Source organism: Marmota flaviventris, chromosome 12, assembly GCF_047511675.1.
Source record: "Marmota flaviventris isolate mMarFla1 chromosome 12, mMarFla1.hap1, whole genome shotgun sequence".
In the NCBI taxonomy this organism is placed as follows: domain Eukaryota; kingdom Metazoa; phylum Chordata; class Mammalia; order Rodentia; family Sciuridae; genus Marmota; species Marmota flaviventris.
The window spans coordinates 2,764,347-2,836,435 of NC_092509.1; the positions used below are offsets into that span (position 1 = coordinate 2,764,347).

General features: G+C 36.4%; 2 protein-coding genes, 1 long non-coding RNA gene and 1 other non-coding gene across 4 annotated transcripts; 2 read left to right on the plus strand and 2 right to left on the minus strand.

Annotated features, from left to right (window-relative positions):
• The first annotated feature begins 13,881 nt into the window (after positions 1–13,881).
• LOC139707811 (axin interactor, dorsalization-associated protein-like) lies at positions 13,882–17,087 on the plus strand. The gene is made up of 4 exons (XM_071619692.1): positions 13,882–14,017; positions 15,709–15,831; positions 16,653–16,770; positions 16,915–17,087. Exons 1-4 carry the CDS (start codon positions 13,930–13,932, stop codon positions 16,955–16,957), a joined length of 372 nt encoding a protein of 123 aa, XP_071475793.1. The 5' UTR covers positions 13,882–13,929; the 3' UTR covers positions 16,958–17,087.
• A 2,661-nt stretch (positions 17,088–19,748) lies between these two features.
• On the minus strand, positions 19,749–37,682 carry LOC114081647 (transport and Golgi organization protein 1 homolog). The gene is made up of 20 exons (XM_071619795.1): positions 37,665–37,682; positions 36,656–36,741; positions 36,342–36,410; positions 36,144–36,254; positions 34,853–34,924; positions 34,569–34,673; positions 33,803–33,925; positions 33,596–33,704; positions 32,516–32,571; positions 32,340–32,427; positions 32,030–32,168; positions 27,163–27,264; positions 26,263–26,323; positions 26,112–26,147; positions 25,968–26,035; positions 25,753–25,853; positions 25,435–25,572; positions 24,384–24,460; positions 22,620–22,782; positions 19,749–21,606 (listed from the first exon to the last, which is right to left on the minus strand). The coding sequence occupies exons 3-20, from the start codon at positions 36,408–36,410 to the stop codon at positions 21,293–21,295; spliced, it is 1,932 nt and encodes a 643-aa protein (XP_071475896.1). The 5' UTR covers positions 36,656–36,741; positions 37,665–37,682; the 3' UTR covers positions 19,749–21,292.
• A 716-nt stretch (positions 37,683–38,398) lies between these two features.
• Positions 38,399–41,385, minus strand: LOC139707897 (uncharacterized). Its single transcript, XR_011709287.1, has 3 exons — positions 41,179–41,385; positions 39,979–40,071; positions 38,399–38,459 (listed from the first exon to the last, which is right to left on the minus strand). It is a non-coding gene; the product is annotated as an uncharacterized lncRNA (long non-coding RNA).
• A 12,072-nt stretch (positions 41,386–53,457) lies between these two features.
• On the plus strand, positions 53,458–53,565 carry LOC114108446 (U6 spliceosomal RNA). The gene has a single exon (XR_003585476.2). It is a non-coding gene; the product is annotated as a U6 spliceosomal RNA (small nuclear RNA).
• Positions 53,566–72,089: the final 18,524 nt, after the last annotated feature.

Consider the following 72,089-nt stretch of genomic DNA (forward strand, 5'->3'; position numbering starts at 1 on the left):
GGTAGGAACAAACTAAAGGAAAGATCTATGCTTCTCTTTCCCCTACTGAAGATTAGCTACATGAGCCCAAGGGCTTAGTTGATTCAGAATAGTGCTGTGTCCCCAGTACCTAGAATTGATTGACATAGTCACATACTATCCATCAATATTGGTTGAATAAATAATTCGACTGCAACATAAAAGCTAAATATTCCCTATAATACCCACAACCACCACTTGTAGTGTTATTAAAAAGTTACTTATGTTTGTAATTACTATCAAACTGAGACCATAATATATGTCATGATTTTTTTATACTATGTGAAATATCATGTGAAAACTGAGAAAAAAAACCCCACATATTTACAATCCCTCTTTAGTGCCATCTCAAAAAAAAAAAAAATCACCAGAGATGAAGTTACAGGGTCAAAGACTTTTAACAAACTTAAACCTTTAAAAAATAATGCTTCTTTTTCTGTTGCTAAAAGTAATATCTGACCACACCATTAAAAACTTTATAAAGTATAGACAGGTAAAATACAAAGATGATGTGAAATGAAAACTAACTAAAATATCATTAAGCAGGGTTATTATGGGTCAAGAATCATGAACTTTTTTCTAAAACTGGGGAAAGTAGTTGTCACATGGTTTCTTAAAGGATAGAAGCAGCCAACTATTTCCCTAACTGATTTAAGGTAATTTATGCAGTACTGGTACTGCTATTAAAGAAAAAAAGTTTTGTATTGATATATTAGGATACATTATCCTTACATCATTCTTTGACAACTGGAGAGGGCTTATATTTTTTCTTATGCTTTTATTTAGCATTTTTGAGCTGTTTATGCTACAGGGATCACATCCCACTTGCTGCATGTGTTCAGTCTCCCTAGGAAACTAAAGAGGAAGAGACTGAGAAAGGGAAATTCCTTGTATTCCTTAAATGGGGTGCAACCTTGCACCTGTGAGCTGGGCAACCCTGATTCTTGCTAGTGAACGAATGTGTTTCCTCTCTGAGCAAGTCTAGCTTTTGAGCAGAACAGACATGCAGATGGTGAAGGAGTGCTGTGACATTATAGGAGGGCCAGAGGAGCAGACTCTAGGCCCAGTAGGCCTCCTGAGCAGTCCTGCAGAGCTGGGGGATGTGAGGTGGGGTGGTTATTTGCTATAGAGCCACAGACTCCATATGGTCAGGAAGATGGGGAGTCCTGCCAGGATTGTGGAGATGAAAAGCTCATTGGTCTGTTTGTCCTCCAAAGCACAACACTGGAGTGGAGACAGAAGGACACTGAGCCTGGACCTTGTCACTGCAGCTGCTGTGCAGTGTTCATGAAGCCATGAAGCTTCTGACAAGATCCTGACTCCAGGACCCCAAAGGAAGGAGGCAATGTGGACAGCCCCATCCTCAGTTTTGCCTTGCTCATTGCATAAAAGTGCATCAGATTGGAGGAACCTGATTTCCACTCGGAAATCACATTGAAAGAGAGATCTAGAAGTATAGGGCTTGACCATTCCAGCCTCTTCAGTAAGGAAAGGTGTTGCTATGCTCAGCAGGTTTGTGCCGCTCTGAAATCAAGATGCTGAAACCTAACATCCAGTGTGAGGGTACTAGGAGGGGGTCCTTTGGGAGGCAATTGGATCATGAAGGTGGAGCTCTCATGAATGGGCTTGGTGCTCTTATAAGAGGACCCTAGAGACATCCCCTAGCTCCTTCCACCATGTGAGGATATAGTAAGAAGATGAACAGCTTTAAAACAGAAAATGGGTCCTTATCAGATGCTGAATCCGCTGTTATCTTGATCTTGGATTTCCCAGACTCTAGAATTATGGCACATTTTTGTTGTTTCTAGGCTACTCAGTCTGTGTTTTTTTGTTCATTTTTTAATAATAGCCCAAATAGACTAATGCAGGCATGCTGGAGGACTTGGGGGATGGGCTCTGGAATAGGGCCAAGGTCCGAGGCAAAGACACCAATTGACTCTTAGTGGACATCCCATCCATCCAGCACAGAGGAATTCTTCTGATGAAGAATGTCTAATGTTGCCAGATTATAATAACCTCCAGTTTGTGTTCACCATCTGAGGCTAGGCTGACCCCTAAATTCCTGCACCATCTCCTTAGTGTGTATGCATGTACAAAATTAAACTTTCAAAGTTCCTCCAACCCCATCTGTCTATGAGGCAATGATGAATACAGGAGGTGACTTCTATACAGGGTCTACTCAACATCTGTCTGTTCTAGCTTCCCGGTCATGTGGTTTCAGAGTCATCTCTAGCATTTGATTAACTAACAATTGTATAATCCCCTTAGCCAAGAACCTAGAAACCTCTTGGACATTATCCCAAATGTTTATGTGTCCCTTTCTGGTGAGACTCCAGAATAACCTAGAGATGCCTTGATTTTTTTTTTTTTTTTTTTTACAATAACCATCTTGAAAACTAACCTCCCAAACATGAGAAAATAATTTATTAGTTCCAAGAGACTTTCCCTGGAGCATTGTGTCAACTGATCAATGAATTCATACTGCCAGTGCTTTTTTGTGGTGAACCTCTGCAACTCACTAGTGAGTGCTGCTGTCTGAGTAGGGTCCTCCACTTTGGTGCCTATTTCTTGGGTCTCCACTGCAGAAATCAATTGAACTTCCTTGTTGGAAATACAATTTTCCCATTATCAGAGGCTATATTATGTTGACAGGTTACTCTGACCCTGACCCAGGGCAGCTGTGGAAAACCCTGAAGCTCATTTCCTGTTGATCAGGTAAGAGCTAATTTTGGAACTTAAGTCTTTCCATTCACTGTTCAGAGTTGGGAGATAGCCAACACTTAGATAATGCTGTGTTCATTTAGTTCCACTCTAGCTGCTTGGTGATTGCTTGTGGGCATCAAGCACCCTCAGCTATTGCAAAGTGTCTGAGGGACTTTGGAGCAAGGAGGCCCACTGGGACCTGCTGTATGAAAAGTGGGCAGCTGTGAGTCTGCTAAACAACTGTGCATGGCTCACTTGCTCATGTGACCCTAGAGTATTCATCTGTTGCTCTAGGATTCTGAATGCCCTTAGGTTTCATTCCTATTCCCTTTCTCTCTCCATTACAGGCACTATAATAAAATGGTGCTTTTCTTTCTCTCTCTCTCTCTCTCTCTTTATTTCTTTTTAATTTTGGTACTGGGGATTGAACTTGGGGTCACTTAGCCACAGCCCTCTTTTAATTTTTATTTTGAGAGAGGGTCTTGCTGAATTCTTAAGGCCTCACTAAGTTGCTGAGATTGGTCTCGAATATGCGATCCTCCTGCCTTAGCCTCCCTAGTTGCTGGGATTACAGGTGTGCACCACTGAGCCCTGAAAAAATGGTGCCCTTTGACCATTGTTCAGCCTATTGTTTTCCCAACATCCCCCGATCATTGCATCCTTATACAACAATGTTGCCCTTCATGTGCATGGACTACATAGCCTGTGGATCACTAGTCATCTTTCTGGTATATTTTAGCATTGGATGTGATCCCAACACTCATTATATATTATATAGGGGATGGGCTGTATTGTTGTAATAAAGGAGATAGGATTTTTTTCTAGGCTTAGTGCCCAAGATATGAATTCCTTACTTTATACTATGTGATTTTAACCTCAATGTTTAGTGCAAATACAAGCAACTATTCTAACTTGCTTTTCTAGGAGAAATGACTTATGAGATCAAATGAGATGGTAAGACATGAAAGTGATGTTGAGAGTGTATTTTAGGCAGGGCTTCTCTCCCCAACTGGGAAGTTGGACTGACAGGAGAGGCTGGCAGAGTGAATATATCTGCATCAGTATAGGTGCTTACAGAAATGCATACTGTCCTGAGAAAGTCATGCTGACTGTTTAGTGACAAAGTTTAACAACACAACAAACTTTCCTGAACCCTTCCGTGTATGTGTGGCCCTCCATGAGTCTCTTCATCATCAAGGCTAGTGATGGAGGCTTTCTGAATTCCTGTTTACTTGTCCACCAGATACTAGATGTGGGGAAAATACTGAATTGAGGCTGTCCACTAGGTACTTGCAAATCAACTACATCTCTGTACTGTGATTCATGACAATATGGTCAGACCACCTCACTTAGTGCTACCATGTTCTTGTATAAGTAGTTTTAACAATTAGTTGTAATAAATTCTATAGGAACAATAGCTTCAACATCCCTGTCATTTTCCTGTATTTCCTGATTTTGATTGGGGCCCTGCTGTGATGAATGAGTCCATGATAACTCTTCTAGGACACTCACTGGGCTCCAAGGGACAGCTGAGAAATTACTTATTGTAAAGGTTAACTGATTTAAACATTTAAAGCTATTAAAATAGTGTCTTATATATAGTAATGGCTCAATGGATATCATCACTCACCATCATCACTACCATCATAATAACTATTACCATCATGATTGCCACTATCATATCATCACCATCATAATTTTCATCACCATAATCACCACCATCATCATTACCACCCACCATTATTATCACTATCACCAAAACCATCTCCATTGCCAAAACCATATCCATCCCCATCACCATCATGACTATTACTATCATCACCATCATCATCATCATAACTACAATCATCACCATCACCATTGTAGATATATTTTATTTATTAGTTGTTCAAAACATTACATAGTTCTTGACATATCATATTTCATACATTTGATTCAAGTTGGTTATGAACTCCCATTTTTACCCCGTATACAGATTGCAGAATCACATCGGTTAGACATCCACGTTTTTACATACTGTCATACTAGTGTCTGTTGTATTCTGCTGCCCTTCCTATCCTCTACTATCCCCCCTCCCCTCCCCTCCCCTCCCCTCCCCTCCCATCTTCTCTCTCTATCCCATCTACTGTAATTCATTTCTCTCTCTTGTTTTTTTTTCCCTTTCCCCTCACTTCCTCTTATGTGTAATTTTGTATAACAATGAGGGTCTCCTTCCATTTCCATGCAATTTCCCTTCTCTCTCCCTTTCCCTCCCACCACTCGCCCTGTTTAATGGTAATCTTCTTCTCATGCTCTTCCTCCCTGCTCTGTTCTGAGTTGCCCTCCTTATATCAAAGAAGACATTTGGCATTTATTTTTTAGGGATTGGCTAGCTTCACTTAGCATAATCTGCTCTAATGCCATCCATTTCCCTGCAAATGCCATGATTTTGTCATTTTTTAGTGCAGAGTAATACTCCATTGTGTATAAATGCCACATTTTTTTTATCCATTCATCTATTGAAGGGCATCTAGGATGGTTCCACAGTCTAGCTATTGTGAATTGTGCTGCTATGAACATCGATGTAGCTGTATCCCTATAGTACGCTTTCTTAAAGTCTTTGGGGAATAATTCAAGAAGGGGAATAGCTGGGTCAAATGGTGGTTCCATTCCCAGATTCCCAGGAATCTCCATACTGCTTTCAAAATGGGCTATACCAATTTGCAGTCCCACCAGCAATGTACAAGTGTATAGTTTTTTGTTTTTTTGTTTTTTTTTTTTTATTGGTTGTTCAAAACATTGCAAAGCTCATGATATATCATCTTTCATACATTTGACTCAATTTGGTAATGAACTCCCATTTTTACCCCAAACACAAATTGCAGAATCACATCGGTTACACACTCACATTTTTACATAATGGCATATTAGTGACTGTTGTATTCTGCTACTTTTCCTATCCCCTATATCCACCCTCCCCTCCCCTCCCATCTTCGCTCTCTACCTCATCTAATGTTGTTCAATTCTCTCCCTTGTTCCCTCCCCTTTCCCCTCACAACCTCTTATATGTAATTTTGTGTAACATTGAGGGTCTCCTACCATTTCCATATGCTTTCCCTTCTCTCTCCCTTTCTCTCCCCCCACTCGTCTTTGTTTAATGTTAATCTTTTCCTCATGCTCTTCCTCCCTGTTCTGTTCTTAGTTGCTCTCTTTATATCAAAGAAGACATTTGGCATTTGTTTTTTAAGGATTGGCTAGCTTCGCTTAGCATAATCTGCTCTAATGCCATCCATTTCCCTGTAAATTCTATGATTTTGTCATTTTTTAGTGCTGCATAATACTCCATTGTGTATAAATGCCGCATTTTTTTATCCATTCATCTATTGAAGGGCATCTAGGTTGGTTCCACAGTCTAGCTATTGTGAATTGTGCTGCTATGAACATCGATGTAGCACTGTCCCTGTAGCATGCTCTTTTTAGGTCTTTAGGGAATAGACCGAGAAGGGGAATAGCTGGGTCAAATGGTGGCTCCATTCCCAGCTTTCCAAGAAATCTCCATACTGCTTTCCAAATTGGCTGCACCAATTTGCAGTCCCACCAGCAGTGTACAAGTGTACCCTTTTCCCCACATCCTCGCCAGCACTTGTTGTTGTTTGACTTCATAATGGCTGCCAATCTTACTGGAGTGAGATGGTATCTTAGGGTGGTTTTGATTTGCATTTCTCTGACTGCTAGAGATGGTGAGCATTTTTTCATGTACTTGTTGATTGATTGTATGTCCTCCTCTGTGAAGTGTCTGTTCAGGTCCTTGGCCCATTTGTTGATTGGGTTATTTGTTATCTTATTGTTTAATTTTTTGAGTTCTTTGTATATTCTGGATATTAGGGCTCTATCTGAAGTGAGGGGTAAAAATTTGTTCCCAGGATGTAGGCTCTCTATTTACCTCTCTTATTGTTTCTCTTGCTGAGAAAAAAACTTTTTAGTTTAAGTAAGTCCCATTTGTTTATTCTTGTTATTAACTCTTGGGCTATGGGCATCCTCTTAAGGAATTTGGAGCCCGACCCCACAGTATGTAGATCGTAGCCAACTTTTTCTTCTATCAGACGCAGTGTCTCTGATTTGATATCTATCTCCTTGATCCATTTTGAGTTAACTTTTGTGCATGGCGAGAGAAAGGGATTCAGTTTCATTTTATTGCATATGGATTTCCAATTTTCCCAGCACCATTTGTTGAAGATGCTACCCTTCCTCCATTGCATGTTTTTGGACCCTTTATCAAATATAAGAAAGTTGTAATTTTGTGGATTGGTTTCTGTGTCCTCTATTCTGTACCATTGGTCCACCTGCCTGTTTTGGTACCATTACCATGCTGTTTTTGTTACTATTGCTTTGTAGTACAGTTTGAACTCTGGTATCGCTATACCTCCAAATTCACACTTCCTGCTTAGAATTGCTTTTGCTATTCTGGGTCTTTTGTTTTTCCATATGAATTTCATGATTGCTTTATCTATTTCTACAAGAAATGCCATTGGGATTTTGATTGGCATTGCATTAAACCTATAGAGAACTTTGGGTAATATCGCCATTTTGATGATGTTAGTTCTGCCTATCCATGAACAGGGTACATTTTTCCATCTTCTAAGATCTTCTTCTATCTCTCTCTTTAGGGTTCTGTAGTTTTCATTATATAAATCTTTCACCTCTTTTGTTAGGTTGATTCCCAAGTATCTTATTTTCTTTGAGGATATTGTGAATGGAGTGGTTTTCCTCATTTCCATTTCAGAAGTTTTGTTGCTGATATACAGGAATACCTTTGATTTATGTGTGTTGATTTTATATTCTGCCACTTTGCTGAATTCATTTATTAACTCTAGCAGTTTCTTTGTAGACCCGTTGGGGTCTGTTAAATATATTATCATGTCATCCGCAAATAGCGATAATTTAAGTTCTTCTTTTCCTATTTTTATGCCTTTAATTTCTTTTGTCTGTCTAATTTCTCTGGCTAGTATTTCAAGAACTAAATTGAATAGAAGTGGTGATAGAGGGCATCCCTGTCTTGTTCAAGATTTTAGAGGGAATGCCTTCAGTTTTTCTCCATATAGGATGATGCTAGCCTGAGGTTTAGCATATATAGCTTTTACAATGTTGAGGTAAGTTCCTGCTATCCCTAATTTTTCTAGTGTTTTGAACATAAAGGGATGCTGTACTTTGTCGAATGCTTTTTCTGCATCTATCAAGATGATCATATGGTTCTTGTCTTTAAGTCTATTGATGTGGTGAATAGCATTTATTGATTTCCATATATTGAACCAGCCTTGCATCCCAGGGATGAATCCTACTTGATCATGGTGCACAATTTTTTTGATATGCTTTTGTATTCGATTCACCAGGATTTTATTGAGAATTTTTGCATCCAAGTTCATTAGAGATATTGGTATGTAGTTTTCTTTCTTTGAAGTGTCTTTGTCTGGTTTTGGGATCAGGGTGACGTTGGCCTCATAGAATGAATTTGGAAGAGCTCCTTCTTTTTCTATTTCTTGAAATAGCTTGAAAAGTATTGGTATTAATTCTTCTTTGAAGGTTTTGTAGAACTCCGCTGTATACCCATCCGATCCAGGGCTTTTTTTGGTTGGTAGTCTTTTGATGGCTTCTTCTATTTATTCCTTTGTTATTGGTCTGTTTAAATTGTGTGTGTCTTCCTGACTCAATCTGGGCAGATCGTATGACTTAAGAAATTTATCGATATCTTCACTATCTTGTATTTTATTGGAATATAGGGTTTCAAAATACTTTCTAATTATCTTCTGTATTTCTGTATTGTCTGTTGTGATATTGCCTTTTTCATCCCATATGTTAGTAATTTGAGTTCTCTCTCTTCTTCTCTTCATTAGCATGGCTAAGGGCCTGTCGATCTTATTTATTTTTTCAAAGAACCAACTTTTAGTTTTATCAATGGTTTTTTTTTTTTGTTTCAATTTTGTTGATTTCTGCTCTAATTTTAATTATTTTTTGTCTTCTACTACATTTGCTGTTGTTTTGCTCTTCCTTTTCTAGGTTTTTGAGGTGTAGTGTGAGTTCATTTATTTGTTGGTTTTTTCTTTTTTTGAGGAAAGAACTCCAAGAAATGAATTTCCCTCTTAAAACTGCTTTCATTGTGTCCCATAGATTCCGGTATGTTGTGTCTGTATTGTCATTTGTCTCTAAGAATTTTTTTATTTCCTCCTTTATGTCTTCTGTAACCCATTGATCATTCAGTAGCATATTGTTCATTTTCCATGTGATGTAGGATTTTTCCTTCCTTCTTTTATCATTGATTTCCAGTTTCATTCCATTATGATCAGATATGGTGCATGATATTATCTCCACACCTTTATATTTACTGAGAGTCGCCCTATGGCATAATATATGGTTTATCTTTGAGTAGGATCCATGTGCTGCTGAGAAGAATGTGTATCCACTTGATGATGGTTGATATATTCTATATATGTCGGTTAAGTCTAGGTTATTGATTGCGTTATTGAGTTTTATAGTTTCTTTGTTCCGCTTTTGTCTAGAGGATCTGTCCAATGGCGAGAGTGGAGTGTTGAAGGCCCCCATAATTATTGTGTTGTGGTCTATTTGACTCTTGAACTTGAGGAGAGTTTGTTTTATGAACGTTGCAGCACCATTGTTTGGTGCATACAAATTGATAATTGTTATGTCTTGATGGTGGATGGTTCCTTTTAACAGTATATAGTGTCCTTCTTTATCCCTTTTGATTAACTTGGTTTGAAGTTGATTTTATTCGATATGAGTATGGCCACTCCTGCTTGCTTCCGAGGGCCATGTGAGTGGTATGATTTTTCCCAACCTTTCACCTTCAGCCTGTGTATGTCTTTTCCTATCATATGAGTCTCCTGAAGGCAGCATATTGTTGGATTTGTTTTTTTAATCCAGGTTACTAGCCTATGTCTCTTGATTGGTGAATTTAAGCCATTAACATTTAAGGTTACAATTGAAATATGGTTTGTACTTCCAGTCATGTTTATTTATTTATTTATTTTAGTTTGGCTAGTTTTTCCTCTTTGGTTATTTTTCTCCCCCTTTACTGAGATACCTCCCACTGTTAGTTTTGGGCACTATTTTTCAATTCCTCTTCTTGTAGTATTTTGCTCAAAATGCTTTGCTGTGCTGGTTTTCTGGCTGCGAATTTTTTTAGCTTTTGTTTATCGTGAAAGATTTTAATTTCATTGTCAAATCTGAAGCTTAATTTTTCTGGATACAGTATTCTTGGTTGGAATCCATTATTTTTCAGCGTTTGAAATACATTGTTCCAGGATCTTCTCGCTTTCAAAGTCTGTGATGAAAAATCAGTCCTAAACCTAATTGTTTTACCCCTGAATGTAATCTGCCTCCTTTTTCTCGTAGCTTTTAATATTCTCTCTTTGTTCTGTATGTTGGCTATCTTCATAATTATATGTCTTGGAGTTGGTCTATTACGGTTTTGAATGTTTGGGGTCCTGTAGGCTTCCAGGATTTGGCAATCCATTCCATCTTTCATCTCTGGGAAGTTTTCTAGAATTATTTCATTTAATATGTTGTCCATTCCTTTGGTTTGAATCTCTATGCCTTCTTCTATCCCTATGACTCTCAAATTTGGTTTTTTTATGACATCCCATATCTCTTGAATAGATTGCTCGTGGGATTTAAGCATCTTTTCTGTGTTGACTATATTCTTTTCAAGTTGATAAACTTTGTCTTCATTATCTGATGTTCTGACTTCTACTTGATATAGTCTATTTGTAATATTCTCATTTGAGTTTTTAATTTGGTTTATAGTTTCCTGCATTTCTAGGATTACTGTTTGATTTTTTTAAAGATCTCTATCTCCTGGTAAAGCTCATTCTTTGCCATTTGAATTTGTTTGTTTAATTCATTTTCAAAATATACTTTTATTGCTTGGACTTGCTGCCTCATGTCTTCTCTAATATTCCTTTCCATCTGAGTTAGGTATGCCTTGATTTCTTTCCCTATCCCTGTTTCTGATGCTTCTAGGTCCTCCTGTAGAATTAAGTTGTCCTGCATTGTTTGTACTCCTTTTTTCCCTTGTTTTTTCATGATGTTCACGTTACTTTCCAGCTCTATTTGATTGCTGTGTGTTTCTGCTCTCTTATATAGATTTGTTTTGGTTTTGTATATCTCTGTTGTCTCTCCTTTGTGTTGGTAGACTATGCCTGCTAAAGTGGAATCCACTGGGAAGAAATTCCAATGGCCGAGCTCCAGTGATGTCACCTCTCTGCTATGGCTGGCCCCAGGCTCCTTGCCGGGGTGTCTGAATGGGGGAGTGGGACTGGACTGTCTCTGGTTGGTTTCAGCTCCCGGTTGCTGGCAGGCGTGCGGTCTCCAGCCACCCAGTCGCAGGGGCAGCGGGTGGGCTGTCGCCAGTGGGCGTGCGGTCTCCAGCCGCCCAGTCGCTAGGGCCTGGCCTCTAGTTCCCTGGTTTCTCCTGCTAGTCCTGGTTTCTCCTGCTAGACCAGATTTCCCCTGAGTGATGCCTCTCGGCAGTCAAACTGTACTCTGGGCCTGCCGTTTGCTGGGTGTGGAGGGTGTCTATTGGGAACCCCAGCACTCTATTGTTTTGATTTTTTCCACTTGCCCCTCCCCCAGCGCTGGCTAGACAGGTTTCGTTTTCGCCACTAATGGGAGGGGGAGTTGAAGGTCAGGTGTCTCTAGTTTTCCCCGAGTCTTTATGCAGGCTTGCTCTGATAATCCCACCCCCAGAAAGCCTAGGAGAGATTTTATGCGAATTCACCGCTGTATGGGAGCTGAGCTGAGTAACACACACCTGTTTTATTGTTACAATCTGTCAGAGAGTGGCAGTGGTTACTTCAGCTCTCCAACATGGTGGCTGCTGGTTTCCTTGGTGGAGTTTCCGTTGTGGGGGATAGACCTGTACCGCTTCCTTCCCCGTCTGAAATCCCGAACTCAGCCCGGGGCTTAGTGGGGGCTCAGCCGGCAGGATTCCACAGAATCTGAAGCAACGTTTCTCCCTGCTTGCTGGTCGCTTCTTGGTGGTGCCCCGCCGTCTGTAGCCGCGTGGCGGGCCGCACGGATCAGTCAGCCCGGATCTCCAATTTGTACATTTTAAAATGTATATGCTCTACTTCAACAAAAAGTCTTTATAAAGGAAAACTGCTAAGAAGCTACTTGTAAAATATTTGTCCAACAAAATAATAGAGACCTCCTACAGCTCAATAAGATAGACATCTCAATAAAAAATCGAGCAAAATAATTGAACACACTTCAGAAAAGAGGAAATCATATATTTGATTTATTCGAAAAGGTGCTCAACCTTATTAATCTTCAGAGGAATGCAGATTAAAATGATTGATCTTTTTATACCAAAATTGGCTAACATGAAGAATCTGAGAAAACAGTACCTAGTGAGGATGTGGAGCAATGGGAACACTACTGCACTTGGGCTAGGAATAAAAATTGGCACAACCACCTTGGGGAATGGATTGTCGTTACATAGTAGGTATGGAGGTAATATGCCAGGTGACTTAGTGATTCCTCTGTTTCAGAAATGGGTGCTTATGGGCACCAGAAGATGTTCAGAAGAGTATTTATAATAGCCTTGTTAACTATATCCAAACACTTGAAGTAATTCAAATATCTAACACAAGAATGTGTACATAAACTGTAGCATATTTATACAGCCATGTACTACATAATAGAATGAACTTTTCTGCAGAAAAATTCATATATGATATACATACATGTGAATATGTATATATATAAATATAAATGTATACATATTCACATTTTTCATAAAATTTCAGAGGTGTTTCTTAACTCTCTGAAGTTCATCCCAGATGTCCAGGTACAAGCCCCTCTTCTAAAAGTACCCTAATTTGTCAATCAAAGAAGATGCATAAAAGGTATTATGTATATATTTAATGATATCAGCCTGAGCCCATTTAGGTTTGTTAATGCAACAGTGGAATGCAGCCTCCAGGCCTTCCCATTCTTGCATTTGTCTGTATTGTCTTCATATTTGTTTAAATTAAAAGTAATACATTTTTAACAGCACTGTTGAGGTATAATTTGCATATCATAACATTTCCCTTCTGTAAGTATAAAATTCATTGATTTTTGACACCTCTATAGAGTTTTGCATCTGTCATCACTATACAAGTTCAGAACATTCCCATCACCTCCCAAAATTTCCTCAAGCCACACTTGCCATCAATCAAATGTGTATTTTCAAATGTAGTGTGTTGATTGCTTCATGTATATCAAATAACTCATCATTAAAAGTAGCATAACACATTGTTGAATAGAAACTTGAAAAACATCAACCAAAATCTTTTGTTAAGTGTATTTTGAGGTTCTGTATACATACTTGATTAAAATCAGCTTATTTGCATCTGTTCTCTATTGGTAGTTTCAAAAAAGGGAACATACTGAACAGTTGATTTCTTCCTTCATATGTTCTTGGTGGGTGAATGTTGTCATGTTGTTCTGGGTGGGTTTTTAGTTTTAAAATTTTTAGTTGGTTTGGGGAAAATTTTCAGTTATGCAAATGGCCCTTTTATATGGCAGTCTGTATAGTACTAATTTCTGAGAGAATAAATCATACAAAATAGAATGAAGAATAGATGTTAGACTATATAGTTAAATTGAAACATAAATATCAAATTGTAAATTATTTTCTTTATTAGGAGTAACTAAAGGAAAGAATGTATTGATCAACTCTGATATTAAATGTCTCAGATTTAGGACAGTATAACAAGTATTTTAAAAGCTTTTCTTGTCTTTGTTCTACCACTTCATATTAAGATGCTGAGTATAATATAGAAGTACATATGGAATATAAATATTATGTGAGTGTATTATACTATTATGTATAATTGGGCTTCCTCAAGTGATGTTTTAACAAACTTTTATTATACATACTATACACTATTATTATTATAGAAATTATTATTTTCTGCTTAAAGGTGATTGTATGCTTGGGAAATGCAGATATATTATGTGTAAAATTAAATATTTTTCTAAAAAAGTATAACATCAGATGTTCATGAATTTTGGAAATAAAAATACATAATGCCTAGCTAGTTCTTAAGAGGTAGGCTACATCTTCTGTTTGTCAAAGTATTTACTCTGAATTATTGGTGGAGCTAACTTATTATTGAGGTTTCTCTGTTGCCAGGTACTTTATTACCAAGGTTGCCATCAGAACCGGGAATGACATTACTCACTATCAGGATTGAGAAAATTGGTCTGAAAGATGCTGGACAGTGCATCGATCCCTATATTACAGTTAGTGTAAAGGGTAAATAACTGGCAAATTGCATTATGTTTTTTCTCATATGGGACAAAGTTTTTGACAGGGGATGGTCTTGTATATGTGACAACTTACTTTAATGCATTCTATAATGATGCAAAATCCTAGAAAAGATCATAACAGAACATAGTTCTGAAAGACTTACAAAAAATATTTCCTACTTACACACTCACTTTTGCTTTTGAGTTTGTATAGATTTTTGCTCTTCAGATTCCATCTAACGTGTGGACTAAACATACACATTGTCCTTAACAGCAGCTACAGCCTTCAGGATGTAGATTAACAATAGTACCCCTCACCTTCCATGGGTGTGTAGTTTTCTACACAAAGCCCCATATCCTGTTTTCCCATCTCTCCTGCTTCAGCCCCTCTTCTTCCTGTGCTACTGAGGTATCTACATAGGTGAGTCCTACAGAGGCAGATGAAAATCAGGGGACAGGGAAGTAGGGTGCGCCCATAACATCCATGCCCTGAATGCAATCCCGTGGGATGATGATGTGATTAAGGAATAAATTATACCATTTTATAGAAATAACTATAGTTAGTACAAATAGCTTATTTTAATCTGTAGTTTTGCACCAAAGGAACAGATCGGTGCTGAAATTAAATGGAGAAACTTTTATCAATTGCAGAAATAAAGTCAGATCCATGGGTTCACTAGTGCTAATTAAAAGAAAAATATGACCACAAAGAAAAACATTTATTTAAAGAACATAATCCACAGCACTAATACTGGTACACTTTTAAATGCCGATGTTACCAGTTATCAAATATATAGTGTACTGGGAAATATTTATATTATTTGATAGGCCATTTGTAAAACTGCATACTCATTCAGAAAGTATACTTAAAACACAAAAATATTTAATGATGTTGTAAATGTTAAATTACCTTTGCATATGTTAAACTGAAATATTTTTATGTAAATATTTTTTAATTATTAAATGTACTAAATTGTTTTTGAGCTTTTTGAGACACATAAATGAATAACACGTAAACACTGAGGAGTTATTAAATGAGTCCATGTTGAATTTGATTAAACTGAATTTTCATACCCGGAAAATTAAAACTATATATAATGTACCATCTGGTTGTTGTAAATTCAGGGTATGTTGTAAACAGTATAACCAGAATTTAGATAATATATATGAAAAATTATTCATTAACAAAAGGGTTTTTGTTGGCTGTTCTCATCCATTTTTGGTTCTTAACAGGGAAATTATGATAAGGTTAGGTTTAAAGGCTTTTCTAAATAAGCCATATACTTGATCAAAGTTAGAAATTGGTGGCAGAGCTCCATTGTGGCAAATTATATACTCCAGATTTTTTTTTTTTTTTTTTTTTTGCATAAAAAATATAGTGGGCTATTCCCTAAAGAAAACATGTTTGTTCTTTTTACCACTTCACTATGAAGATCAAGTTTTGTCCACTTGGCCATGTAAAGGCTTCCTTGTCCCCTTCATGAGGTCTCCTATCCAGTCTATATTCATTTCTCTCCACATACCCCATGAACTTCAACAACTCTCACATACTTGCTCACACCAAATAGGAATCTCTTAGCCTGAGAATCTCCTCTCAGCTCCTTCCATGCCTCTTTAGGAACTGTAACCTTTTCAGTTTCTAGATTTTCCGTCTGTATATGTGAATGCTCATAAGCAGAAACTTATTTGTTTCTCCAGATCTGAATGGCATAGATTTAACTCCTGTGCAAGATACTCCTGTGGCTTCAAGAAAAGAAGATACATATGTTCATTTTAATGTGGACATTGAGCTCCAGAAGCATATTGAAAAATTAACCAAAGGTTTGTAATTATCAGTTACTGACTTCTTAAGGACACAGTACTTATCTGGGTTTGTGTTCATAGTATACTTAACACAAGATCTTACGTCACATAGTTATGAATATTGACTTAAAGAAAGTCAAATCAACATTTTTTTTTAAATATGAGAATTAGCAGTTGCATTATCTAGTTGTGTAATAATGTGGTTAAATATTATTTGATAGGGAAGTTTTTCTCATAATACAGAGTTAAGGAAGCAGGGTCCCTAATAATTACCTTAAGTCCTTTTAGAAACCTAATGATTACTTTCTAACAGTTAAAGAATTATTATTTTTTTTCTTTCAATAAGATGCATTGGGTAAAAAGATACTATAACTGGCAGTTAGTTTGTAAGAATATGGAAAGGACAATCTGGGCTTGGTGGTTTCAGGAGGGAGAGAAATGATGTAAGCTAGAATTTTTTTTTAAAGGAACTCTTTTAAATTTCTATTCTATCTAATATAGGTGCTTATTGAAACCATTTCTATAGGTACTGCTGATACTTAAGTAACTTCTGTTTTTCTTGTGGTATTTAATATTTTATATTCTTTGGTAGTTTATGATTCTACCTGTGTACATAACTTACATTCTTGCTATACAATTTTGTTGTACTTTGTAGAATTAAATGATATGGAGAAATGTCACTCAGACATGGTAGAAGAGCTTGGAGTGACAGCCACAGTGAGTTATCAACAGTTGTGTCATCAGACTGTTTGACACGTTAATTTGTAAAATCATAGGCTTCTGGTGACACGTAAGAAATGTGTGGTCTCTGGCTTATGTGGTTTGTTTTAATTCCTTAGGTGCAGCTATCTTCTTTGAATTCAAACACTACAAGCCTAAAAAAAGTTTTATCAGCACCAAGTGTTTTGCTTTCATGGAGATGGATGAGATTAAACCTGGGCCAATTGTAATAGAACTGTAAGTGATATACATATAGGATTCTTACTGTTTTAATGGTTACTAATTCATGTTTCTTCTTAGTCCCTCTTATCTAGAATGTAACATTGGAGTAGATCAATCATCAAAGTATTTTAAACAATGATCTTTCTATTGTGGTTACAGATACAAGAAACCCACTGACTTTAAAAGAAATTGCAGTTATTGACCAAGAAACCACTTTATCTTCATCTACATCAAACTTTGCACAAGGAATGATTCTGACATGAGTAATGTGGAATTTCTGTGAATTTTACCACTCAGTAGAAATCATCATAGCTCTGTGTAGCATATTCATCCTTCAGGAGGCAGGAAGTAAGCCGTACCTATAGGCCAGTGAGTCCATTGCAAAGCTGTACCACAGAACTAAAGTCCAGCACCTCATTGTTATGACTCCTTTGGATACAGGTTTATTGTAGATTTTGAAACATGTTTTTATTTTCAATTAATTGTGCAATTAATAGTCTGTTTCCTAATTTACCACTGTTCCTACCCTGCTTCCTGGAACAATACTGCTGTGGTAGGTATGCTCATCTTCAAACTTAATAGAGCAATAAGAATGTGCTAGAGTTTACACATTTGCTCACTTTTGCTCCAATATGGTCTTTTGATTTGAATTAACTTCAAACTTTTGAATTGAAGTGGGTAGGATAGTACCAGATTGCTTTGAAAGGAAATTGGATCAGTTATGGTCTGTCTTATAGGCTGTTCCTTAGAGCTGGCCTAAATTCACCCTCATCTGATAGTTCTACTTAGAAATAGTGTGCCTTGACCAGATCAATATCTTATATGGGAGTGTTCTCTAGGTTGTAGCTGTGACTTTTTTCCAGATGACCAGATTGTATTTCTGAAAGTGAGCATATTTTTAGTCATGTTGATTAGTTGTTCTACATCACATTGCTACTGTTTCTAGGGTTAACAGTAAAACCATCTCTCTCAGAATAATTACAAATTTTGGGGTGGGTTTACGTCTTCTAAATCATGTCATCTAAAAATAATTGAGTCAGATGCTAATGAGATACTGCAGGAACAACTGCTGTTTTTCTGACAACTGATTGTGAAACCTTAAAACCTGCATACCTTGTCTTTATAAAGTGATGAGTATGCAAAATCTGGAAAGATATTCTATTTTTTATAATATAGGTAGATACAACTGACATTTATTTCCTATTTAGATATATTGATATTCATATGAAAATATGCAGGTCATTAGCCTATTATAATTTCACTATTTACATTACTTTTAACTTAATGATGAGACATAAATAAAACTTTCATAGTACATGAGGTGGATATTTGATACACAGAACATAAAGATTTGTGAGGAGCTTTTTTGTGGGTTACATGTAGAACCCATGTATTTTAATATTCACTGCTTTAAATGAACAATGCATGAAGGGAATGCAATACTTGGCCTATTTTTAAACTAGTGTAAACCCTAATGATACCATCCGTTTGCTTTTTAAAATGAATAACAGTTGTTTTAGCCCTTGCACTTCAAGAGATCTAGTCTTTAATTTTTCAGTTGTCTGTTAGGTCAATTTTGTTTACTAGATGAATATTAATAAATATGAGCCTGAAAGAATTCTCGGCCAAAATTAGTCTTTCATCTGGATTGGGTTAATTTCACAAATGCAAAAATAGTTCAGTCTACAGTAGTTCTAGGAAATGAAGAATTTGCCTTAATAAAATGTTCACTCAACTGAAACTCTGAGTAGTCAAAATTTCCAGACTGTAAACTTCTCAAGAGAAGGGCCTCATCTTCTCCATGTCACGTAAACTTTCCAAGGTGCTTGGGCAGCACTCTGTACCCTGTGGAGTACTCAGTACCTTTTTGTTTGATGTTACTGATGTTTGATGTTGCTCCCTTAAAATCTACTATTAAAATGTAGCAAAACTGATACATTGTTCTTTGTTTTCTCATAGACTATAAAACATGTATATCAAAGTGATAATAAAAAAAAGAACCTTTTTTTTTTGGTTGTAGATGGACACAGTACCTTTATATTTATATGTGGTGCTGAGGATCAAACCCAGTGCCTCACACGCAACCCCAGCCCCTCAAAGTGAAAATTTATATGAAGAAACATTTAGCATCCTTCACATAAGAATGCTTTATTTTTTTTAACCTCTATTTATTTATGTGGTGCTGAGGATTAAACCCAGGGCCTTGCCTGTGCTAGGCAAGTACTCTACCACTGAGCCACAACCCCAGCTGCCACCAAAGAATGGGGTTATATGAAAAAAAAAAAAAGGATGCTTTGTATGAATGTCTTTCATCAGCATTAAATGAACTTAAATTGAACATTGTCATCAGCTTAGCTTTAATTCAGACCTGAATGACCAAACCTCCCCCCCCCCCAAAAAAAAGGTGATTTTATCTTGAAGCAATTAACACAAAACAATCTGTATCTCACAAATTAGTTGTTTAAATTTACTTTCTAGTGTGGGAGGGGATGAGTCACTGGACAATAATTACAACTATAGCAGTAATACTTTCAGGTTGAAACACTACTGCTTCACAAATGAAATGATTTTAGTAACTAAACTCAAACACAATTTTCTGGAGAGGACTTCTAAAACTTTTGAGATACAAAAGTATAATTGAATCAAGGGACAGTATTCTCTACACAACCTGTATATGGGCAGCTACCTTGGGCTTTGCTACAGAAGTGGTACAATCAGATGGATGTAAGGAGAGGCAACTATGGGTGGGTTCAGAACTGCTCAGATAAACTACGTAGAACACATTATAGCTTACTAATAGAATAAATACAAAAAAGGCTTTAGAGGGAAAACTACTGTTGCTTTGAATAAAAAAAATAAATCTGCCTTTCCTTGAAAATCTATCTTCCTAACTGACATCACCTTTATTTAAATGCTATTTTAAAATTAGAAGTTATAGTAACTTCAGCATTGCCTTGTGTCCTGTAGAGGTTGAAAGATACGTTCAAAATTGGTATTTGTGACTTAAATTTTATTTTACATGGTTAAAAATGGCATAAGCTATTATATGGTTTTCCTCTTACACACAGCTGCTGCTTCTGATATTAAATGGAGGTTATGTAGATTGAATTCTTCAGTAGTTTAGAGATTTTGTTTCACAGAGATTTTGTTTCAAACTGAAGCTTTTGCCCCTATTTTCAGAATACTTAGGGGACATAAAAAGAACAATGATATGTTATGTTGTAGGTTTCAACAATCCTATTACTTCCTAGAACTTAAAAGAATGGAAGAATATGGTGTAGCAGTAAACAAAAGTACCAGGCTTTTATAATTTTATTTAAATCTTAAACCTCTTAAAATGTACTGTTAAAATTGCCGTAATTAAAATTACAGCTCTGGAGAGCTAGTTCTTAGAAACATTGTTTTAAAGACAGTAGTTACAGATTCAGGACTTGCTTTAATTGATTTTTAAATAAAATATATTTGAGTATCTATCAAAAAAAAAGAATTTAATTCAGCCCATATTTGCTAATTAAAGACATTATAAGCCTTAAGAGTTTCATTCATTCTTTCTCAGAGGATTATACTTTTCTAATTTTTTTTATCATATTCCTTGAAAATCAGTGGCAAGGTATGGGAAAGAGAAGAGTGTGTGTGTACATTTTTAAAAAGAAATTTCCTTATTTTTTATAGACACAACATACCACCTTATATTTTACTGTTATAATGCAATAATGGCAAAAGCAGTAGAACTTCAGGTCAAACAACTCTTGCTACTAATGTAAACTCATTCTCAGAAAACCATTCTCACATGGACAATGGTTAGAAAAAAGTACATGAATGTGCTACAAAAATAGAGCCACAAGACTTCTCACAAGTAAAAGAAATCCTCTGTAGAAGTTCACAGTTGACCAAGGTCCAGCCTCCTTAACAGTGAGCAACAGGGAATATGCTGCCAAGTCACCATCTTCAGTTCTGAGAGTGAGTTTACATGCTTCCCCAATGGCACAAAGTCTCATGACGATCCAATGAATCAAAAGACACTTGGGAAATATTAATAAACAATTTTTCATGAACTATTACAACAAAGAACTTCAGCAAGAAGGAAAATGAAGTTTATGATCTTTGAGTAAACATTTTTAGCATAACAGTCTCTGTGACCAGATATTGGAAGAGAAAAATCAAGCTTATAAAACACCATTTCTCTATCAACTGGAATACACTAAAAATAGGATAATGGAAATACATGTTCTTAAAGCATTTCCACAGGAAATGTCCATAATTATGACATTCTAAATCATTTAGCAATTGTATATGCTATATTAACTAAAACAAAGGTATTCCTTATTGCACGTTTTAAAGTTGGAAGGATACTCTAGCTTAAGTGGGGGATATTTAGGGGGAAAATATTTTGGCTCAAAATGTGTACTGCGCCAAGGCAGCTTCATTCTAAAAACACAAACCATTTAAAATAAACTTTTATATTTTGAAGCCAATAATCCTTTAACACAATGAATAGTTCATAATCCACTTTCTGACTAAGTGTCAGAGGTTAATTTTATGGGCCCAGTTTTAAGGCCTGTGAACAGCCCTCACTACTCTGAGAATCAGGTGTAGGTGGAGGTTCATCTTTAAAGCCTGAAGGCATTAAGTCTTTTGCAACAGGTGGTGGCCCATAGTCTTGGGGACCATGAGTTGGAGGTGGTAATGGGGCACCAGGAATGAAGTACTCTCTTGGGCCAAATGAGCCTAAAGGTCTAAATGGTGCGGGTCCTGGAAAAAAACCACGAGGGTCAAAAGGCAAATCCCATTTTCCAGGTGGAACACCTGGTGCATATTCTCTGAAGCCTATTGGTGGACGCATACCAGGACCTGGAAAATAAAAAGGAAGTTATGTAAATACCCAGAAATTTCTGAACTAGGGTGATTTCAAGTATGTTAATATAGTCTTTAATTTCTCCCAAGCCTAGAACATCAACTGGTGAACATCCTGACTTGCCAGATGAGGCAAACTGAGATGGAACAAGTTTAGGTTATAGCCTTTGGCCAACCAGCCATGAAGCAACATATTAAGGATTTAAACATGGCTCTACCTAGCTCCAGGCTTGTCTTTTTTCTTTCCCTACTATATAATTGCAGAATTATTTCTATCTCACAAGAGCTCCATTTATATTTGGAAGTACTAATTTACCATGACAAGATGATAGATTATGAAATAAGAACTTTACTACATCAAAGAAATTTTGATAAAAGGAAATCCCACTATTTATTACTGTATCCATTAAAAATTCATGAAGTATTTCAGCATGGACTTTACACATGCCATCAGAATCAAGGTGCATGCCCTCCTGGAAAAGGCCTTCCACAGCCACCTAATTAAATCAGCAACATTTATTAGGTCACTGTTAAATCCTCCTCTTTAACACTTCCCTCTGACTTTTCTCAAGGTAAGGAGGGTTTGACTTTTCCTTTTCTATATTCTATAACCTACTGCTTATGCTTCCATTATGGGTGATTACAAACTTTATGTTATAGGATTTTCATATCTGTGACAAAATTTTAAGTTATGGCATGTGTCTCATCCACCTTTCCATCCATTGCAGTGCATAGCAACAGATTTTCAACAAACATCTGCAGAAGTAATATTTCTTGCTTTTCTGTATATAGACCTTATCCTTATCTATGAGAGATAGCTATTGCCTATCTCAGTATAAGATTATGTAGTGTCCCATATGTCCCAGAAAACTGGAGGAAAAGTTAAAATGTACTCAGCTTCATCCTTTCATTGTTAAGACCTGAGATAGCAACCAACTGCTTTAGCAAGCAATAGAAATGAAAGATGAATGTGATTTATAAGTCAATCACTACTGTTCAGATCATCATACCAAATGGTGGAGGAATTGGCCGAGGCCCAAAAGGCCCATGGAACTGAAGTGGCGGTCCATACCAAATGGGAGGTGGTGGAGGCCGTCCCATAGGGGGTCCCATCGGGGGGCCCATGAAGGGTACCCCTGAGAAAGGAGGGGGCCCTTTCATAGCCATATTAACCTGCAATTTAAGATTTGAAAGCAGTTAAAAGTTTTAAAATTCCTATGTATTAAGACAAAGTACCAACACCGATAAAAGCTAAAACCCAAAACAAGCATCTGTCCAGAGAACACCATCAGTGCAACAAAACTCTCCCCACCCCTCCTGTGTATTCCCACTGACAGCTTACAGAAGTTAGAAGGATGCCACAAGAGGGAGCAGTTTGTTACTGATTATATCTGCACAGGAAATGGAAAGGCAAGAGGACTGGCAGAGGTTATTAACAGAGGTGATTTCTGACCAGTATGTCATGCTGTATTCACTACAATATATATCAAAGGGAGTCCCCCCTCCCCATCACTTCCCTTTCATCACAATAGCTCATTACTTCCATATTAAGAATGAACAGAATAAAATGAAACATGCATTCTCTACCCATCTAATAATAGCTACTATTCAGAGTATCGTCAGTAAGTCTTTCATATATTATTCAACCTCTGAGATCTTTAAGTAGACTGTCTTGTTTTAAGTAAGAGGGAACAAAAGCAAATGGAATATCGTAATTTGTTGAAGGCCACACGGCATATTAAAGGAACTCAATCCCAAGGTTTGCCTCCAAGCCATGCTTTTCCCACCTCTACTCCTAACAACGGGTCTTTGCTCTCTTTTAAATCTTCTACTACAAAGGGGTTTGGGATCTTATCTAAGCTGCCCTTAGATTTCTCCAGAGATGTATATTCCTGGAATATATATACACTGGCACTTGAGAAGTATTTTCCAACACAGTGCTATATACACAAATTTCCAAGGAAGACAAGGCTTTAATATTTACTTTCATTTACTGTACACCATTTGAGATATTGATTTATCATGTCCTATGAGTAGTGGGTTTGAAACTGAACAATTAAAAATTTATTTTATTATAGAGCTGCAGAAGACCTACCAGATATAATAGCAACACAGTTACAAGAGAATGTACTTATGTGAACAAATGAGACCATTGCTTGGGACTGGCTCAAGAGGTCATTTCAGATTATCATTGTTTCACTGAAACAGTATGTCACTTTCAGAAAATCTGATACCAATCTAATTCAAATCACTCAAAATAGGGTTTGCACAATGGAGGAATTCTTAAATAGCATTCTTCCAAACAAAAATAAAAATGATGAATTATATAATTTTTATAATGAATTTACTTCGCCTTAGAACATTCAACACAAAACACCATATAGAGTGATAACTTTTCACATTCTGTAGTTCATTATAGTTGTACACACTTAAGCAACATTCCCAAGTTAAGGAGAAAAGTAAGCTCAATATTGCATGCAGTTTTAAAGCAAACAAGATCAGTGTCATGCTCTGAATATCCTTCCCAGAAATGCACAGAATAAAACCCAATTCAGTTCTCAACCTCTAAGTACTTACTCCAACTGGATGCTCAGTCAAAGAAGTACTGGTGGAAACTGAGGGGGTCTCAGGTTCTTGGGGAACAGTTTGCTTTTTAAAAAACAAATGGGATAGTACAAATAGAACACAAAGAAGGATAAAGCAAAGAGCAAGTACTGTAGGAAAGCTACATGTTCCTGCACGACCACATGATTCACAGTAACTACAGAACTTACCTTGCCCTCATCTGTCACCTTAGCTGGAGAAGAACTTCTGGAGCTGCTGTTCATGTGAGCTGGACCACATCCTGGGTCTGTTAGAGATCAAAGAATGGATTCAGACTTATTCTAACATGAAAAGAATAAAAATCCTGCATCCACAATTACAGATTCTTTGAAATTACTTGGTCCCTTTACCAGAGGCAACGGGTTTCCCAGATGCCTCAGAAGACCATTGAGTACGAGGTAAAGGTCCATCCATTGACCCTTGGGAAAGAAAGATCAGAGCCCTTGTATGTATTTTTCAGAAGAAATCAACCACTGGTGGACAGGTCAGGGTTCAACAATAACTAGAAAGCAACATTAAAAATGGGTTGCCCAGGGGTTGGGGTCGTAGCTCAGTTGTAGAGTGTTTGCCTAGCATGTGTGAGGCACTGGGTTTGATTCTCAGCACCACATTTAAAAAATAAAGATATCATGTCCATCTACAATTAAAAATATTTTTAAAAATGGGTTGCCCAATAGTAAATCACAATTTATGAAGAGACTTAAATAAAATGAAGAACTGCCTTGGGTTGATAGAACAGCAGATTAATAAGTACTGGTCCTAAACTTTAAGCTATAGACTTGAAGTATGTGTAGGCTGGCTTTTCTTTAATCTGTATAACCTGAATTCCAATCTTACCAAGACTACAGTCCTATTTAGAATTGGAAATAAGACTCAGTATTTCATATTGGAAATATGTATGATACATAAAGTTTAAGGCTACTTTTATAATATTTGGGAAAGGAACATCATAGAGATTTAATTTAAAGACAAAGGTTTACACTTCACAGTGTAAAATTTAAAAGAAAAAAAAAAAAAAACAATACAGGGACCTCCAGGAAAAAAAAAAATGTTTTCTATTCTAGAACAGATTTTACAGAAAACATTCACTAAGATAAAGTAAGAAATTATCTTCTATATATTGTACAGGCCCAAATTCTATGTTTTCATTAGAATATTCAAAAGGGAAAAAAAACCAAAACCTTGAAGCAGTTTACTATACAGCAACATGTGAATGCTCACCAAATCCATTTATAGGCATATCTCTTCGATTAAGGATAGCAGAAGGAGGTCTCCCAGCTGGCTCTGCTGTCAGTGGAGGGGAACATTCTCCACCACTCACGGGGGATGGACCAAAAGAGCCATTCTGGCTCAGGGGACCTAAAGACAACAATGCCGTGTTACTACTTTAAGGCAGCCTTCTCCCTGACACCAACCCCCACCTCCCGCTTTAGCAAATCATTCAGATTATTTCATAACCATTACACACAGAAATAAAAAGTAATTTACATAATTCTGCACCAAGAAATAAAATAGCTCCTTTTACAAAGTGCCCCCTACCTCTCCGAGGAGGATTTTGTAAATTTGGTCTTCCAGGCATTGGTTTTACAATCACAGGTTCTTCTTGCCGCATTGCCATCTTTTGGGCCATTTCCAATAGTCTTGAATATTGAGAAAGAATGGGCTAAATTATGAAACAGCAATCTATCATAGATAATATCTAGCATAATCTTAAAACACTATAAAACATATAGTAAGGTACCAAAATCACATACTTCTGTCTCAAATTAGCAGTTTCCCTTTTCTCTGCAGCTACAGCTCTTTCTGCAGAACGAGCTTTGAGCTATCAAAGAGAAAATATTCAAATTCAGTTGCGGTAGGCTATGCACAAAATAAAGAAAAGGGGGAAAAAATCTTACCCAATTATCATGAGCTTTCTTCTCTTGCATAGCAATCTGAAAAAGACAACACATTAAAAAAAATGTTTTTAGGGACTCATTATAATAGCCTATAATTGTCTGTATTAGATATCAAAGAATTCTGCAACTACAGGACAGTATTAATTACTACCTGGTTTTTAAATGAGCGCTCAGTTTTCTGTAATTTTTCTTCCATCTCTTCAATTCTCCGCCTAAGAATTACAACAATTGAATAAAATTTGAAACATTCTGACCATTTTCCCTTTATTCCATCAGCTATACTTTTAAAGACTTTATCATACATAAGAAAAACATTTCTATAGTTATATGAATCCAGTGTGATCAAAACTAATACTACAGGCCAGGTGCAATGCCACATGCCAGTAATCCCAATGATTGGGAAGCTGAGGCAGGAGGATCACAAGTTCGAGGTCAGTCTCAGCAATTAAGTGGGAACCTATGCAACTGAGACCCTTTCTCAAAGTAAAAAAAAGGTCTAAGGATGTAGCTTAGTAGTAAAGCACCAAAAATAAATAAATGAATGAAATAAACACCTAATACTAATAACTTCTTTATCATTTAATTGCTAGAGATTCTGAATTGATAAATTATAATTTCCTTAACTGTTCATCAGTGTGTTCTCAAGTAATTCAGCTAGAAATATCTTCCTCCTTAAAACTTTTTTTCAAATTATATCCATAGAAGATTTCCAAGGTCTATCAAATGCCACACTTTTGTGGGTCTTGATACATCACACAGCAAACTGATTTCTTAAAGAATTACTACAACATACAAAACCCCCAGAACTGTTTGCATTGACCAAGTTCCCTATGGTCTTGCCCATTGGGTATAAGTAAATTTTTGTTAACATTTTTCATTTGTTAAGTTGGAATTTATTTTTTCTCCTGTGTGAATTGAATGTATTCATATTCTCTCGTTATTTATACTTCCATGCTATTTTCTTCTATCTACATAATGTAAAAAAAGATTAAAAAGAAAGCTAACACTAGTTCATTAGACATTGACACCCTCCTTTAGAAACTGAACTCACTTGTAATTTTTAACTTCCTCTACAGGGGAAACCACCTTTTCATCTGCAGCTGACAGCCGCTGCTCTTTTTCTAGTCTCTCATATTCTTCTTGACTCAGTTTCCTAAAATAAAGCCAGTTATCAAATCAAAAATTTCTCTTTGTGAATATCACTTCCCACAATTCTATAAAATGCTTAGGCACATAAAATAGGAATTCAAACCTGCAATTTCGTAAATCAAACTCTGGCAAATCACTTACATTTTCTAACTTCTCCTCTTAATTCTCTACTTACCACTAAATAAAATAAATGTGAAAACAACATGTGCCCCAAGGGCAAGTCTCCTGTGTGTAAGATAACAAAAACTCACTTTACTTCAATGTGGAAGATCAGGACTGATCAACCTAACATAATTAAACATATGAGGATAAAGCAGGGGATAATTCTTTTCTCGTTTCTGCCATGGGTAGGACACTAAGTATATCTTTGTCATGGAGGAACTCTTTTCTCAATCCAAGACTGGCACCAGAATAAAGATATAGTCAGTCAAAGAAAAAATCTTCTAGAATATGTCTTTTAGCTATGCAATTAACCACAGAACATTTTTCACACTGTAGATATCTATTTCAAAAGAATTGTAATTAAGCAAAAAGACAAATCTGAGTTTTGATAATGTCTGTCAACCAGAAAAAGAAGCCAAACTGACCCACGATCAGAGTATTATCTACTGACAAGTTTTAACTCTGATCATGAAACTCAAGATGTTCATCTACTGAGACAAAGGTAGCCACATTTAATGATTTAAAAAATACTATTTTCTGCTATCCTTGTACTACTTTAGCCATAGTTCCAATTCAAAAGATAATTAACTTGAAACTTAATTTTCCATAAATCAGAAGAACTATAGTAAAAAAGGATTATTGATACCAAATAGAAAAAGGGGATTATATATTCTTATATAGCTTCTCATTTAATTCTTCAGCAAGTATTTTATGAGTGGCTATAATATACTAGTTACCTTGTAAGATGCTAAAGAATAAAAGAGCTCACTGTTTCAGGTATAAATGATGCCTAAAGGAATATAATAATTTTCCCCACTGGCTTAAGAAGGAATATGGAGAAAACTGAATCTTGAAGGACAGAGAGAATTTTGTTTCCAATTATCAAAGAGTTAGTCTGAGAGCACTAAGAACAATCAAAACATCTTTATAAGAATATAAAATTGTGTTTGAAGGGATCCAAGCTAAAAAGGCAGTGAAGATATATGTATGTGGCCAAGATCCATTAGAAAAAGGAATCTCAGAATTACAAGTAAGGCTGGCACTTTAAGGTACTTTTCTCCTAGGTTCACCCACATATTGAAGATAACACAAAGATATAATGAGTCTGAACTAAGCCTTCATCAAATTCCTGGGCTTAGAGGAAAAAAAGAAGTGTTTGGGGCTACAAATAAAGGGACCCTTAATAAAAGCCCTAGCCTTTGAGTTTAGATTAGAAAGTACTGCACACTTAAGTGATGAACAGGCAAAAAATCCAAAAGGAACAATAATGAAACATTGAAAAGACAAGTCATTTTTGAATTATCTTAATTGCTGACTAAGTTTAAAGTAACAATCTTACTCAAGTAACCTCAACACTTTTCTATAAGAAGATAACTTCATCTTAGTCCTCAAATTTCATCTATAATTCTCACAACAATGTTGGCCAATCAAAACTGACCAGGCACTCCATAAGACAAAATTCTGTGAGAAAAAATCCCACAGAAAAGGAAACCACCTAATGGGGTTATCCGCACATGTTTTAAAATCACTGTGCTTTTTATATAGTCAAAAAAGTAAAGTCAAGATTATGAATTTCAGTGCTGGGAATATAGTTTAGTTGGTACAGTGCTGCCTCGCATGCACAAGGCTCTGGGTTCAAACCCCAGCACCACAAAAGAGGAAAAAAAAGATTATGAATTTTGTCAAAGGATTAGAAACTATAAAACCAAGAAATAGTTGGATGTGGTGACCTACCTACAGTGGAAGATACTCAGGAGGCAGAGGCAGAATGATGAGATTAAAGATAGCTTGGAAAGCAGTAAGACCCTAGTCCCTTATGAGAAAGAGCAAGGAGTCTGGGGAGGTAGCTCAATAGTAGAGCACATGGCTCAAGGTCCTGGGTTTGAGCTATAGTACTGAAATAGGACTGGGGTTGTGGCTCAGGGGTGAAGCACGTGCCCCACATGTGTGGGGCACTGGGATCAGTCCTCAACACCACATAAAATAAATAAAATATTGTGTCAGGCTGGGGATGTGGCTCAAGCGGTAGCGCGCTCGCCTGGCATGCATGCGGCCCAGGTTCAATCCTCGGCACCACATACAAAGATGTTGTGTCCGCCAAAAACTAAAAAATAAATATTAAAATTCTCTCTCTCTTAAAAAAATCCTATAAAAATAAAGTAAAATAAAATACTGTGTCCATCTACAACTAAAATAATATTTTAAACCCTGAATTTTTTAAAATCCTAAACTCAATGAATGATTTTAGCAGCAGATTTGGGAAGTAAAATAAATCCTAGCGCTTTTAAGACAGGTCAGAAGAAAATATCCAGAAGAAGTAAATACAGAATGTAGGAGGCAGGGGAAATCAAATTCTAATATGCATTATTATAATCAGAAGAGAGAATGAGGTAAAATCAACATTTAGAAAAAGACTCGAAAATTCAAAAAATTTTTAATGGTCCCAAGCAACATAACTGCAAGAGGAAAAAGTGGGTGGGGTGGGGAAAACTACACCTAGGCACTTCCCAATACAACGGTTAAAAAAACAGAGAAATGACTACAGGAACTAGGGGAGGGATAAGACCAAACAACAATGATAATGGACTCCTTAAAGAAAAAATTTAAAACAGATGGTAATTAATTGGATATTTTTAAATTGCTAAAACTAAGTAACAGTCAAAATTCAGTAGCCAAAAGAAAGATCCTTTAAAAATGGAAACTGGTTTTAACTCTAATCATGAAGTTCATGTCAACCTAATACAGATTATAAAGGTAGCAATATTTAGTGGATAAAAAACTATTCTCTGTTTATCCTGGTACTACTTTGATACACTAATCAAATCTATCATTAAAGGACAATGTTCAAATAGAATGAAAATAATTTCAAATAAGAAACAAACAGTGTAGAATGCAGAACTACAGAAACTTTAAATATGTGTATAAATTGAATGAATGTCTTGTGGAGTTCACAGTATATGAAGTACTAACATACAATGCCACAACAGTTATCTGATTCAGGAGCTACTTAAAGCCCATAAAAAAAAAAATAACAAACCTATTAATCTATGTCAGGTTTTTATTAAATCCAGAATATATACCATGGCCTTTAAATTATGAGAAGATGAATAAAATTATAATTATATAATTATAATTCCATTATAATTTATGATTACATCAAGCTTATACAGAGGGGATGAGGAAAATAATTAAAAATATTTAAACTATTAAAAAGATACAAGGAAGAAAAAAAGAACAGGTCATCAAATAGAAAGCAAATTCTTCATAAACCACAGGCACATATTGACATGGACAGACTTACATTTTAGAAAGTCCACTCAAGCGGCTATAGAGAAAACTACTAAGAATTTGAAATAAGTTATATAAAAAATATAAAAAATGGAGAATGAAGACAGATGATCTAGGTTAGGAACAGAAAAGATGACACAGGCATGAACTAACATAGTACCCGGGGATGAGTTTTTAAAAAGAGTACAAACCACAGATGATGACAATGAATTTTGGAGGAGTTGAGGAAAATAGTGCTACAATTTAATTGCATTACAAAGAAAATTAATTGCCATTTAGGTCATTCATATTACTAGTAGGGACAGAGAAAACAAGTGTTCTTTAAAAAAAAAAAAAGTGATAAAATGAGAAATGTTTCTTTGAAACAGGCCAGGCATTTAGAACTGGCCTGAACAAATATTTGAGATTCTAAAAAGGTCGCTTGGAGATCACAGAATTTTAGAAAAGTTAATGGAAAGGTTTCAATATTTAATGCATTTATTAGGCAACAGAAGTCAAAATACCTAAAAATAGTTAGGTCTGTAAGAAGGTCTGTCTTTGCTTTACATATATATATATATATATATATATATATATATATATATATGCCGAAGAGTAAAATCAGGTGCAAACAAATAAAATCTGACACAAAAAAAACTATTTTTAGAGAATTCAAGTATTTTTGTGGATTAAAAACTTCAAATGAACTTTCAAAAAATAACTAGCCCCACACTGAGAAGATTAATATATAAATATATACTACAAACAAGTACTTCTGTAATCATAACTCCTAAGGTCCTTAACAGAGTTCAATTTTTAGTGTGAACATCTGAGATATTCAAGTCCAAAACTTGTACCATCAATAAGTAAATATTATTCCTTTTTGAAGTTTTTATTCTACTAAAACATGTCATTCCAAATCACTCAGTATTTTTAAAGGTCCAGAGTTAGAGATACAAGTTCAAAACATTAGAATTACATAACTGATCACAATGAAAGGTAATTAAAATAAATAGTGGGATCATAGAAAGGGTCTAGATCTTTGAGAGGTATTTCCACATCAGTGACTGTTAATACCAGTTTACCACTTCCTGCCTTCATATGAATTTGACAATTGATTACGATGTCCTCATAGCCTTAGTTTATGGTTCCAACTACCTCAGGACTCTTAAGACTGATGATGGAAAGAAAAATGCAACTTATAGGAAACAAAACACAAAGGAAAAAAGACAAATCTCTACTTATTACAAACTAGAAGAAATTGTAAATAATCTTAAGAAAAGATAAAATTATCTATTAGTTCACACAGTGATAACAATAACAAACAATGAAAATCTTACTTTTGTAGTGCCATCTCATTTTGCTGGTAGAGTTCATTTAAAATCTCCACTTTCTGCCTTAGAGTTTTACATTCCTCTTCCAGTCCAACTTTAGAAGACTGTAGTGAACTGCAGTTACTTTCTAATTTCTTTATTTGGTCTGTAAAGGATAAAAAAGCTTATCTCTATATGTGTACAAGGACTTAAGAACTTGTTTGAGGGAGTAGTGCCAAGAAAAGTAAGAAGCATGAAAGCAAGAAGCCATTCTTTATCTTTCCAATAAAATTTTAAGTCTTTCCAACATGGCAATTTCTTCTCAAGAAGAACCCACCTTCTAGATTACAGTTTGTGGACATCGAGGCTCTTAGCTTAAGTTTTAAAAGTTTTAGATCCTCTTCAACTACTGATGTAGTTTGTGTCTAAAAATTGCAGAAAAGAGAGGTATTCTTAAAAGTGAGGCACAGGAAGAATTCACAGGCACTATGGGACTCTTACAAAGAACTATACCCGAGAGACATCCATCATCTGCTTAATTTGATCTTTGATCTTCTTATTCGGATCACCTAAAAAACAAAAGAATTTAGCTTTTTCTTTCCTTACTTTTAACTCTATATTCTCCTCACTTCCCCAAACTAAATAATGATTGTGTTCAAACAAAACAAAAAAATCAATTAAATAACTAAACTGATTAGACTAATGACTTTTAAGAGAATTGCAAGCTTAGATTTAAAAAAAAAGAGAGAGAGAGAGAGGTGAATTTCAGGCTGGGGTTGTGGCTCAGTGGTAGAGTGCTCACCTAGCATGTGTGAGGCACTGAGTTTGATCCTCAGCATAAAAATAAATAAAAGTACTGTGTCTGTCTTAAAAACAAACAAAAAAAAAGGTGAATTTCTAGTTTGCACAACTGAAATGTCATCTATGTTATTCTTGTAAGATAAAAGCTTTTCTTCTCTCTCAGATCTATCTTCACCTGGGCAAGTAAGTGTCTTATTTAGAAAGATTCAATCCTCTATTTTCTCCCTGAATCTACTACCAGGTGTGGTTTGAAATACTTGCTATGTAAGCAATATCCAACTTGGGAGAAAACATCTGGAAATATTTTCCTCATCAGTAAACACTGTTACACTCCCTCTCTAGCTTTCTGATAGTCTCTAGCCTCTGTTCTCACAGCCTTAGTTTATGGTTCCAACTACCTCCGGACTCTTAAGACTGACTGTGGACCTTAAAACCACAGAGCCATAGAGATGATGAGTATCAAAATCAAGTATCATCTGAATAAAGAAATAAATTTCTCTTACTGTACAATGTTCAATACTTAGAGGTATAGGATGTGACTATTGTAGCTGCAGTGTACTTACTAGTTTTCAATGGGATAGAAAAAGTCAGTGTTCTTCACATGCCTATTGCTACATTATACCCCAGCAACCCACCTCTGCCAATGCAACAGACATATCTATAGATCCAATGATATGTGTCTACAACCCTGAAGCTTAAGAAGAAATTCAGCCAGCTGAAAAGTGGCATCTGTATACTTAATTAAAGACAGGAAAGCAAAAAAGGATTCAACCTCCCTGAGACTGATCTTACCTGCTACCTCTCCATTGGTTAATTCATCTGACTCCTCTTCTCTATTTTGATCCTCAGATTCAGATTCACATTGTAACCAATTCAACTGTGTGATACAATTAGTCGAAGCCTAGAAAAGAAGCAAAAGGTTGGAAGACTCTCGATTTTAATTCAGAAGATTTCAGGAGAATTCATGAGATGAAACATGTATTTGGAGTATAAACTTACATTAATAGTATCTTCTTTGTGACTAAGAGCTACTTGTAAATCTTTCTGGGACTTCTCAAATGATTTGATTTGTTCACTGAGCTCAGCATGTGATGTACTCCAGTCTTTGACTTCCTGCTGCAACTGAAAAGTCAAAACATATGAATTCCTATGGGTTAGGGAGAGGTTTCTGCACTGGATACATTAGGACTACAAGACTTAGACAAAGAAATAGAGAGCCATACTCCTCGGTGGCCTGCCTCAATCGAGGGGGTTGAGACCTTGGTTAAGGAAGAGGGCAGAGTGGCCCCAACTCTCATAGCTGCAGTAAGAACATCAGAGCTATCAGGAAGTTGACCCTGTTTATTGCATTCCCCAGAAAATTGCTGCCAATTCAAATAATTTACCTCCAGCAGGAATGGCTGGGCACATATGACTGTCTCCTAAATTTAGACTCCTTATCATGTAATCTTCTCTTGGCCGGTGAATCAGTAACTACTCAAAAGAGGATCATAAAATACTTAATTTTCTGGTTTAAAAAGTTTCTTTGAGGCTATGCAAGTTAATAACTGATTGATATTTGATAAGAAAAGCAATAATCCAAAAATCCAAAACAGATGGAGAACAAATATATGCACTCAATTTGGGGAGCACTGTTTAAACTTTGCATATCTAGTAAAGGTCCTACATGAATATTCCTTACCTCAGAAACAGATCCAAGAAAGATACAAGATAATGATATTCACTTCTCTAGTTTACATTATGTATGACATCAAATTTTCTTTACCTGCTCTTTCTTCTTCTTAAGCATGGTATTTTCTTTCTGAAGCCGACAGCATTCCAACTTCACCTTCTCTTCACGAAGCTTAGTTTCATTAAGGATAATTTGAAGCTAATGCAAAACACTACAGTTAGTGAATTAATTCCAAAGAAAAAACAAAGTTATACTTTCCCAAACCAGACATCATATAGTTCTCATTTTTTGCACATTTTAGCACACCTCAAATTTTTGGTCCGCAAAAAAACTAAGATGTAGTATTAATATCCGTTAGCAAGAGTTGGCAGCTTTACCTCTGAAAGTTCAGCAGTATTCACTGAAATGACCTCTTTAAGCTTCTCTATCAATTTCTTATTTTCCATTATCTGCCAGGTGAAAACAGAACACAAAATATGCATTAGGATTTCAGTAGAAATACTGATATATATATATATATATATATATATATATATATATATATATACTAAAAAAGATAAACACAACAAAATATTTGTCAAGCCATCCCATTACATTTCAGGTAAATGCAGGGGATCCAGCTTTGGACTAAGCAAAAAATCAAGAACTGAAAGAGATGAGGGAAAATGAAGTCATAAATATTTCATGGCATCCACAACCTTGCGGTTTATGAGATAACCAGAAAAAAAGGTCAAAGTATAGAAAAACATAATGCAATAAGTAAATAAAATGTTTTAAAGCATAGAAAATTAACTAATTAATTACTGTTTCAAGTAAACCAGTTCAAATTAGTAAATTTTTTTTTCTAGTGATAGAGAAAAAAATTTCCCAAGATCATTTTTAAAATTTTCTTATCTGAAGTAAAAAATGATAAAATTTAAGGGAGAATAGACTAATCTCACATACAGAAGAATTCCAAAAAATTTATAAAGATACTCGCTCCTTAAGGAAGTGGACATAACTCTGCAATCTTTGTTTGCAATGCCTGGGACTGAATCCTGGGCCTCATGCATGCTAGGCAAGTGCTCTACCATGAGCTGCATCCTGAGCTTGTAACTCTTCATACTTTAACTGTGGGCTGTGCATGGTAACTTCCAAAGAATACAATATGAAAAGGATTGGAAAGAATTTTTACAGTGGAGAAATCTGATAAATACTACCTCAGCTAGGTGATCAAGCTTACTTGGGGGTAGGATATTTCAGAACACACTCTCTACTATCTTTTTCAACTTTTATGTAATTACAGAAACTTATAGAAATTGAAAATGAAATATGTAAGTAAAATTTTTTTAAGTAGAGAAAATTGATTAATTCATTACTCTTTCAAGTAAAAAGTAAACAAATACTGTTCAACTGGACAATAGTTTTTTAGTTGTTCTGCATGTTTCCAAGGGCAGATCAAAGCAATATGAAAATTATCCAAGGTTGAGAATAAAAATATTTCCTAGGCCCATAAAAATAATTTGTTGTATCAGTACTTAAAAGTTCCACAAAATGGGCAGAAGTGGGTTCAACTTCCTTGACTCCTAATCTTACTTTAGTTAACAGCTGGACTAAGTTCAACTTAACCAATTTTACAAAATATTTCAAAAGCCAAATTACAGTAACACTTAGCAGCAAAACTCTTACCAAGTCCTGATTCTTAGCTTTCTGTTCTCTCTCATATTCTAACATAACATGAAGACTTTTAGCTCTCTCATCCAGAAGTTCTTTATCTTTTTCAAGAAGCTTCATTTTATCCTGGGAAAAAAAGGTGTCAAGATTACTCACTCATTACATTTACTTTTGAGTTTAGAATGTAATTCCCCCCAAAGAAGGGATTTTTACCTTATATTTAGTTGCTTCATCAGAAAGAATCATATTTTGCTTCATGATTTCTTTGACCTCTTCCTTCATCTATGTAAATAAAGCATTCAGAATTAAGACAAACAAATTATAGTGCTACTATACAAGTTCCAGACAAGTGACCCTTTTCCAGAAGAAAGCAGTACTTAATACATATGACTGCTTAGAATTTGGATGATTTGTAGGAAATAATGAAACAAAAATTTTAAAATACGATTTTTAAATTAAAACAGGTAGAAATGATTTAAGCTAGAACCAAGGGAGAAAGAAACAACAACAAAAAAAAATAATTATACCTTCTGTTCATAATTTGACAATTTCTGCTTCAGTTCATTTTCTTTTGTGAAATTGTTCACCTTTTGGGAAATTTGCTGTTCATTGACTAAAAGGGGGAAATACACAAGATTATTACAATCACTAAATGAAATTCAACTATTCAATCTACTAAAAGCAAAGACATGTTATATGGTACTATGAGGAAATACTTCTTAGCATAACTATTATGCTTTTAAAAAGCAATCTATGCTTATTAGCAATAAGAGTATAAAAATTATTAAAATTTAAGAAAAATATAAGAACAATGATATTTTGCTGGGCGCAGTGGTGCACACCTGTAATCCCAGTGGCTCAGGGGGCTAAGCTAGAAGGATCCCAAGTTCAAAGCCAGCCTCAGCAAGAGCGAGACACTAAGTAACTAAGTGAGACTTGGTCTCTAAATATAGGGGGTTGGGGATGTGGCTCAGTAGAGTGCCCCAGAGTTCAATCCCAGGTACCCCTCCCATCCAAAATGATATTTCAATTTAAGATTATTTCACAGATGGGAAATACAGTAAAGTGTTGTAGCTTGATATTCCTCCCTTCTCAAAACACTTTCTTTTCAGAAAATGGAATCATTTAATTCTTTGCAAAGAAAAACAGAAATGAAAGCATACTGATGCACATTACCATTCTTTAAATTATCTACTCAATTACTTAATGCATGATTAAATCATTAGCATAGAAATACTCTTCAAATGTAATACATCTGCATTACATCAATATTCAAAGTTAATCTGCCCCAAATTAAAACTTATCATCATCTCCCTATCCACAATTTGTTCCTCCTCTTTATCTCCTATCTCAGAGTTGGAACCATCATCATCTACTCTATTATCCATGCTAGCAACCCAGGAATAGTAAAATTTTCAGGAGGTAAAAAAGATAATAAACATTAAAAGTCACTGTATCTACTTCTAACATACATAAAACACACATCAAACACCAATACAAAGGGTTATTACAAGTTTAAGAAACCTAAAAATTTACCTTGATATACTCTATCTTTTACCTAGAAGAGAGAAAAAAGATTAAATTTGATGTCAAACATCTGCTCAATAGAAACAGCATTCCTAAAACAACAGTCAGAATCATAACCAAGTGAGAATTTAATAACATTCTGGTTCAGGATAATAATTTATAGGATTAAAAATAAGTAAAGGTTAACAAGCCTTTTAAATCTAATTGGTAGTGATATTTCATAAATAGCCTCTGACATAAAAACACTAAGATATGTACCTTATTTCACAGTAAAGATGTGTGTGTGTATGTGTGTGTGTGTGTGTGTGTGTGTGTGTGTGTAACCAAAATCATTTACTTGACAATTCTAAATAACCAGGATAAAGTCTAGAAACAATGACTATTCAAAAGGAATATGAGGAAACAATATTAAAGGCATATCTTTGTACTAAGATATGCCACTTTCACTCACCAGAAAACATCTTAGAACTCCAATTTAAATTTGGCTATTGGCTGAATTTAGAAACTAAGAGGCTACATCATCTTATTTCTGCAAACCACTAAACATATAGCAAGAAATCTGAAAGGTAAGACTGCTAGAAGAAAATGCACAAGCAACAAGAGAAATGACAATTAACATATTCTGGAAAGGACAAAAACAATCATTTCCTAAAGACAGCAATAAACTGCCTGATAATAAAACCTAAGCAGGATTTTTTTTAAAAACATCACTAAATTTCTTTGTAACTTAGCATATACTTGTCCTTTCAAATGTTATAAATGGTGATGGGATACTCAGATGTGTCCAAGGATCATCCATGGGATCTTCGTAATAGGAAATTGCATTCAGAAAACCCCAACACAGAAAGAAATGAACATTTGTTTAATGTCATAGCCTTGCTAACCTTTTACTCAAAATGACAACAGAGGAAAATGGGAAGTAGCATAAAAGCAGTCATCTAAGGAAGGGACTAAAGCTCCAAAGTCAAATGCTGAAACTGAGGAGCAACAGCTAGGAACCAGATCCCACATAACCTAGTAAAAAGAGAAACAGGTACCGGGGTTCTTGAAATGAAAGAAACAAGAGAGAGAAATATAAAATGTTTTAATGTTTTTCCCCTCTCTTTATCCTTCTATTTCCTTTTTTCTTTTAGCTGAGAAAAAGTTCAATGAGATTAGAAAATTCCTCACAGGAATCCAGGCAAACGATTCTTCTATTTAAGAAGGGAATACTTTTTAAGAGATTTTACACTCAATTGTACAAGGAGAGGAAACTTATCTTAACAATGATATATCTGATATAATTAAGAAATCAGAAAAAGAACACTCAGATTTGAAAATATTTGTATCCAATGCTTTTGGCCTCTTTAACTGTGAGGCTTTTCATATGCAAAGCCCATTTACCTAAAATAATTTTCTTCCAATTATGTTAAATAACTATGAAACAGAATGACCTACAGTACAAACATAAGTATGTATAAGCATATATATATACATATACACACACACACACTTATACATATATGTACACACATACACAGAGATGGACTAATTCTGCTCAGAACAAAAAAAAGACTTAATGAACAAAACATTTAATGGATTTTTGGACAACACATAATCTATACTTCCAAATAAAAAGGTATTTTCTGAACATATGATCAAATCATAAAATCTGGGAAAAATATATATAAAAGACTGGAAAAATTATCTCATCTCCTTTTTCTCATTTTACTGTATTTCTTTGCAGCATTTCCCCCTGTTTATATGTGTTTATATTAACATACAGTTCATCAACATTTAAATCTTAGTTTCTGCTTTTTTTTCCACTTCACATTTAATTGTGAGCATTTTCTGTACCTCAAAGCTTTGAAATAGATAAATCTGCCTACTATTACATTAAGCGAACATACAATAACCCTTAAATGAATTATGTTGTGCTAAGTCTTCAATCTAATACACTGTTCCACTGAAAAACATTACCAAAATCTTCAAAGTATGGTTATTTCTTTAATATAGATTACTAGACATATATGCTACATAAAAGGATATTTATCTAACCTATTCCATCTTTTATCCCACTTTTAAAACTTCTGATACATATGAAACTACTGGTCAGGATGGCTATAAGAATTACCAGTTCTACCAACTGCACCCACACTAAATTATTTTATAAGGTTAGTTTGACTTAAACCACTAATTTGTGTTTTAGCAACTGAAAAAGAAAAAAAAAAAGGTGGGGGCCAGTGACTATATAAAATAATCCTTGTGCTTATGTGCTAAGGTATAAGTAAGTTAATTTACTCACAACAAGAATAGTTTTCCAAAAGAAAACGACAAAGGATACAAATCCAAACAAAACAGTGAAAACTACAGGCTTCCATGGTAGTCCATAAAAATCAGGCCCAGGTTGAGTATCATCAGGCAATGTAGTAAACAGCTGAAACAGACAAATTAGAAGAAATGGAAAACCTTAAATTTATAACAAAACAGTCACAAAGAATCATGGCAATTCTAAACCAACCTCCTCATCAGAAATCCACCTCCTCAATATTTTCCAATAGCTTCTTCAAGAGAGAGGATACTGGCAGTCTCATACTTTTTGTTCACTTGCAGTGTTTTCAAGTATAATGAATCTAAATACTTTTTAAAAAATATTTATTTATGTATCTTTAGTTTTAGGTGGACACATTATTTTGTTTTTATATGGTGCTGAGGATTGAACCCCTAACCCTAACCCTGTGCCTCATGCATGCTAGGCAAGCGCTCTACCACTGAACCACAACCCCAGCCCGAATCTAAATACTTTAAATTGAGCATACATTTCCAGTTTGTAACAGGCCCTATATCATCACATTGTCTAACACCTGGCTAGAATCCCTCTGGATCATTCTTTTCTCTTAGATAACCTGGTTTTTATAATTTAAAAATTCATTTAAGACAAAAACTTAAATATATGAAAGAACTAATTAATTTTATGGCAACAAATAAAAACAATGATGATATACGTATAAGATTTTAAATCTTACTTCCATTCCACTCTTATATAAACAGATAAGTGACATGTAATTTCAGACAACTCTTGAAAACTGGCTTAGATAAACTTCTCTGAATTTAACATCCTTCTATAAAATTCAAAGCCTAATTTTAAATGGTTGCTCAAAGGCAGTGCATTAAACACCTGCCTACTCTTCCCTATTTTCACCGCCCTCTACACGTAATGAGAGATAACTGTCATTTGGGCCCAATTCCCCAGCACTCTCCGTAGGGAAAAGACCTGTAGTAATGTTAGCTGTTTCGATTGCTGGCTGCATTTCGGAACATAACATGAGGTTGTCACCTCTATTCCGTCAAAAAAAAAGTGCAAGTGGGGAAAGCTCAAGTACACCCTCACCGGCCTCGCTTAACAATACAGTCACGTCCTGCCTGCCTTGGGCCTGACACACTCCATTTCTCCGTCGCCGCGACAGTCAGTGCACCCACTCCGCCAGAACTCAGCCACCTGCCTGCCAGAGCTGGGGTCCCTCGCTGGGAATGGGACCGTTACCTCCAGTAGCTTGGCTATGAGGGCTGCGTAGAGCACCTACAGGAGTCCCAGGAGCTCCGGGTTCCCCGGGGAAGCAGTGACAGAAGGCACAGTGGCAGGTACTGAGTCCATGGTGTAGGGACAGCTGAGCGGAAGCGACGCTTCCCTGCAGAACAGCACAGGACCCTCTCTTTCACCGTTTCCTACTTCGGGAGGACCCAGCGCAGGGGGCGGGTACTGGAGTGAACTTTGCCTACCTCCACGCAGGCGCTTTCCGCCCAACGCATGTAAAACGTGTCATCAGACAAAGCCACTGGGCGGACTGAAGAGAGCAGATGGAGGATGCCGAGGGGCGGGGCCGGGAGCGGGAAGAACCAACTACGGAGCACGGAGGGGACAGCGCGAGGAGAGTGCAGCGGAAGAGTCCAAATGAAAGGACTCCAGGAGGAAAGAGGCTCACCTGACCCTGGAACTGGGAGAGGACCTGCGATTTAGAAGGCCCTGGAGGAAGCCAGGGAACTAGCAGAAGGGGATTATAGGCAGAGACTAGGAAAAAGGAGAAAGTCAGGCCTCCCAGCCCCTCCCAGAGCAAAACCCTTTTGTCAATGTGTTGAGACACCAGGTACCTGCCCCAAAAGTGCAGACACAAGAGGAGATGCTTCTCCTGCTCCCTTCTAAAGGACTACTGCTCGGACTGGGCTTTCCTTCCCTGCTCACTCCAGTCCTATGTTACTTTCTCCACTTGTGGATGATACTCTTTTTAAAAAGCCTTACCCTAAGGAATCATGTCATTATCACCCCACGCCGGTGGCTTCATTTCTGGATGCCACATTTTAAGGTTGCATGACTTGTGGAAAAGAACAGAATCATGAATAGCCCGAAAAGTACGTGCTAAAAACTGAAGAAACTGGGGACGTTTAACTTGGGGAGGGAATGAACATATGTGGATCTTTAAAAATCTGTCGTCAAGTTGAATATAATCAATTCAAAAGAACAAGAATAAGCAGGAAAGCACTGAAAAAGAAGAGCAATGAAGGGTACAGGGAGGGCAGACTATATAATCAAATCATGTACCCTCGTCCAAGCCCAAGAATACATAGAGTTTCTGGGACAGAATAGAGAATCCAGAAACAGAACCGACTGCACTGGACATTTGGGGTACAATAAAAGTGAGTTTGGGGAAAATAGACTTTCTAATAAGTAGCGTTTGCAAATACCACATGGAAAATTATAAAATAGGATTTTTCTCTACTTATTCAAAAGATAAACTACAAATGGATAAGAAACATGAATGTAAAAATAGAAAATAAACAAGTACTAGAAAATATTGGGTGAAATTTTCTATGTATTATGAGTGGGCAAAACCTGCCTCAATGAAAAAATCTTTCCTGGCTGTATCTAAACCTGGTACACACACACACACACACACACACACACACACACACATGCAGTTTAACAATGACAACCTGAGAAAAAATATTTGCAACATATTATTGTCCAAAGAATCATGTTCCTGAAATATAAAGAATATTATAAATGAAATGGCCAGCAAACCTATACAAAAATGGGCTGAAGAAATAAACAGATCTCAGGAAAAGAAATGCAAATAGCTATAAAATATGGAAACATGCTCTGCTTAGCTCATAATGAACAAAATACAAATTAAACCACACCAAGATACCATTTCTCACTTGCATTGGCAAGATCCAAACGTTTGACAACATACTCAGTAGGTGAGAGAATGTGGGGGAATACAAATTCTCAGACACTGCTGATAAGTATACAAAATGATACAACCCTTATGAATGAGATTTGGCAACATCTCCCAAAACTGCTTATATATTTACCTATTAACTCCACAATCCCACTTTTTTTTTTTTTAACTTTTTCAGTGCTGGGGAAGGGTACCTAGGGCAAGTGCTCTACTGCTGAGCTATAGTCCCCCAGCCCTAACTTCTAAATATACTGGGAATACAACAACAAATGTTTAAAACTTGTATTTACAAAACTATGTTATTCAAGCATTAATTATAATAACACAAGATGGTCACAAAAGGCTGAAACAACTGTCATCAATAAAAGTTGTTGAATAAACCAAAGAAGAAAGAAAATAATTTTAAATACTGCTAAGAGCTGATTTCCAGAATACATTTTTAAAAAATGAAGTAGAGAAAAGTATTTATAGAATACTATTTGTATCTTAGAAAGTGAAAAAAGATGAATATATTTCTTATAGCTTTGAGGTAAAATTGGCATGCAATAAATTACATGTATTTAAAGTGTGCAATTTGATAAATTTTAACATGAAATTATGAAATCACCATTATAATCAAGATAATATACACATCCTTTACTTCCAAAAATATTCTCATTCTCTAGGTAATTCTGCCCTTTGTCACCCTTCCTTCTTGCCCCCCACTTTCCCACTCCTCCAGCAAAATGTCTATCTTAATAGATTGCTTTGTATTCCTCAAGTTTTATGTGTATGGGATAATATATTGTATTTCTACGGCTTTTCTCATTCAGCATAATTTGAGATTCATCTACATCAGTTTTATCTATCATCTATTTTTATTGCTGAGTAGCATTTCATTATATGTACGTACCACAATTTGTCTATCATCTATTGATAGACATTTGGATTTTTTTCCAGTTTGGGGCTTTTACAAATAAAATAGCCAAGAACACTGATATAAAATTCCTTCTATTGCTATCTAACTTATCTTTTCTTGGAAAAGAATGGTTGGATATGACTGGTGTATGCTTACCTTTTTAAGAAGGTGATTCTACCACTTTATATCCCCACCAGCTGTGTACCCATCCAGTTCCTCCATCTCTTCTCCAACCACTCAGCACAATTGTCTTTAATATTAGCTATTTAATAAGTGTGTAGTGGTAACTCTTATGCTTTAAAATTGCATTTCCCTGATAATTATGTCAAACATTTTTAATGTCTTTATTTACTATCTGTTTATCTTCTTTGATGAAGTGTTATTTTACAGGACTATATTTTTTTCCTTCTAATGAGTTCTAAGAGTTCTTCATATATTCTTGATGCAAGTCTTTTATCAGAAAAATGTTTTACAGTAATTTCCTCCCAGCTTGTGTTTTGTCTATTTCATTCACTTCGAAGTGTATTTTGAATTACAGAGGTTTTAGTTTGATGAATCCCACATTGTCAAATCCTTTTTAATGCTTTTGTTGTCAAATTTAAGAAATCTTTGCCAAACCTAAGTTCAACAAAAATTTTTCTCTTATTTTTTTCCTAGAGGTTTTGTAGTTTTGAGTTTAATATTTAAGTCTGTGAGTTAACTCAGGTGTCTATGCAAGGCATGGATCAATATTTGGCATATAAATATGCAGTAATTTCAGTACCATTTGCTGAAAAACTTTCCATTCTCTACGTGTCTTTCCATCTTTGTCAATGACTGTTGCCATATATATGTGTATCTATCTCTGAATTTTTGGCTCTGTTCCAATGTTTTGTCTTCGATCCTAATTACTGTAGCTTTAGAATATTTTTTTTTTCTTTTTTTTTCCTCTTCGTATGGTACTAGGGATTGAACACAGGACCTTGCATATGCTAGGCAAGTGCTCTACCACTGAGCTACATCCCCAGCCCTAGCTTAAGTCTTGAAGCCACGTATTCTAGGTCTGTTGCAATCAGCTTGTCATTTTCTACAAAACTCTGCAGGGATTTTGATTGGAATAATGTTGACTCTGGTGATTAAACTGGGATGAATGGACACCTTAGTCTTCTGACTCATAAATTAGGTATATCTCTCCATTTAGGTTCTCTTTAATTTCCATCAGCAATATTTTATAGTTTTTAATATATACATTTTAGTTTTTGCCACGTTTGTTTAAATACATCATATTTTTATTCTATTGTACATGGAAATCTTTAAAATTTCAATTTCTAATTATTCATTGTTAATATATAGAAAATATAATTGCTTTTAGATATAAATTTTATCCGTCAACCTTACAATAGCTTTTTTCTAGATCATACCAGATTTTATCTATATATGTTCATGTTATCTGAAAATAAAGAGAATTTTAGTTCTTCCTTTCCAATCTGAGTGCATTTTATTTCTTTTTCTTGCCTTAGTATACTAGCTATTTCCTTACTGTACCCCAGGACAATGCTGAATAGATGTAATGAGAGTGGACATCTCTGTTTGGTTTCTGATCTTGGGGAAAAGTATTCAATTATCAACCATTAAGTATGAGGTTAGCTGCATTTTTTCAGAGGATGTTTTAAGCTCCCTTTTTCTATTCCTAGTTTGTTGTTTGTTTTTCTACATCAATAATCAATGCTGAGGGGCTGGGGTTGATACTCAGTGGTAGAGCACTTGCCTAGCATGTGTGAGGCAATGGGTTCGATTCTCAGCACTGCATATAAATAAGTGAATAAAATAAAAGTCAATCAACATCTAAAAAAATTTTTTTTAAATAATAATCAGGGCTGATTTTTTTTACATGTCGATGGGATTTATTGTCACCTACTTGTACATGCACACAAAATAACAATATAATTTCCCCAATATTTCCCACCTCTGCTATATTTTTTAAATGCTTGTTTTGTATCTCTTGAGCTTTTACATATTATTGTATTTGACTTAAATTTTTGTTTAGAATTTCTTTACAGGTTCATTGGAGATCCCATGAGAGGTCTGTGGTTTTCTTGTTATATCTTTGTCTTGGTTTAGTGTAGTGATAACATTGGCTTCATAGGAGAAATATTTCCTTGCTTTAATATTCTACAAGGGTTTAGTATTACTATTAGGAATTAGTATCATTTCTTCCTTATAGGTTTAATTGGATCACCAATAAAGCTATCTGGGTCTTATATTTTTTTCTTTGTAGAAAGGTTTTTATCTATACCTTCAATTTCTTTAATAGTCAACGAGGTTTATGAAGATGTCTGTTTTTCTTGAGTGAACTTTTGCAATTTGTGGCTTAAATGGAATTTCTTCATTTCAACTAAATTGTCAAGTTAATTAACATAAACTGTTCATAATATCCCCATTATCAGTCTAGTATCTGTGGAATCTGTAGTTATATCCCTTCTCTAATTGCAGGATATTGATAATCTGTGTCTCCTCTTTATTTCCCTCGCTAGATGTTGATCAATTTTATTCATCTTAAAGAACTAGCTTTGGGTTTCATTGATTTTCTCTTATTTTCCTTTTTTAAAATTTCACTGACTTATGGTCTTTATTATATCTTTTTTTCTTGCTTACTTGGAGATTAACTTATTTTTCCTTTTCTAGTTTCTCATAGTAGGAACTAAAGTCAATGACTGGAGACTTCTTTTATAATAAAGCTATCTGGGCCTGGTAGTGCTATAAATTTTCCAGTAACGCTTTAGTGACATTGCACAAATGGATATGTTGTTTTCAGTTTTATTCAACTCAAAATATGAATTTCTTCTCTGATTTATTTGACTCAAAAATTATTTAGCAGTGGGGGCTAAGGTTGTAGCTCAGTGGTAAAGTGCTTGCCTCACATGTGTGAGGCACTGGGTTCGATCCCCAGCACCACATAAAAATAAATGTACTGTGTGTTCATGTACCAAAAATGAAAAAAAGAAAAAAAAATTATATATATAGCAGCCTGGCACTTACGTTTCCAAATATTTGGGAATTTTCCAGATTTTTCCATTATTGATTTCTCATTTTATTGTGTTCAGAGAATAAGCTTTGCCTGTCTTTGAATACTTTTATATTTACTGATAATTTAAGATCCAGAATATGGTTTATCTTGGTAAATGTTCCACGTGCACTAAGAAGAATAGGTATTCAGCTCTTTGGGGGTTTTCTATAAATGTCAACTAATTTCAAATGGATGGATTGATTATGTCATTCATACTTTCTACAACCTTACTTTTATTTTTTGTTTTCTGCCAATTGCTGAGGAGAGGATATTGAAATCTCTAAATGTAATCCTATATTCATCATTTTCCTCATAATTCTATCAATTTTTATACTTCATGTATTTTGAAGGTCTAATATTAAAAGTATAAGCATTTAGATTTATTATATAATCTTGACTAACTGACTCCTTTATCATTAGGAAATGACTTTCTTTAGTCCTGATGATATATTTTGCCCCACAACCTCTTTTGGTTTAATGTAGCTACTCCAGATTTCCTTTGACTAGTGTTTAACATGAGATACCTTTTTCAATCATTTTAATTTTGACTTCTTTGTGTCTTTCTATTTACAGTGTTATTCCCATATACATCTATTTGGGTCTTGCTTCTTTAGGCAATATGACAAACTCTGTTTTTAACTGATGTATTTAGATACTTTCCACTTAATAGGATTACTGCTGTGCATAGGTGTAAGCTTAATATAATCTTCTATTTGTTCCTTCTGTTCTTTGTTCTTTTTCTTTTCTTTCTGTCTTCTTTTGCAGAAATACCACTATCGGTATTTTTAGTGATTCCTCTATTGGCTTATTAAGTTATAACTCTGTTTTCTAATCTTGGTGTTTCAGGGTTTAGAATATACATCTTTAATTTGTCACAATCTACCTTCAGATGATACTATAGTACTTCACATATTCAATAAGAACGTTACAATAGTTACTACCCTTCTGAGATTTATACTGTTGTCATGTATTTTACTTTACATGTTTTCTAAGTCCCATACTACACTGATATTTGTCTTTAAACAGTCAATGACAGCAGGAAGAAAAGATTAACATTAAACAGATACATGAGGTGGGAGGGAAAGGGAGAGAAAAGGGAAATTGCATGGTAATGGAGGGAGATCCTCATTGTTATACAAAATTACATATAAGAGGTTGTGAGGGGAATGGGAAAATAAACAAGGAGAGAAATGAATTACAGTAGATGGGGTAGAGAGAGAAGATGGGAGGGGAGGGGAGGGGAGATAGTAGAGGATAGGAAAGGTAGCAGAATACAACAGTTACTAATAGGGCATTATGTAAAAATGTAGATGTGTAACCGACGTGATTCTGCAATCTGTATTTGGGGTAAAATTGGGAGTTCAAAACCCACCTGAATCAAATGTATGAAATATGATATGTCAAGAGCTTTGTAATGTTTTGAACAACCAATAAAAAAATAAACAGTCAATGACTTTTTAAAATATTCAAATAAGAAAAATTATTTTAAATATTTATGCACAGAGTCACCATTTTCAGTGTTCTTTACTCCTTTATTCCATTATTTCCATCTGCTGTCTTGGTGCAAGTGTAGGGTGAATTCTTTCAGCTTGTATGTCAGCACAAGTCTTCATTTTATAGAAAGATATTTCACTGGGCATGATATTATCAGCCAACATTATCGCTCTTCAAATATATTAAAGGTATCACTCCACTATATTCTCTTATGCCTAATTTCTGACAAGAAATCTGATGTCATCCTTAGTTATTCTCTACATAAATGTCTTCTCTAACTGCTAAGATTGCCCTTTATCACTGGTTTTGAGCAATTTGTTTATGGTATAATATACCTTGATATAGCTTTATTCATGCTTTTTGTACTCTAGTTCCATTTAATATCTTGGATCTGCAGATGTACAGTTTTCACAAATTTTTGAAAATTTTTGGCCATCATTTCTTAAAATATTTTTCTGAAAACCTCTTATCGCTCAACTTGAAACGGTCCCACAGCTCACTGATGCTCTGGACACTTTTCTTTAGCAGAAGAAATTTTCCCTGTGTTTCATTTGGGGTACTTCTCCTGCTATGTCTTCAAGTTCACTAACAATTTCATCACAATGCTTATTCTGGCATTAATCCCATCCACTGTATTTATCATATATTTTCAACTCTAGAAGTCTGATTTTTAAAAATATATCTTCTATATCTCTATTTACCTTTTAGTAATAACTTTTAATGCCATTACCTCATTCTAACATCTCCACCAGTTCTCAGTTGGCTTTGATTGGATGATTCTTCTCCTCATCATTGTGGATTGTATTTTTCTTGTTTCTTTGCATGCCTGGTAAGCTTTGATTGGATGCCATACATTACGAATTACTATTCTTAATATTTTGTATACAGTTAAGTTACTGGTAACAATTTGATTCTCTTGGGTCTGAATATTTGTTAGGTATGACATAAATTGTAATAGTCAGTCTGAGGTGACACCCTTCTGATTATTCTACCCAACTTCCTTAGATAGTTTCTTCCAGGTGCTTTTCTGGTCCCTGTGTTAGGACCTGTTCCTTCTAATCACTTAAGATTGTTTCTCTGACTTGCTAAGCAGTTTCATCACACTTATGTGCTGATCAATACCCTGCTGAACACTCAGAGAGCCTTTCACAGATTTCCAGAATTGTCTCTCAATGTAGCAACCTTCTTTTGGTACTCCACCCTGTGAATTCTAGTCACTTTGGTTTTCCTGGAATTTCAGCACCATCTCTCAATTCATGGTATCCTCTGGTTCTGCCTGACTTCCCCTTCTTTGTCATGGCTTGGGAATCTCTTAACATAGTAAAAGCTGGGACAACTAAAGAGATCATAGCATTTGTTCCTTATGTTTCCAGAATTATTCTTTGTTGCTTGATCTTCAATGTTGCTTGATCTTCAAATTTGATCTGTTTGTGGGTTTTTTTTTTTTTTCATATTTATTTTAGTTGTTTCAGTTGGGAAGGTGAAGCCAGTACCTATATAAAGCTATCATAGCTAGATGTAAAAATCATTTGCTTTTCTTTTTCTTTTTATGGTGCTGGGGATTGAACACATGGCCTCATGTATGGTAGGCAAGTGCTCTACCACTGAGCTACATATCCCTTTTCTCATTTGCTTATTTTTTAATAGCAGAATACATAATGAAATAAATTTTAAAAGTTAACTATAAAAGAGAGTAACAACATCAGGGTAGACAAAACTGGGACAAAAGCTAGAGTTCTTTCAAAATCAGGCAGGAGAATCACAAGTTCAAAGCTAGCCTCAGCAACTTAGCAAGTCCCTACGCAACTTAGTAAGAACTATCTCTAAATAAAAAATAAAGAGGGTAGGTATGTTGCTCAGTGGATAGGAGCCCTGGGTTCAATCACCAGTACCAAAAAACAGAAACAACTTATTTTTACAAATTAACTTTGGCTCTTCTAAATATTTAAATAATTGTAAAATAAACAAAAAAATCTTAAAAAGTAACACCTAAATATTGAAAGCAAAAATGAAACAACCTGTTATATCAAGTTGGTGACAAACCACAGAAATGAATTATTTCAAACACGTCTTAGTGGGATATAGCTTAAAGACAAGAGAATTTCATTTAATTTCAGGAATACATTCCTGAAAGTATTTTAAATAACATAAATATAGTCGTGTGTTGCTTAATGATGGGAATAAATTCTGAGAAACACATCTTAGGCAATTTCAGTGTGCAAACATCATTGAGTATACTTATACAAACCTAGAAAATATAGCCATTTCCACATGTAGGTATTCATATATGGTGGTATATCATCGCTTTGGGGATAAAGACCTATAAGACATTATTATACTGAATACTGTAGACAATTATAACATTGTAAATGTTTATATATCTAAACATATCAAAACACAGAAAAGATACTAAAAATACTAGGTGACAAGAATTTTTTAGCTCCATTATTATGCACTAATGACCAAAATGTCATTAAGTGGCACAAGGCTGTAAACAATTATACTGATGTCATTTAAAACTGGAATTCCAACATCAGAGAAAGAAAACACAAATCTAAGATAGATGAAGTGAAGTAAAATCTCTCTAGCATCCTGAATTTTCATGGGAATTATCTAAATGACATGATGAAAAATCCCCACATATTTCTGAGCTTTGTTCACTAAAAAGGCCTACAAATGACAGTCAATTTGAGCAATAAGCAATCCTAGTACTTGGAATGTAGCCTCTAAATATCATTTCCTATTGAAAGGAACCAAAGTTCTTTTAGAGAAATAATTCCTTCAAGGTCTGGACAGGAAATGTTTAAGATGAACTTGGAACATTTCATACTTCAAAAGCAAGGGAAATAGGCAACAATGACCACTAGATGGTGGCAAAGGGTCCCAGGAGCCAAGATAAAGAGGCTTCTACAAGGCAAAAGGGGGAGAAATGGAGCATCAGGTAAGAACAATTACTATTCCTAATTGAATTAAATACACCAAATATTTTTAAATGCATGACATCATATTGACTCTTAAATAAAAGTTAAAAAGATTTCAAGCCCCTTTGGGTATCATTTGATAATGCTAGAAGAATATCTTACTATTCTGAAAAGTGTTTAAATGAAGAAAAGGAATCAAATGTTTATCTCCTGCCTTAACTATACAAACCAAATATCTGTGTAAAGAATAATCAATCATAGCCAGGCGCCGTGGCACACGCTTGTAAGCCCAGTAGCTCGGGAGGCTGAGGAGGGAGGATAGCAAGTTCAAAGTCAGCCTCAGCAAAAGCGAATTGCTAAGCAACTCAGTGAGACCCTGTATATAAATAAAATACAAAATAGGGCTGGGGATATGGCTCACTAGCCAAGTGCTCCTGAGTTTAATCCCCAGTACCAAAAAAAAAAAAAAAGAAAGAATAATCAATCATAAATTTTTATTTGTGTAGGCATCCCAACCTTTAAATGAAGAAAGAAAAATCCCAGCAACTCAGACCATTGCTATTTTGCAACCTGTAATATATTAGCAAATCTCACCAACGTCACTGTTGACTAGTAGTCAACATCAAAGGAGAGGACATGCAGATGTCAATGCAATATTTCCTATTAAGTTTTCATAAGAAACAGAATTGAACCTAAACCTGACTACCAATTTCCAAGAAATATAAAGCAACAGAGAGAGGCTGAGGTTGTCAGCTCAGCACTTGCCTAGAATGCATGGAGCCTGAGGTTCAATCCCCAGCACCACCAAAAAAAAAAAAAAAAAAAAAAAAAGGCAATAGAGAAAACAGGTTAAATTGTTGTACCAGGGGGATGTCATTTATTCACCAAAACTACAATATATCCTAGAAGTCCCACAAACATATTTTTTTCAATTATTGCAAAAAGTTACAACAAAAGGAGAAATCAATAGATAGTAACTTATATGAGACTTGTTCTCCCACTGAAAGCAACCAGAAAGTTGGAATATATATATATATATATGGAGCACTTGATCACTGAGCTACATCCCCAGTCTCAGCCCCATTTTGTATTTTATTTAGAGACAGGGTCTCACTGAGTTACTTAGCACCTCACTTTTGCTAAGGCTGGCTTTGAACTCGTGATCCTCCTGTCTCAGCCTCCCGAGCCACTAGGATTAAGGCATGTGCCACCATGCCCAGTCAAAATATATTTTTAAAGAGCTATTTTTCAGATAGAAAGCCACAAGGGATATGCAACTGTCACCCCTAAGAGCAGGAGAACAAATAGGTGAGCATTCTACCTGGAGGCACCCTCTAGACCTCAGTTTGGGAAGGGGAACCCAAATGGGGCATAACAGTCTCACTGAGGAGAGACCAGAGTTCCAGGAGATTAAGCAGCCAAAAATATGTAGAGAAAACTACCAGAAAGATGGGAGACACAAGAAAAAGAGTTCCAGAAATCTGCATGGAGGTGGTCTTCAGTTTGGGGCTACATTCTAAGCAGTACCTGCGAGGGCCAAGAACAACTATAAGCTAACCAATCCCACAGTTGGCACTGAGCTGGGAGAAGTCTGGATTCCAGCTAGCCAGAGAGAGCTGACATACAAAAACAGTATGGTCAACAAGCTCATGAAGAACTATTTGATCCAGGCATGATGGCACATGTCTGTAATCCCAGCAACTCAGAAGGCTGAGGCAGGAGGATCCCAAGTTTGAGGCTGGCAACTTATCAAGGGCCTAAGCAAGTTAGTGAGACCCTATCTCAAAAGAAAAAAAAAGTTCACTCAATATCATTAATTGTCAGGAAATAAACTCACAAAGACATACCCACTAGAATGGCCCAAGTGCTAGTGAAGATGAAGTCAAGTGGAAGTCTCCTAAATTGCTGGTGGAAGTATAAAATGATTGTGGTCATTTTTTAGCATGGCTTGACAGTATCACATAAGATAAAAACATACATTAAACGTAGGAGGCAATTGCACTTCTAGATATGAGTCCACTTATAGTGGCATATATATGAAATAGTACTGTAGGAAAAATGAATCTATAGTTTTAAAAAAAAAGTTATCAGTGGTTGCCTGGAACAGGTGGTGAAGGAACTCACTGGGAAGGATCCCAAAGAAACCCCTTTTCTAGTGAAAAAACGGCTCTATATCTTGATTATGGTAGTTTTTACATGGGTATCTACATTTGTTAAAACTCAGAGTGTGCTTGCTTTGGCAGCACATATACTAAAATTGGGACAATACAGAAAAAAATTAGCATGGTCCCTGAGCAAGGATGACACCCACATTTGTGAATCATTCCATAGTTTTGTGGAACCAACCCTTCAACAGATGAATGGATAAAGAAACTGTGGTACATATACAAAATGGAATATTGCTTATAGCATTAAAAGAGAAAAAAATTATGGCATCTGCGGGTGAATGGGAATATCAGGCTAAGGGAAGTAAGCCAATCCCAAAAACCAAAAGCTGTATGTTCTCTCTGAAAGTGGATGCTGACCCATAAAGGGGGTGAGGTGTGTGGCAAAGAATGGAGGTACTTTGATTGGGCAAAGGGGAGGTAGGACAGGCGAGGGGGCATAGGGATAGGAAAGATGGTGGAATGAGATGAACCTCATTACCCGAGGTACATGTAGGACTACACATGTGTTGTGTACAACTAGGAAAAGTTTTGTTCCATTTATGTACAATGAATCCAAATGCATTCTGCTATCATGTATAACCAATTAGAACAAATTTAAAAAAAAAAACTCACTGATATTGGCTATCAAGGAATTACTGTTAAGTTGGGTGATGGCCCGTGGGTTCATTATACTATTCTTTATGCTTTTCTTTAAAGCTTTTCTAATTAAATTTATTTTTTTAATTAGTACATAGAAATAAACATTATAATTATTGAAGTAGGTAACATGACATTTTGATGCATGTATACACTATGTAATGTTTAAATCAGGTTAAACATATCTACCTCCTCAAACATCATTTCTCTATGGTAAAACTTTCACAATCTTTTCTTCTAGTATTCTGAAATGTACAGTATGTTATGGTTACCTATAGTCCCCTACTATTCTCTCTGCTCTTATTTGAAAGTTTCCGTGATAAAAATACTAAAAGTAATTTTTAAATTAAGATATAACTTCAAATATTTAAAGGATTTCTATGTAGAAAAGAATTCAATTTTATAGAGGAAATCATGTGGAGGAAAATTTGGAGTCAATACAAGGATGAACTAGAAAACAGAAGAACATATAGCCTTGTAAGAGAGTGACTCATGCTAGGAAATACTGGTGTACAGGCCTCATAACTACTCATCAGGGCCACAGTAAAGAAAATGACAGCAATGAGTGAGAAACTAGACTAACAGCCTTCCAAGGTTTCTTCTAACACTAAGATTCTACTAAGATTCCATTGATCAATGAATCTGATTGGTGCACATCTCCCAAACACATCAGAACCTATTACTCTCCAGTCCTATCAGATATCATACTACTTGTTTAAGATTTTACATTGACTTGTTCATAATTTTTGCATGTATTTGTTAAGTCCTTTTCTTAAGGCTTTCAAAAATCACAATCATGCCTTACACCTGTTAGACTCTTTTAGTCCTCGCACAATGTCCTATACATACTGGGCCATCAAAATGCCTTTTTGAAGGCTCCTTTCAAATCAGTCTCGTAACATTGTGCCTCTGCTTTGCCACTCACGTCTATGTCTTACCTATCACCGTACAATCACTGACCATACCTGCACCACATTCGTGTCCCCCGACCTAGACCTAGAGGAGGGCTCTGTGCATACCTAAAAATATGAATAAAGAAATCCTTCCCATATCGTGAGGCTGTAAACTTTCCAAGTGATGTTGATTCATTCTGATAATCAAATTATGACTGTGGAAGACTGCTTTAATCACTGGAAATATCATTATTCTAACTGCCTGGTTTGTACATACCCCTTACCCAGGTGGCTGCCACCACCATGAACAAACATGGAGCCAACTGAAAAATGATTTGTTTCTCCCCACCACATCTTTTCCACCCTGGTGGTCTTTCCTCCCCAGGTATTCATTGTCTTTATACCACCTCTGACTGCCTACATGAGAATTAGGGGGTGCGTGGGGGTAAAACGCTACAAAATGCCAGACACCTCACCAGACACTTTACCTTGTCAAATCATTTAATTCTTATGATTGGAGTAAGCATTATCTACATTTTTCAGATGGGGAATCTGATATTCAAAAGTTTAGTTATTTGCCCAAACTTCTAAATGATAACCTTGGGATTTGAAACCAGATCTACCTGGCTTCAAAATCTATACATTTTACAAGGAAAACAACAACATCATCTTTCTTACACAAGCCTTGAAATAACACAACCTATAGGAAACAACTTCAGTTGAGAAGGATTACTGTCACAATGGCCCTAGGACCATCTTATCCTCCAATCTCTAAAAGCTTTCTCATTCCTATAATTAAACTCTAAAAGTCCAATATCAACAAATACCATGAGGGGGAGGTAAGTCCTAAAATGCTTAGATAAGCTTCTAGACATATTAAATGTCTTGTTTGGATCATGATTTTCTTTAGAAAGATCAGCCTTAAGTGACTCTTTCTAAGAAACAGATATAACCTAATTCCTTTCATTCTTAAAACTTTCTAAGGATCCCCACTATTAATGGTCTAATGCTACTTTGGCTCATGACTTCCTTTAAGATTTGCTGGCCTCTCCAACAGACCATCCCCCTCCAACTTTACACTTTACAATACCAACTATTCACATTCTCCTGGCCTCCCCAAATACCCTTTTCTTCATGTTTCCATTTCTCTGAACACATTTCTTCTGACTGCCAGCTTCCCCCACCGTCCTCCACCCCAGCCTGTCTAATCAACAACAAACCACATGTCAGACTCCTGTTTGCCCTTTGCCTGTGCTTCAAACACATCTCAACTACTTTCTGACCTTATTGATCACCCTTCCAACCAGAATAAATGCATTTATGGACAATAATGTTCTACCATCAAATAAATACCTCTCTTTCTGCCATTATCTTACTGTGTTTCAAGTGAATGCTGTTATCTCCCTGCCAGAATGAAAGGTTCTGAGGGGAAGAACCAAGTTTTTACAGGTGTACAAATGTCCAGCCTTGGTAGACAGCAAATCTTCCTCATATGCTAAACTAAGTAGCCATTAAGCCACACCCCTATGGCTTTTGTTTCAGGAGCTATCTACTCAAAGGGTCAGGAGTCATTTTCATAAAGACATTTTAAGTTCTTCACTTCATGACCAGAAGCCACTTAAAAACTAATAAATAATCAACATTCTAATTGAAGAAACTATATCAAACTTACCGTCTTAGAGAAATAAGGCAAGAATGAATATAACAAGAAAAGTATGTTGTCCAAAAGGGTGGCATCTGCTGGCTCTTCCACCTTTATCTCTAGATGGTCTTCTGTATCAGAAGCATTAACAGAAGTATCTTCTGTTATAAGTAGCTCTAAAACTGAAAGGGGGAATGGCTGTTTTATTTTATGCTATAGAATAAGAATTGTCTCTCTTCAGTTTCAATATTCACCGAGTGTTTCACTAAATATATGAGTCACAGTGCCTGGAATATGTGGCTCTCCTAAAGACAATTAACACAGAGAAGAAAACTTCAAAATCCTAATTAGAGCTGTCAGACCCTTCAATTATAAAATGAACAATCTCCAGTCTATTCTCCAATACTTCCATGACCATACAACTGCTATCAGAACAATATTTACTCAAGGAAAATTTTTAAAACCAGAGATATATAGACAGGGTCACATTCAACAAACATGGATTTAGTGCTGGTGAAACTTTGTGTTAAAAATTTTAGGAAAGCTGAAAGAGAGGGAGTCTTGGTTTGCAGATTTGCAGGTGGAATGAGCCAAGGCTTAACACAGCATCTGGCACCTGGCAGAGATACTCAACAACTATTTATTGAACGGACAGATGACAGCTATTTAAAAAGAACACAGTAATACCAAGAGAGACTAAAGGGAATTGGGTACAGACCTGCATTGAGGCTCTGTGAATGAAGTAGAATTCCAGTCAGACCTGAGAGCTTGTAGGGGTGGAATTTCAGTATGAGTTACATGAGCCTGGGGTACGTTTGATTAAACAGCTAGGAGTCCAACATGCAGTTATTAAGAAGTTGGACCAGTTGGGCTGGGGATGTGGCTCAAGCGGTAGGGCGCTCGTCTGGCGTGCGTGTGGCCAGGGTTCAATCCTCAGCACCACATACAAAAAAAAAAAAAAGATGTTGTGTCCGCCGATAACTAAAAAATAAATATTAAAATTCTCTCTCTCTCTCTCTCTCTCTCTCCCCCCCCCCCTCCCTCCCTCTAAAAAAAGATGTTGGACCAGTAGTTGCCTCTAAGGTCTTTCTCAACCCTGAGATTCCATTCACTACTATTTTTTTAAGCTTTTGCCTAATTTTTTAAAATTTCTTTTTAGTTTTTGATGGACCTTTGTTTTATTTATTTGTTGGACCTTTATTTTATTTATTTGTATGCAGTGCTGAGAATCAAACCCAGTGCCTCACATGTTAGACAAGCGCTCTACCACTGAGCTACAACCCCAGGCCCTCCATTCACTATTGGTCTATGAATTTGACTGCTGGTGAAGTCTGCCCCATTGGCTCAGCATCTCAGCACCTGAGACACATTAAATGACATTTGGGAAGATTTTACCCATAAAGGTCATTGACATCATTTTGTGGTGGAACCTAAAAGGCCAGGGAAATAATTCATTCTTAATTTTGTAAGCCAAGTTTTCCCTAATCTTGAAAGTTTTGGAGCATGAAAATAACAAATCTTAATGGTGCATGATTCATTTTCAGAACCTTATGGAGTTAAAGACAGTTCAGAAGTCAGTAGTGTTCATATATGGATGCAATGTCTTCTGGAAAATGGGAGAACTGATATGTTATTCCTTCTCAAATTAACTGAATCCCCCCTGCTATGAGTTCTCCTACACTCTGTTTGTGCAGATGGGGCGGGGGGGGGGGGCGGGGGTCAGATCAGTGCTGCCAAGCCCTGCACTGGTGCAGGATAATGCTATAGCTATGCTTACAGACCAGAACCTTTAAAAACACAAAATACAGTAATTATGGCTTCATAGCACCATACTGGATGGATAAAATGAAACATTTAATCATCATCTAATTTACTGATAAAATGAGAGTGAGCAACACAAAAGTAGAATGCTGTTGATGCCATTATTGGGGATTTTTTTGAAAAATTGTTTCTCATCTCCCACTGGCTGCCAATCTTACTGGAGTGAGATGGTATCTTAGGTTGGTTTTGATTTGCATTTCTCTGACTGCTAGAGATGGTGAGCAATTTTTCATGTACTTGTTGATTGATTGTATGTCCTCCTCTGAGAAGTGTCTGTTCAGGTCCTTGGCCCATTTGTTGATTGGGTTATTTGTTATCTTATTGTCCAATTTTTTGAGTTCTTTGTATACTCTGGATATTAGGGCTCTATCTGAAGTGTGAGGAGTAAAGATTTGTTCCCAGGATGTAGGCTCCCTATTACCTCTCTTATTGTTTCTTTTGCTGAGAAAAAACTTTTTAGTTTGAGTAAGTCCCATTTGTTGATTCTAGTTATTAACTTTTGTGCTATGGGTGTCCTATTATGATAGAGGCTTCAATAACTTACCTTCCCTTGGCAAACCAACATACACCCACATGAATAAATGTGCAGAAGAGAATTCTGGTCCAGAACAAAAATGTGAAATGTCTATTCTGCTCAGAAATAACAGGAACTCTTTCATCTACAAGTGTGCTGGTCTCACTGAGCCAGTATAGACAAGGGAATTCCGTAAGTCTAGCTTGCTAATGTGCCTTTCAAATATATTCAAAGTAACCTAGGAGCCAAATGGTGAACCTGTCTCCTTCCTGAGCTCAGGACATAGACCAATAGGATCCAGAGCAAAGATTATCTCTTTACAGCTTCATACTCTACCCTGAACATTCACTTGTACTTTGCATTCTTATCCAAAATATATCTGCTTTGATTAAATGTACAACTGTTTTCTTCCCCCAATTATCAGGTAAAATTAGCACTCTTGGGAAGTAAATTTTCCAATGGCTTTATGTCCTTCTGGAATTCTTATCATATACTCTCAGTTGAAATATTTCATTTTGAAAAACAATGGATAGAGATGATCAAATATGAAACCAGGAAAGAGAAAACTTTTATCAGGATATTGGCTCATTGTCAGTTTGACAAATATTTAATTGAAAGACAGTTCTATGTGTCAAGCACTACATTACAAGGCTTGTCATCCTGGTTCCATCCTTGATTAATATGAATGCAAGGACCTCAGAACCCCAAGAGACTGGAAATAGCATGGTATCCACAAAAGATGAATGCTGGGGAGGGGAATTCAGGCAAGCTATCCATTAAAAGTTATTCTAGGGCTAGGGTTGAGTGATAGAGCACTTGCCTAGTGCAGGTGAGGCACTGGGTTCGATCCTCAGCACCACATAAAAAGAGATTAAATTCTAAAAAAAAAAAAAGTTATGCTAGTCACTCCACACCCACATGATCTAGTACAGGTATTTTATGATTAAGAAATTATGTTTAATAAAGCCCTTTTATAATTTTAACATAAAATCTGTACTGTTAACAGGTCTACTTTTGTGCATTAGTTTCTCATTTATATCTTTCTCTTTAGCTTTTTATAAAATTTCTTTTTGAACATGCTAACCAATCCCAACTGTCCTAAAGGAAAAAAAGAATAAGCAATGTCCTTTCATGCTCTAGCCCAAAAGAATGAATAAAGGAACATATGGGGCCCCTGAGTCAGCCTCCTTTCTTCTTTAGGCACATGGAAACTGAACAGAACTTTACAATAATACACGAAAACACCTGGATGGAACAACTCCTTTTCTCCAGCTCAAGCCGAAGGCAGGTATTTACCTTTAGCTTTAGCCCAGATTTCCTCGAGAGGATTCGCTGTTATCAATGGAGCAGTCTCCTCCACTGTGCAGTGCTTGTACCTCGCAAAATAGATCGAGTCTTGGATATCATCAAGCACTGCAGCCTCTTCAAATATGTTACTTTCCTTTATTCCTATGTCTCTATTATCATTCACACGATTATCAAGCATTTGCTCTGCTACGCTCAAAATGTGTGACTCAACCTTATCTTCTTCATTTGAATTCTGCTCTTCACCTATTAAATATTTCTCCACTCCAAACTCCACTGGGAATTTCATGTCTTCTTCATTTATAAAGATTGATAACAGGAGCTCCCCAAAGCTTTCCTCATTCTCCTCTTCTTCCTTATCAAATGCATAACAATCAGCATCCAATTCCTCATCATCAAAATCATCTTCTAATGAAGTCACCATTCTGGACGTCTCATCATCAGACACAAGTGTATCAGCAGTAGAGCCAAATTTGGTTTTCAAGTCTAATGTCATTTCTTTTTTCAAAAGTTTATAAGCATCAGTCTTCTCCTGTTCGTTTGAGACCTGAGAACTGTTGCTGGTTTTGTTGTTTTCACTTTCTGGCACTTTCAATTTATCTGGTAGTATTTCTTCAAAAGGTTCAAATGAAGTTTGTTCACCCTGAGCATTATCTGTTTGACTATCCGAATGAGGATGGTTCTTCTGAGCCAAAAATTGTTCCTCAAGATCCATAGTGTTTTCTGAGAATGCACTTTCAATTTGCTCTGAGTTTGCTACTACTGGTTTAGGTTCAGGTTCAACGTCCTGGGAGACTTCAGGAAATTGTTCCACTTTTTCTATAGCTTTCTCAGAATCTTCATTTGCAGAATCATACAATTTCAAAAATCCTAGAAGTTCTTCTACATTATAATTATCAAAATCATCTCTTCCACCATCAAAACGGACAAAATCTGTCTCCTGTAAGGAAAAGAAAAACATTAGTGTCTCAATAACAAAGAGTCACAAAAGCAAACTCATCCATGCTCCCAAATACAGGATTGGTTCTAAAGAATCTTTGGGGTCAACCAGATTACCCTCCTCCAACCCCCATTGGCTCACTCCATCTATGGCTGAGTAAATCTGTCTTTTTCTAGACTACAGTGTTAGAAAGTCTATTATTTCTTTCTTTCTTTCTCTCTCTCTCTCTTTCTTTCTTTCACATGGGTCATATTCTTTAAAAAGCATAATGAGTAAAAATGGTGACAATTTGGTCTCCAACTGCCTGACTCTTGGGTCTCTCTCAATTTGCTCTGAGCATAAGCAGGGAAAGGCAAGGTATCACTTATAGGATCCTCCAGCTCTTAATATCTACACCTATGTTTCAGAAATTTAACTCTTAATCATTTGCTCAGGAAAAGCTGGAAGATCCTGCAGCACTGAGAAAGATGAATCAGTTTTAAAGTATCTTACTGAGATACAAGTACATTTGGTGGAATAAAGAATGATATTAAGGATATTATTACCACAAGAACAAACTGAAAACAAGATTCAACAAGGTATACACCTTCCTCTTCATCAGGGTTTCACAGTCACTAAGATCTCTCTCAGGACTATCTATATATTTATCTAGTCTTCCTTCTTGCCACTAGTAAGCAAATTGATATAAAAGGAGCCATAGTATGAATGGAAATTTAAAAAAAATTCCATCTCCTAATTAAATCTTCATAATATTCTGCGGGGGTTCCGGGGGTGGGGGAGGCAGTTCAATGTAGGAGGGATGAGTGATTTCCTCTCCCCATCACATGCATTTCTAAGCCATGAGGGATGCATGTAATGGGAAATATAATGAGAAGGCAGAGTTCAAAACAAATGAGTTCTCTGTAATCAGTGAACTGCTGTCACAGCTTAAATCCCAAGAACTCTCTTTACCAACAATGAAGTCCAACAAGCAACAGAAGTGATTTTATGGCCCGAGATTATGAAGAAATTTTAGGAACAACAGCAACAAACAGGATGACTTTATCCATTCAGCCCATCTAATCTAAGAACTGTCCTAGCCTAGCAGCTTGCATATTCTACAGCCACGACAAAGAGCTGCCCAAAGATGTTTCAATGTTGGTGGGCATCAATTACTATACAATTTAAAACTTTAGAATATAATCAGCTGAAGTGAGAATTCTAGAACACGAAATCCTTTCAGTCACAAAATCAATTTAAGTCAGAGCACCATACAGGAATGCTGTATAAAGGAAGCAGTTGGGGCCTTAAAAGATCTGAGACTGAACATCACCTGAAACGCTCAGGTCCCCTTTTCCAAATCTATAACATGACTATGATCCCATATATGACTAAGAATAAGAAAACCTTTGTAAGTACATAGTTCTAGCCTAGTATAAAAGTTAGAGTTTATTAATTTAACCTAAATATACTTAAAATGTCTAATAACTATCCAATGAGTTTTGCCTGTAAAATGAAATTATTTACCTCTTAAATTTAATAGCCAAGTACAAATATATTAAATTATTTTTCACATATAAAACAGAAGAGAAAAGCCCCATAGTTGAGTAAACAGCCTTCTACAAGAATATCTGTTTCAACATATTAGACAACTTTCAGATTATAATATAATCACCCTTGAATGCCTTTCAAACTTTTTTTTTACAGGTAGTCTGATTTCAAATGAAAATCTGATACACAAATGTTAGATTGCCCCCCAAACACATTATAAAACTTTCAGAAGCAGTTAACTGAATATAGCTGGTGGATTTATAAGCCAGTTTACAATTGAGAACAAAAAAGAAATCCATAACTTACATTTGTTGGAATTTGTAGCTCTTCTTTAGTATATTCACGAACTACCTTGATGAAATCTTTTGGAAAGTATCCAAAAATATGGCCAACCTATAGTGCAAAAGAGACAAATATCAAATAAATTCTGTACAAGGAATATAAATAAGAGATTTCTCAGAAGTGGCAGGAAATATACACATAATAGATAGGTATATGGTATAACCAAGAAAGAAAGTTGCTATAACAATTACACTGAGATTATTATTCCAAATAAAAATTAAGTACAGAACTGTTAAAACAACATTTCCAACCACTGAAGTTTTCTTTTTTACATTTAGCTTAATTCTCAACACAGAGCACATAAAGTTAAGACTTCTGAAGTAAATAAAAGATCTGCATAGGAGATTACTGTATATTATATGGTTAAAACTATGTAAATCAAAGCTGGTTATAAATGCAATTCCAAATAACCTCTAGCAAGAATTTACCTGTACATTTTGTAGCATTGCTCATAAACCAATATTTATGTCTTTCTTAACCAATACACAGCAGTCATGAAAATTAATAAGTAAAAACAATACAAAATCTCTAAAATGTATTACCACTATAGCAAATGTATTGATAGTATATGCTTTCCTAGCTTTTTCCAAATCTACTTTTACAAGTACTTGGGGAGAAAATAAAATTACAATATAATGCATACGAAACCACATATCAAGCTTCAGTTTCACCGAAAATAAATCCTCTGCAGAAAAGAACGCCATTTATTTTCAGCACCAACAGCTAAATTATATGAAGTTACATAAAGTGTACAAAAGGTATATAAAGTTCCCCTTGAGAAAGACACTCTTATTACTAACTACTGACTAAAAGGAACAGAAGATTCTTGCCAATAATTAAAGGAAACTGATAGGCAAATCAAATGCCCAAAAAAGAAAATTAAAAAAGGCATCTTATCACTACCTCTAAAATATCCCCATTCATGAATGTTCTTGTTATATCTAGAAACCATCTGAGAGCCAGTATTAGTGGTAGAATACTGCCATGAAGATTAGATAAGACAGAGCAATTAAAAGCTTCATCACTGCAGATAAAGTCTGAGACTCTAGAAAACCAACAACATTGCAGAATGAAAACTAAAAACTCGAAAGGAGAAATCATTTTGAAAACTAAATAAAGAGTTTTTAATTTCCTAAGTATAACACTCATGACATGAGAGGCGAGTCTGAGGGGAAATACAATTTTCCCTTCTGTTGAAAATTCTATTAAGGTTAAATTTGGAAAAGGGAAAGAAACCAGAGATGTATGGAGAAAGGAAACACATTTATCTCTTCTTAATCTGTGTCAATTGAGACCATAGATTATATAAAGCTCCATAATTACACACTGGGTGGTATCCCATTTCTTGTGATATGAAAAAGAAATGATGCAGAATCATGGAAGCTCATGACTGGAAATAATTTTTATATCTAATTTTGCTTCCATACATCATCCCTGCCAAGGTGCTGTTGATTTGATTTGTGGGTGGGGAGCAAAGAACTGCCACAAGAGAACAAATTCTGCATAAGCTACTATCAGAACAAATGTACTTAAGTGCCACTGCCCTGAAAGGAAATATTCAAAAGGAAGATGGATTAGACAGGGGTCCTTTTCTAACTGAGTTTTTTACTTTATAGGGAGCTAACATAAAACACAACCTGACTGAAGGCAAAGAAGACAAATGAATGCCACAGGAGCAATGCAAACAAAGTGCCACCCAAATACTCATCAGTCGGCAAAGATCCTTTCTGGTCAGGTGCTGAAAGCAGGGCTCCTCAGGAAGACAAGATGAGTGCTGCCACCCAGAATGGCAAGAGTCCTAGGGATGAACATAGTTAACAGGCTACAATGTGACAGAAGAAAATGTAAATCAAGCCATTTATCCAAAAGCTCAAAGAAGGGGAGAAAGATGACTACTATATGAAAAATGCCACTTAGGTACATGGAAAAACAGTTCCAAGTTTAAAGATTACCAATCCTATTTGGTATACTTGAAAGAAACAATAGATGGTTCTTTATATGGAGTACTGCAACTGGGACTCTGTCTAAATATAAAGTTTGTACCTAGAGCCACCATGTTTCAAGATCATTCCCTAAGAATCAGAAATGGCAACAAAATGAAACTAGTTTTCCCATAGGGATTACTCTTATTTTCTGTCTTATTTTCTGCTGTGTGGTGTTTTATTTAGGGTGAGAACTTTCAGGGATGCAACCCGGAATGTCTCTAAACTGGAACATTCCTACAGTCATCAAAGACCCTTGCTACTATTTTAAGTAAACAATCCACATATCACATTTTTTTAAATGAAAAGGACAATACTCATAAGTCTCTCAATGAGGTCACTCCTAGTGAATCTCCCCATTTAAAATATCAAAGAATGATATAAACAATGTCATGTCTTTCATCAGAAGATCCATACAACTGGCTGGAAGTAGAACCCCTGGGGGAACCTTCAGGCATAGAATATAGGAAAAGCAGGAAATGGATGGCCCAGAAGTTGCAAAAAAGAAAAAAAAGGGGAGAAAAAAAAAGCACATAATGAACATAATACTCTGCTTTTTTAGAGTAAAAACAGCACAAATGATTAGGTAAAATACACAAAAAAATCAACTTTAAATATGCATGCCTGAGTTACTATCTCAGACTTAATTTACAGGATTAACTCTAATGTCCATGAATCCTTCCCTTTTGAAGCAGTAAAACTAAAAATTGTCAGGTTTTCACCATGACAACCTTTATGATGTGTAGAGCCTTCTGGAACTTGATGTGAGGGATAGCAACCACAACCAGTTCAGTTCTGTTTCAGAAAGTCTCCTGACTTTCTATGCTGTGCCAGGTCCAAGGCGTGTTAGGAGCACAGGGCCTGGCAGAGAGGTCAGGTTAACTCTACAAAGACCCCAAGAAATCAGTCATTTAAATCTACACTGCTGAAAAACCCATCAAAAGTAAGAATATAACACCTGTCAAACTTTTACTTACGCTTCTGGCCCAACATTCTGGTGATACCTCTGCAAGTTTATAGTAGACATATACAGGGTCACCTTTTTTAAAATTCACAAAAAGACAATCTGGGCCTCTGAAATCTTCAAGAGCTTCACCTCGATACATTAACACTGTATATGAACATTTAAAAAAGAAAAACAAACATTAGGATTTGATTTTTCACAGTCCATACTGACTCATCAGGAAATATGAATCCCACTATGAACAAAAATCAAGTTTTTCCAGTACTCTCTGGAATCACTTTTAATTCACCTGCTCAAAGTATCTAAAATCCTTAGAGATTTTATTGCTATAAAATACAATATTCCCTGCAATTAGACAAGGGAAAAGGAAGCTTCTCTATTTTTCTCTGTGCTGAGAAATAAAAACCAAAGTGGCTACCACCAACCATGGCTGGTTTCAGTGAAACTCTTGGTTCTTGCAGGCCTCAATTTTTTTCTGTTTCATAATCATAAAAAGCTTCATTTTGCAAATATGTAAATCCAAGTGTAGACACGGACAGGCTTAAGTATGGCTTCATGCAGAGGTAATAGGGAAGAGGGAAGAATATCCAGGAACCCCCAAGGGGTTAATTAACTTGAACTAACCACTAAAAGACATTACCTTTAAGTGGCTGCAAGTGCTACCATGCAGCCGTAAACACTGTAAATTTCATTTGCAGCAGAGTTGCTGTCTCTGTGTTCAGGATCTGGGTAAATTACCAGGAAATGTATTTTCTCTGAGCAAATATTGTTGACTATATTCAACATTGTTTCAAAACATTCTCATTCGTATTTTTTTTAATAAACAAAATCAAAAGTGGGTATCCTATCTGACAAGGAACAAGTTTAACCATGAGAAAAGGTCAGGCAATACCTTCATGCTTAAAATGCAGGACTAGAATCACAATTGATCTAGAAACTGGTAGAAGCAACATTTTTCTTTTGGTTGACCAAATACACAGTTTCTGATTTAAGATGAAATGGACAATAGATGTATGTAAAAATCACAAAGAATAAATGGAAATAACACTTTTTCTAAAAGCCAATTAGCAGTAAAATACACAAGAATGTGTGTTTTATAAAAATATATGTCTGAGGAACAAACACAGATTTGGAGAGGGTAACTTGTTTTTTTTTTTTTTTGAAGCTAAAATAGGACTATTTTCAGAACTGTCAGCATCCTAATTCATATATAATTAAGAGGCCAAGTTGAAGGTGAGAGACACTTTAAGGTGGGGAATTCTCATCACAAGTGGAAATGGCAATGTTTCTCTTGTTCCCCCTTAGGTCATAGAGGATTTACAAATCAGTAATATATTAGGTGACAACATAATGCATACTATGGAGCACCTATTTAGTTCTTTTTTTTTTTTTTTTTTTTGGAGCACTTATTTGGAAGGCACACAAAAGGACACCTGACATCCACACCTCACTACTTCCTACAACACAACACAGACCCACCTGTTGTGTTTGGTCACATCTGTTTGGACATAGGCCATTTCTCAAGTTATGTTACCCCACTGAACCTTACCAACACCATGTCTTAGTACTGAGGAAGCATCAGTGATGATATTGTCCAGGTAGCCCATGTAGGATAGCGCTCGATAGCAAAGAATAGCAAACATTTTACCATGCTGGAAGCCTGATTTTGTTCACCCAAAACTGAAAGGAAATATCATGGCAGCTGCTTTGCTTTTCTGAGTGTTTATTTACTCCAGCCTTAGGGTTACCTCTAGGAACTGCTTAACATATATTGGAGACATCTTTTTTCTTTACTGGAGTGGAACAAACAATTCAAATTATAAAATTTGTTTTTGGTAACACCAATTTAGGCATAAAGAGCTCAATGGTAAACTTCTTGGCCTTTTTAGCATGAATATTTTAAAATATGTACTGCTTACAATTTATGGACAACAGGGTCATCAAGTTACAAGGTTACTAGAAACCAAGCGGGAGGCCATAAGAAGTATTCTGGGCCAGTAAATATACAGAGGAAAGAGGTTCCAACAACACTAGCGACTGAGTCTAAAACTGAATTGGCTTATAAAAATCTTGGAGTATTTATTATTGTTATTGCAACAAACCTCTTCATCTGAATCTGAATGGCTACATCCTCCCCACCGCCCACCTCCAATCCAGGACTGGGAAGCAATTCTGTCCGCTTCCTGTGCACAGAAGAGGCTGCAGTTCCCAGGTGGCTGGTGCAGATCCTTGGCCTCTTTCAAAAGCAAAAGATTATTGGCCCACCTGCTACCCTACCTCAAATATGAAGGGAGGTTTCTATGCACAGAAATGACAGGACTGAAGCAGAGTCGGGGCCGAGACCTCGGAACACATTGCGTGCCTGGACTCGGTGCTCTTCCCAAGCCTAAACTCTAGTCCCTGTTAAAAGGCAAAACCAGCCCAATCCCCAGTGCAGCAAAAGGACGAAGGGGCCAGTGAGCCTTTCCCAAGGAGCCCCACCATCAACCTGCCGCTGGGATTAGGGCCACCGAGCCCTGGAGAGCATCTGCCCTGATACCTCACCGGCCCAGGTCCCTGTGGCGGGGGCAGAAAAGCGCTCTGATACAGCGTGGGGAGCCCCCCCGGCACGCGGCACGCAACCCCATCACCCACTGAGATCCTAGGCGAATCCTGGAAGGGAATAAACTGAGAGCTGTCCCTGGGGAATCCTGTTTCCCAACCCCCGCCTCACTCAGTAGAGAAAAATAAAACGCTGGCAACAAGTGGGAGTCGAGTGGCCTGGGCGCCGGCAGAGCCGGAGGGGACACACGCAGGGCAGGGTCCAGAGGCTCTGTCACTCCTGCGCCCCACCCGTCTTCCAGCGACCCCCTAGCCCAGCCCGCGGGGCTGGGGACCACAGGATTGGAGCCCCATGCAGCCCCGAAGAGCCACCGCGGAGACCCCGGGCCGCCCGCCCGACTGTGCACTCACTGCTGCATTGGTCGTCTGCACAGAGTTTGTGCTTCGAGAATCGCCGGCCGGTGCTCGGGTCCGGTTGGCCCGGCACTCGCCAGGTCGGACAGAGCACGAACAGCCAGAAGAGCAGCCCCGGCGCCTCAGCCATGTTGTGGTCACCTCGGGGAGCTGGTGACGCTCCCCGAGGTGAGGGTGGGCCTCAGGGGGCTGGTGGGTAGCGAGGCGCGGAGGGGTGGCGCCTGGGAAGGCTTAAGCCTTTCCCAGGTGACTCGTCAGCAGGGATATCCGGGGGTCGATGCACAGACTCTACTGGAGAACGCAGGGAGCCGGAGCTCCGTCCTTCTCTAGTGGAGACCTTCTCCTCAACTGAAGACCTTCTCCTCCAGTCGTTGCCGGGGCAACTAGGACTCTCTTTCTCCTCCAATCACCTGCCTTTGCTTCTGTGACCTCACAAGCGACCCTCTGCATGATTCCAGTCATCACCCACCCATCCCCCCCCACTCCGCCAACCAGTCCTTTCTGGCTTTCCTCAACGTCTCATTTCTGGTCCATCCTGAACTAGCCTACTCCACTTCACCATCACTCCCATCCCCCATTCCTGGTTGGGTACCTCCTTTTCTGAACTACCAAATCCCACTCATGACTTGTCACAGCTAGTCTATGGTTCCAGGCTCCCTCCCCTTCAAACTCCTAGAGGTTCCTTGAAGCCCCACCCCAAGATCCCTCTGATTAGGAAAGGGGAAGGTGAATGGAACTGTGAGTGAGGGTGTAAACTGGAGACAATGAATGGCCTGCTTTTTTTTAAGGCGGGGACAGGTGAGGGCAGAGAGATGGACAGTAGTCTTGGGGCTAAGATCTTGAGATTCTTATCTTTATCCAGAAGGGAAGAAATCATTTAATTCAACAGCATATTTTTAACTTTCATTTTGTGCTACCATTCATGCCAGACGCTGGACAAAGCCCTAGCATGGTGTGGGAGTGGATGAAAATCAAAAGACAAGATATCTGGTCCTGGTCCGAAAAAGTCCACAACTTAGTGGGAACCAACTGACAAAACCGATTGTCAGAGAAGAAAGCTAGTAGCTAACATTTCTTGAACGCTTTATGTCCAGTTGTTATTCTGAAGGTTTTATACATATCAATTCATTTGATCTTCATAACAATAGTACCTTACAGTAGTAGTAGGTCCTATTCCAATCCTTATTTTAGAGTAAATTGAGGCAGTCACACATCCAGTGAGTAACGGAGCTAAGTTTCAAACCCAAGGAGTAGACTCCTTTTCATCACAACCTATCAACTAACAAGCAAATGTTGTACTTTCTGACAAGAGGAGCAAAATCTGATTTAAATCATAATATAGCTGAATTACTGATATGTACAGTTAAGGGGGGGAAGGCACAAGCTAGCCAGCCCAAGGAAGAGTGTCTGCAATGCTCCCATCCTTGGTGGAGCCATTCTCATTTGTCTGTGACCAAGGGCTTGTTACTATAGTCTCTGCTAAAGTTATTCATCAACCTCCAACAATGAACCCATCAGTTGTTTCCCCAAATTAACTCAATCTTTAAAACTTAGAGAAAAGAATGTAGTCCACCATGTTCATAATGTTAAATAAAGAAAACGTTGGAAAAAAGGTGTGCACAAACATTTGTCTACAGGGGCCATGAGAGGTCCCCTTTGGTCCAGTGTACTTCTGCGCTTTCTGGAGAACCAGTGGATCATAGAGAGAAACTGTCTGAGTCATTCTTCATTTCTTTTCTACCATGTATTTATTATGTTATAAAATGTATCTAGTAGGCATCTCTAATAACATGTTGAAAACTGAATTCATTTTTCTCTCAAAATCTGCTCCTTTCAGTCTTCCCTATCTCAGAAATAAGAACAACAATTTAATTCCCATTACCCAGGTGCTCAAAGCCCAAAACTTACAAACCATCTTTGATCTCTTTTCTCTCACATTCCAACTCCAGTCCATTAGACAATATTATGTCTTTATTTTTATAATTTTATTGAGATATAGTTGACCTACAATAAATTGCACATGTTTAAGGTGTACAATTTGATAAGTTTTGACAGGAATATACCCATGAGACTATCACCAAAATCAAGAGTCTTTCATCCTTCTTTGTAATCCCTCCCCTCTCCTTTTCTGTCTCCAAACATCTCCTGTCATTATAGATTGTTTTGCATTTTCTAGAATTTGATATAAATTATACAGCATTTTATTTATTTATTTTTCTGACTTCCTTCTTTCCAAATAAGCATTTGAAACATGCCCAGAATCTGACCACTCCTCTGCATCTGCTAAGCCAATATACAGGCCAAACCCACATCATAAGTCACCTGAATGATTCCCATAGCCTTCTTCTGTCCTTGCTTCTGCCCTCATTTTCCCCAGTATCTATTGTCCTGATGGCAACTAGAGTGATATTTTTAAATATAAATTTGATTGTGTCTCTCTGCTGAAAATCTTCCTATAGCTTCCCATTTCCAAATAAAAGGCAATGACTTTAGCCAGGCCTGGTCGTACTCATCTGTAATCCCAGCAGCTCAGGAGGCTCTCAGGAGGATCCTGAGTTCAAAGCCAGCCTCAGAAATGTAGCGAGTCCCTAAGCAACTCAGTGAGACCCTATCTCTAAATAAAATATTTTAAAAAGGACTGTGGGTGTTGCTCAGTGTTTAAGTGCCCCTGGGGGTTCAATCTCTGGTATCAGAAAAAAAAAAAAAGGAAAAAAAGCCATGACTTTATTATGGACTGCCCTGCCTTATTATGGACTGCTCTTATTCAATGTGACTCCCCTCATCCTTTTCTCCCCATTTCCTAACATTCTTCAATTGCTCTGTTAGTTCCATTTAAATACACCAAGCCCACCCCTGCGCTTCAGAGCATTTACACTTGCAACTTTGCCTCAACCTTAACTCCCCAAATCATCTGACTAGCTAACTACCCCCTCACTTTATCATGTCTCTGTAACAGTGGCATTTCATGTGATAAAGGCCTTCCCTGGCCACCCTACACAAAATAGAGCCTCTTGCCATGACTATCAAGCCCATCACCTTGCCTTTCTTTCTCTTCAGACTTGCCTTACCACTTTAGACTTCTCTTACTACTTGCCTTACATTTTTTATCTACTCGACTGCTCCAACCCAACCTCAAACACAATTTCCAACACGAGCAGGAAATTAGT

Coding starts and splice junctions, on each gene's coding strand:
- LOC139707811 (XM_071619692.1), top strand. CDS start 13,930: ATGACATTACTCACTATCAGGATTGAGAAAATTGGTCTGAAAGATGCT. Junction 14,018..15,708: donor TATTACAGTTAGTGTAAAGG/GTAAATAACTGG, acceptor TTGTTTCTCCAG/ATCTGAATGGCATAGATTTA. Junction 16,771..16,914: donor GGGCCAATTGTAATAGAACT/GTAAGTGATATA, acceptor TTGTGGTTACAG/ATACAAGAAACCCACTGACT.
- LOC114081647 (XM_071619795.1), bottom strand. CDS start 36,410: ATGAAGGAAGAGGTCAAAGAAATCATGAAGCAAAATATGATTCTTTCT. Junction 34,674..34,852: donor ATACTGCTGAACTTTCAGAG/GTAAAGCTGCCA, acceptor GTTTTGCATTAG/CTTCAAATTATCCTTAATGA. Junction 21,607..22,619: donor GCCAATTCCTCCACCATTTG/GTATGATGATCT, acceptor TTTATTTTCCAG/GTCCTGGTATGCGTCCACCA.